Consider the following 69,873-nt stretch of genomic DNA (forward strand, 5'->3'; position numbering starts at 1 on the left):
GCACGCTCCACATGGTAATGGCATGAGAAAATAATATCTAGCTAGGTATGAGTCTAATGAAAGAGGCTCACTTGTAAGTTCTCTTTCTTTGTTATATAAAGGGGAAGGAACATGTCTAGATGGGGAGGAAAATCGTCTGTAACCAGTTCACAAACACTCATAACAAAATACACATGATGTATGGTTGTTATCCTTCGAGAGGTTTAAACCTGGATAGCTCCTAATATTCTTGAGCTCATCACACCATAAATATCGTTCATGTGCTTATCGACCGATGCATCCCAAAATTATTGCCTGGGATTAACCCATGGCACATGCAAATCAACATTTCCAAAATTCAATGCATAAGAAAAGAGTAAAGGAACGGAGACCCTGAGGTGATTCTTTTCATAGCGTTGCTATAGACGATCAACTCTAAATAATACGGTTTCCTCCATCCTCCTATCTAGGTACTTGTCATTTTCCTTCCTCCTAAAATTACATGATCATTTTGTGAAATTCATGTATGCAAATGTCTCTTTTATTATGCTATTTTTTACTTCTTCGGATTGCTATATACTAAATTGATTCCACATGTATGAAACACAAATGAAGTTAGTAGTCTATATCTATATACTACTATAAAATGTATGAGTTATGGCAGATCTTATCGATCTTCACTGTCCATTCGAGTTAATCAAACGGTCACCGTACGAAGTTGGACCCAATTCCTCATTTAAAAATACATTCAATCTACCATTATTTATCTTCCATACCTAAACGTCCAATATTTACCTTTCATACCTAGACATCCAATATTTATCTTCCATATATTCACCGTCGGGTTCTCTAAAGGATATGTTGCATCCTGAACTTTACCTACAACGTCGGGTTTCTCCAGAGGATTCGCCTCCTCCCACACTTCGCCTACAATGCAGGTTTTCTAGAGAGGTGAAGCGAAAATAACCCTATGAGGCTATGACTGTGATTTTGGTGATTAATGATAATATAGTCATTGGGACTAACATGTTTATCAAGAATATATGTTAGTAGGTTTCATAGATGCAATACATCAAGAAGTCACCACAGTTGGGAAAAAGTTTGATTAAATTAGAGAAGTCCTAGGAAGATTTGTATCACCGGATAGTCTGGTGCTCAGAGTGTTGCACTCATCAGAGTATTTCCTGCAGAGAAGGCTGTAGCTATTGAAGACTGAAGAGCAACTCACCGAATGGTCTGGTGATTAGCTTGTACGCACCATAGGATCACACCAGAGCATTTCTACCAGAGAGGTTACAACTGTTGAAGCAGATGGATAAACTGAACGGATAGTTCGGTCATCACAGAGAAAGTCACACCAAAGCATTTTCAGTGAAAAGAAGAGAATATCTAACCGACCGGATAATCCGGTGATGAGAAAGAACAACACACCGGAGTATATCCTGTAGAGGCGTTTTCGAGTGCTGAAGGATGAAGAACAACTGATCAGACAGTACGATATGAGGATGAAGTGCATCAGATGCTTTCACCAGAGAAATTTACTCAGAGAGGCTGCAGAGACTCGGATGACTCAAATGCACTCACCGGATAGTCTGGTGATTGAGATGATGTATACACCGGAGTGTCCGGTATTCACAGAGGCTTTGAGTGGAAGTCTAACGACTAGTTTCTGAAGATGTACTCACCGGATGATCCGGTGTTAGTACTACTATTCTTACCGGATCATCTGGTGTTAACAACTTCTCTTAGATATTGGGTTAACAGCTATTGCGTGAGTTTAAGGCTATAAATACCCTTCCACTCAGTCTTTCAAAGGTGTGCATGCAGCTGAAGTCTAGAGAAACTCATATATACTTGAGAAGACATTTAAGCCACCAAAGTACTTAAAGTGATCATCTGAGTCAATTAAGCACTAGATTAGTGAGTGATTAGTGCTTATAGGCCTAGAAAGAGTGTTGCTAGGTGATTGCTGCCTAAAGATGGATCAAGGAGTGCTCTAGCTTGTACCGAGTTGTACATCGACGCCTTAGAGTCTTGGTGACTCGTCAGTAACTTGAGCTAGAGTTGCTCAAGCTTATTGACCCTCTGATTTAGTGTGGAGCAGCGGCAAGACACGTGTACAGTGACACGGAGACCCTTGCCTTTGTGGCTCAAGCTCCGGAGTGATCACAGCGGTAAGTGACCGGAAGAGATGTTGGTGGTGAGATCTTACCTTGGTGGCTTAGTGGCTCATCCGGTTTGAGACATTTACTTGGTGGCTTAGTGGCTCAAGAGTCATGACCAAGTGCCGATCGGGAACATATTCTTAGTGGAGCTCCAACGTAGACTAGGGGTGACATTTATGTCATCAATATCACATGATAAAAATTGTTTGTGTCGAGTTTGTTTCTATACCTTATTTACGTTTCCGTATTTACATTCTTACAATTTACCTTGCTAGAGTAGGTAACAATCATCTTGAGCGGTAGAATAGACACACCAGATAAATTTAGAATATATTTAGATAGAAATTGAGATAGATTTATCTTGTGAAGTTTTTGAAGCCAATTTGGTTTAAATTTTTAAGTATTTTAATTTACCGTACTCTTAGGACGTCAATGATCCTCACAAGAGAGCACGACTCCGTCTGCACGTCGCTTCCATTACCATCTACTATGAAGGTCGTCTCTATCACACTATATTTATACCAATATACTATACAAGAATTGTTTTCTTCCTCTTACAAATCGATCACCATCTTAATACTACTCACAACTTACTACAGATGACCAAATCTAAACAATATGATCACCTTCACCCTCCTATTCAGATAGTCATCATTCTTCTTTCTATTAAAATTAGATGATGATGTTATGAATTGCGATATTTAGATTAATATAAAATACATACTCAGTTGCGAGGACGGATGTTGCGATTTCTGCATATAATACACGCACTTGCAAGACTTTCATGGAGCGTGAGTGGAGGGACGAGAATCTAGGGACCTTCCAACGTGTAGCAACGAAACGCTACTATTAAACTACACGAACGCCGTATTCCGTTGACCACCAACCCAGCCGCCGCTTGCAAGGTCTTGCGGAGTTGCAACCAACTCACCAAAGCAAGCGAGCTATGGACGCCAGCCGCAACGGGGGCCTCGAGACCGGCGCCGAGCTCGTGCAGGCGCAGGCCGAGCTTTGGAACCACGTCTTCGCGTACACCAGGTCCATGTCCCTCCGGTGCGCCGTCGAGCTCGGCATCCCCGACGCCGTGCACCGCCACGGCGGCGCCGCGACGGTCCCGGAGCTTGTCGCGGCTCTATCCCTGCCGCCCTCCAGGGCGCCGTACCTGCGCCGCCTCATGCGGCTGCTCGCCCACGCAGGGTTCTTCTCCTTCGACGACGCGGCCGCCGGCTACGGGCTCACCCCTCTCTCGCGCCTCCTCGTGTGCTCGCCCGGCGCGGGTGGGCAGGACCTCTCGCCGTTCGCGCTCGCCATGCTGCACCCGGTCATCGTGTCGCCGTCCATGTCCCTGGCGTCCTGGTTCCGGGCCACCGACGCCCGCAACGCCGCGGCGCGCGTCCCGTTCGACGCCGCGCACGGCCGCGACTTCTGGGCGGTGGCGAAGGACGACCGGGAGTTCGGCGCGGCGTTCAACGACGCCATGGCGTGCGACGGCCGGTTCGTGACGGACGTGCTCGTGCGCGACCACAGCTACGTGTTCCGGGGCCTCGCCTCGCTGGTCGACGTCGGCGGCGGGTCCGGCGGCGCTGCCAGGGCCATCGCCGCCGCGTTCCCGCACGTCAGGTGCAGCGTCCTGGAGCTGCCGCACGTCGTCGCGAGCGTCCCGCCGGGTGAACGCGGCGGCGTGGAGTTCGTCGCAGGGGACATGTTCGAGCACGTCCCCAAGGCCGACGCTGTCCTCCTCAAGGTCAGAAACACTTGGCTTCGCCATCAGCTCACCGCTACTTTGCCATGTGAAATGCTGAACAATGACGTTGCGGTTGTTGCGAGCTTGTTGTGCAGTGGATCTTGCATGGATGGGACGACGAGGAGTGCGTGCGGATACTACGGCGGTGCAGGGAGGCGATCCCGACGAAGGACAGCGGCAGGGTGATCGTGATGGACCTGGTGGTGGGATCGAGCCCGGCGGACGAGAGGGCCACCGAGACGCAGCTGTTGTGGGACGTGATGATGATGGGTGTGGTCGGGAGCCCCGAGCGGGACGAGCGCGAGTGGCGCAAGATATTCGAGGACGCGGGCTTCAGCGGTTACAAGATCGTGGCCGTCCTCGGGATTCGGTCAGTGATCGAGGTGTACCCTTGATTTCTTATATGGCACAAGCAGACTATCCACCACGTACTCTTCAGTGTAACAGATACTTGTAAAACGCAAAAATAATCCCTACGGACACCAGAAAGAACATGGTTTTTCATGCGATGAATAACCAAAGAATCCACCTGCAATGCAGCAGAATAGAGGTCCATAAGCAACATAGCATTAGTGTTACACAGGGTAACTGCGACCAGGGTTCGTGATATAGCTACAGAAGTGACAGGAGCTTTTACTTGATACATAAACGGTACATCAAAGCTGACAGACCATCCCATAAAGATTTGCATACGGGGTACATGGAGAGACCATGGCACTTTGTGGGCTTCATATGAGACCTCAAAAAACTGCATGGAGTGCATCAGGACACCTGAGACCAGAACCATAATACCTGGGGTGTTTAGCTGAGGCATGTACAGGAGTGGTTCACCAAAGATCATTCGTTGACTTCTTGTGCAAATGACTAATTAGCTTGTGCAGAGCAACAGAGGCGATGAGGTCAAAAGGCAGCTTACGGCATACTCTGTGGAGTACTGGGAAAGTAAAACTTACTGAGTAACTTGGAAGTACTCTGAACATCATTGAAGGAGCATCACATTCCCAAGGGAGCGGCACAGAGAGCTGGAAGAGCGGCACTCGGGGTGGAGCGGTTGTACCCAAACAAGTCTAGCATCCGTGGATTTTGGCACTCAGTCTCATAGTTCCCTTCCTTGACACCATCATCATCTGCTGGCAAGATTTTCTCGGTCAAGGAAAAACCAAAAAGCCTGCAGCTAGTTTTGCGAACCTCCCTTCCACCAGATCCAAACTTGGCAGTATCTCCAGGTGCTGAAGCTCTTCTAGTCTCAAATTGCTCCAAACTAATTTGACCAGGCGCTTCATGCTGTGTTCTGGTCTGAGTTTCCCACGGTATATCAAATGGGCTAGGCTGACTGCCATTTGCACCTTCGCCATTAGTCTTGCTTGCCAATCCAAGCTGTGAAACCACTGTCCGGTTAAACATATGATCAGGGTAGGGAGAGGGCACTTGTGCTGCTGGCGGAGTAGATAGTGTGAGTGAACATTCTTGAGCTGCAGCTGATAATCCATTCACAGCTGAGGTACGCATATAACTATTTGACCCATATCCGCCTTTCACTGAACATGCCTCAGACATCATTCCTTGGAACATAGGAACTGCCCCAGAAATTTCTTGACCTTGCAAGACCTCTGAGAATCCGATAGATTCATTGAAGCCTACAGATTGGTAGGTAAAACCGGAGTTCTGCACCGCTAGTCTGCTTGTTGGACCACTCAACATGCAGCTTCGTGCATTAGTAAGGAACCTCCTAGCATCAGAAGATTGAAATTGTGCAACCTCGGCTGTTTGAGGAGCACATGTAATGCGATGAGTTCTAAAACCCATCAATTCTTGACCTTGCAAGACCCTGGGTAACTTTCCAGTTTCCGCGGAGTCAATACAACCATTCCCTGTGTTATCTAATGCAACAGTCAATTAGTACACAGTTAAACGATAGTGTATATGTGTACAGACATTAGCCTCGTGCTATGGGAACTTACACATAGTTGGAACGTCCAAATTTCCCTGAGGACACAACTTGGTTCTTTTAGAACTGGATGCGGACAGTGAATGGGCAACAGAGACTGAACTACCAACTATCTCGATCTCCCGTGGAGATGCTCTATCTTGACCATTGCAGTCAGTACCATCCTCCCATCTTACCTGTATGTAAAGGCAACACTTAGTTTGCAGATATTACCTAATCTGCATAACTCAAAGTTATAAATTGAATTAATCATCGGTGGATTGCATATATTATTTTCTTAACACAAAGGAAAACAGATCAAACATCATCAGTTCTTGCTACCTGGCAAACATTTTCACCAGTATGTTTGTTTGTGGTCTGGGGACAAATACCTGTAGCTGAAGGTCAAAACTCAAAACCTAAAAAATTTCTAAGTTACTAGGCACATCGCATGGTAATATTTTTTTTCGACATCTGTGTAAGGTGGAGTTGGTCAATTAATCCTTTATAATATTTAGGCAGGTGGTTTGATTCAAATCTCCCCATAAACTTGCCGGTTAGGGAGAGTTATAGTGTATCTGTGACTCTACCTTGTGAACTAAGAGTTTTAGTATAGCATGCACGTTACATATAACCATCAGTTAGCCAACAATAACAAGTTAACACAGGCATGAGGCTACTATAGTCTGTGCTGTCGTATTTCTCTTGTGGTAGGAGTTATATGCCAAGTCCCTGCTTTAGTGGTCGAAGCCCAAAGGTATAACATGCATGGGCAACAGGCTAAGGACCTTCCTCATTTATGTGTTACCATTCTCTTCCCTTAACTCCCTTAATTAACACAAGACTACACTAAAAACCATCTTTACCAGAATCCAAACAACCTCCAGGAATAGATTTATAAAAGCTTGCCAGACAGATGGCAATAATGAGAATCAGAGTATGGAGCTTAATAAAATCAGTTGAAATGCCATACCAGCAGGCTTCTCCACTTTGAGCCAGGCCATTTCATGCGGTCTACTTCACTACTGCCAACAATCGTTCCAGACCGCCTAAAAAATAAAAAGTAAGAAACAAGAAAGTATTGCATACAGCCAAAATTTAGTTGAATTGAAAGGAGTAGGACAGACCTTTCATTAACATCTTCGTTCTCACACTGGAAGTTGATCCTTGTTCCAATACAAAGTGGTTGGTTGAGGCTCTTCATGAACTTCCGATATGGAATAATGTATTCTGAAGCGGTAGCTCTGCAGAGCAAGAATTCAAATTGAAAACTGTCATAATATTTTATTCTTAACCCACTCAAAAGTATCTATTTACTTGGCATGGTATTGAACATAGAAACCTATTTTGACAGGGAGTTTGACTGGTATTTTTGTTATATACTAGCAGAAATACAAAATTGTAATATTGTGGAAGTAACTATGACAGAAAATTGTCATTTTCCCATTGCCCGTCTTGATATGTACAATATATATCCAGAGACGTCGGTAAAGGGAGAAAACCAAGCCTTCTTGCAAGCAAGGCATACAAATATAACAAAGGTCTAGGCCTGAAAAGTTCAACCAGCAAAAATACACAAAGTAACAAAGATCCTCAATATGTCAAAGTTTAAGTTTTAACCACGATCACTTCTTAACTTTACTGTTGAAAAGAATTCGACTTCAGTATATCATCTGATCAACATCATATTGTACCCAGTCAGTATTATATGTCTCATTTAAAGAAACATTGGCTATACTGAAATGAATAATGTATGTTTAATCAACAAACCTTGGATTGTAGGAAATGTGAAAGACACTTCGATGTTTCAAGGAATCAGCTATAGCAGACAATGTATGCCGCTTTGAACTGTCGCTACTGAAATCTTGAAAAAGGGCCTCATTTTTAAGCTGAATGGCTCTCCTTACACCCAGTCTTAGTTCACCATCATCACCACTACAGAGGTAAAAAATACTTTGTTGAATAGAACAAATAAGAACACTAAGTAGTTAAGGCTACCAAATTGTTCATGCACTTGCCGGAGAAATAAGACTGCATCCCCTGAAACCAGCTTCTTTTTATTGACAAATGAGCTCCATCCAGTTGTTAAGAGATGCCTACGAGGTTGACCTGGGATGCGAAGAAATTTCATCACTTGCTTGAATTAGAAAATAACCAACAGCAATTCCATCATAATAACAATTCACAATGGATGATAAAAGTAACTCAAGCAACACTAAGATCAGAGATCAATTCAGCCATTATTTCAAAGACACTAATTCTTGTAAGAAACAAGGTACTGCTTGAGTACAGCAAATAATCTTTTCTGTACACATAATATTCCAAGATATATGGTAATATAGCATAATATAATCATGAACAAAAGTTACAAAACACTAAAAAGTAGAAATGTGCAATAGAATTCATACCAGTAAGATTTTGCCAATCCAAAACCAAGAAAAAATATTGTCATGAAAATAGGAATTCAAAATGTCAAAGAAACATCTGACATACATTTCAGAATAGTGATTAAAATATTCTTCCATGATTTAGCTTAGGTATTCTTGTTTTAAAGAGATAAACACAATAACAGAGCTTTTAGCACTGGTCTTTATTTGCCTCTGAAATAAACAAGCATATGGAAACATCATTTGTAAGTTCCATATAAAAGTGTCATATGAAACATTCACTCGCAACTTATTAACACATATTGTAAAAAGGGTGTTGCCCACTCCTTGTACAGTAACACTGATCTCACCCCTATAAATATGACGGAACTTCCACTTTGCTCCATGCAAATCCTTGGCAATAAGCTCTTGAGAAGGCCTAAGCTGATTGTAATCCTATCAAGGAACAAAGGAACCAAAAGTGGTTAGCACTGCAGGCCAAGGAGCTTGTAAGAGCCCAATGGCCCAATGAAAGATCCAGCCATATCACCAGTGGTGGGAAGCAGTCCTCAGCAGCACGGCGAGGAACAGAGAACCCTCCATGCGTGCTTGTGTCAGACGCCGTGAGTGTTTTGCAGAACATGTGCAGCATCCGGGACTTCCTTTCAGCATCAAAATCCTCCATGTCATCTTCCCCTTCAACTCCACCACAACGCAGATTTCTCTCAAATGCCTGAACCAACAAAAATGTGCAGTTCATGCATGAAGCATGCCTATAGAAACGGTATTATTCCACACACAAAATATTCGTTTCATATCTTTCAGGAAATAAACCCCACAGCTCGTCATTGTTCACCATAGATGACACACTGGAATGATTTATCAGGTACGTAACACGCCAACAGTTGCATGCTAGGCATGCTAAATGAAACCACATTACACGAAGACATGCCTATTTCATCCAAGAAATAGCAACAAAGTAGCTCAATAAAATTAGAAAGAACTATACAAATAACTAAAAATGTCTACTTCGTCAAAAGCGTCTCTCCATTCCCGAATCCTCTTGAGCAACCGAAGCCAAACGAAATCCAAAAGCGCACACGCACACATTACGCATTCCTACACCACACCCAGAACTGAAAACGAAACTGGACCGACACATTTGACACCCCAAAAATCTCATCCAATCACGGGGAACATGAATCCCCCCAGCACCCGTGAGCATGCGAATCCAATCGAGTGACTGAGCAGGTAAAACTTTTACCTCGCCCTCCGCCACAAGCGCCAGCCGCGCGTACACCTCGTCCGTCGCCGTCTCCGCCTGCAGACAGACATGCGAGCCCCCTCATCAAAACAATCGAACCCCAGACCCCAATACAGCCACACCCCTAAAACCCCTCACAATATGGCACAGTAGACTCACGCATAGCTCGACGTCCGCGACGCGGCACACCACGTGCGGCGGCAGGTCCACCGAGGCGTCCCCGCCGCGTCCGCCTGCCGCCGCGAGGTGGCCCTGCGGCAGGTACACGACCAAGCTGCCCCGTCGCGGCAGCGCCACCACGGGCCCCGCGCACGCGTGCCACAGCTCCCGGCACACCGCCGGCGGCGGCTGCCGCTCCTCACCCTCGACGTCCACCATATTGAGATCGATGCCCATGGCGCCCAGCCGCCCACCACCACTAGGGTTTCGGTTCCGGTTCCGGTTCCGCCCCCCGCGGTAGTGAGCCCGTGCCGTTTGCGGCGTGCCCGCCTTCAGGACAAGCCGGTTAAAAGACGAAACGGGCCGCGACCCCGCGGAGAGGAAGAGAAGAGGACGAGGAGCAGGAGCGCCCCATTAATGCCTCCGAGGCCGTTGCTCTCCAGCCATCTCCTTCCCAGTCAGTCACTCACTCAGTCAGTCAGGCCCCCATGCTGCTCTGCCCCTGCGGCGACCGCTTCCTCCCCCTTCACCCTCCCATCTCGGCTGTCGCGATCGATGCCGGTCGCTGTTGCTTCCTGGCTCCTGGGTTGCTGCCGCTGCGTCACTGTGGCTAGCATGCGACGCCCATGCTTTTATGACGCTCCTGTTTCGTGGGCTGTGATGTGAAGCGAAGCCAAGGCGAGGTGAGGTGGGGTGCGGGTGTGATGGGAGGAGAGCAGAGCAGAGCCACTGGGGTTGGGTTGGGGGAACTTGGTGTGGGGCGAGGAGAGGGATGGATGGGACGGGCTGTTTCCTTTTGCCCTTGGGCGCCGGGTTTTCTTAGGCTGCTGTGCTGTTGCGCGCCGCTCCGCTGCTGTTGCGCGCTTACTGGCCATCATGCGCGGCCGCAGCAGCCTGCTGCTGCTTTAGGTGCCACTGCTCCCCCACCGGGAGGCCACCCGCCAGCGCCTCGGGCAAAGAGAGCACAGTGCCTTCCTCTCACATTACTCCCCTCTCCCCCCCTTCTCTCTCTACCTCATCAGGTCTTGGAACGGTGTGATTTCGAGTTTTCGAACGTGGTTTTGGACTGGAATTCGTCTTGATCCGTTTGATCGGATTAGAGCATCTTTCTAAAACTCAATTATTATATTCTTATACAGAAGTCATATCTAAAAGATTTCTTTTTTATATTATCTCTATTCTCAAATAGACATCTTATTTTATTTTTAAATAGATGTCGTTTTAAATTTTTAATATAGTATTTTATTAGAGTTTCTATATTAAAGTCTATTAGAAAATAGAATTCCAATTTAATGAGTGTGCTGGATTGATGATTTATATGTTATTTATTGAATGTTGGAGAAATCGAGAGAGATAAATATGTCATGTATAAAAGAATTTATTACAACTTTGTTATGTGTATCGAAGGCTAAAAACGACATTAAAAGAGAACAGAGGTAGTATTACTATACTCTCCAACAGACTCATTGTACTATAATCCCTATATTCCAACGGTTCACTCTCATATCTCACCGATAGCTGAACTCCAACCGTCAGCTCATCTCCTTCCTGTTCAACCCGATGAGCTCCTCCAAGCCCCGCACTGTCGCGTACCTACCTTCTGAATCCTCGGCTAGGCGAGCGCCGAGCCAGCAATACTCAAGCTCGTCAAGGATGTCGTGGAGGCGGTGTGTCGTGTCCCTGATCCGGAGCAGCCAGGGCACGAGATCCATGGCCATGGTCATCATCTTCTCGATTGCCGCCAGGTCCTCCTAGAGCACTGCAAGGCCGATCACCAGACCTAGCATTTTGCATACGGCCAAGTCTCCGACTGTCGTCGCCCATTTCTTCAGTGGTTGAATATAGGAGAAACCGGCAGCAACCTCATCGCCTCCCCTTCCGGTCTAGCAGCCATGGAAGGCGGATTCGATTTGGGCTGGGGATCAAGATGGCTTGTGTACTCTCCGTCGACGATGATGTTCTCGAGGATGACATTATGACACGGGAGATGAGAACAAAACCACCTTTGATTAGCTTTCAAAGCTGACATTGACGCGAACTAGAGGTCACCGATGGATTCAGTCGCGCTTTTTTTCCGTGGCTTGCGAGCGTTGGGGCCGGACAGACAGGGAATAAGAGCTACTCCACTAAAAATAGCTAGAATAGATGGGGAGTTCTAAAGATTACTAAAAATTAAAAACAAGATAGGAGAGCTGTTAGAGAGGTATTTTTTTACCTAAGATCTTTAAAAATAGCTATAAGAAGCCATATTAGACATCTCTTAAGATGCCTCGAGCCAAGCTTACTGGCTTCAGGGAGGAGGAGCTGCAGCATTTTGCAGCGGGTGAATAGCGTCTGTAGGTCAGGAGATGGCCTGTAGCTGTAGGTCATACGCAACGCTATGTAATCGAAGGGCGTCGGGTAGGAGCAGCGCTTCTCTCATGCCGTGGCTGGGCATGTGTAATTCCATGCATCGCCCCCCGGTGCCCTTCAATGCCAAGCTAGCAGTCGACGGACGGATCTGATCGCCCCCTGCCGCAATAAATAACCGATAAGTACATGTACACAGAGATTAATCACTGAGCCCTCTCCCCACGTCAGGCCGTCACTGCCCCGCCTGCCCGTTTCGTCTCCGTGTAAGACAGGTAACGCGGTAGTGGTGGTAGCTACTGGTGTCCGGTCCACCTCAACGCAACAAAGCGGTGTGGCGTGGTCATACGGGAACGTGGTAGGATCGCCGTCTCATGCCGCCACTGCCCCCGTCCACGGAACACATGGACATCGACATACATGCACATGCGTCATCTTTGTAGCATCAGCAACGGTCTAGTGTAGCCAACCAAACGAAAAGCCTTCGTACCGCCGTGTGATGGACGCGCTTGGCCGTTTCGCCGGGTATGATAATATGCTGATGCATCGTTCAGCTTGCATCGCTGCCGGGCCCGTGGCGCGGGATCTGGCTCCCGTCTATGGCTTTACCCGTAGCTTTCACTATTTACCGGTCGTGTGGGCCAAGGCCGCTCTGCCGCGGCAGCAGCTATCCCGGGGGGCGCTCCTCCACTCCCCTGCACAGCGCTGACGTTTTTCTAAGGGTGGTCTCCCTGTCTGACCCTCTCCCCCCACCTCGTCTTTGCTCGTCTTTTGAAACGTGAGGGAGGCAGGCAGGCAGGCAGCAGCAGAAGCAGACGCGCGGGGGACGACGCGACGCCTTTTTGCAGGCGAGTGGTGAGTTCGCTCGCTTCGCTGCCTGGTGCCTTTGCCGGTGGGGCACGGTGGCACACGTCGGGTGACAAGACATAGAGCCGGTCTGCTTGCGCCGGTCGTGTCCACTTCCCCGGTAGGGGGCTAGCCACTAGCTAGGGCGTGGCGTGACTCGTCGTCGCCTTCGGCTGAGCTGCCCTCGTTTTCTTTGGATCCGCCTGGTTGCTCACTTACTCTCATGTTACGGACGGACGCCCTGGTGGACCTATCTTGGTCGTCCCGGTTAACAATGCTTCACGGGCGATGAAAAGGGTTTTTTTTACGGCTCTAGCGCTAAAATTTTGTAGAGCTGATTATCTTTATTTTTATAATATTTTGAAGCTAGAGTTGTGAATATATTGATGATATTTGATTGAGTCATATTATTCTTATTGTGAACTAAAAATAGATATTTAAACTAAATTATTTTATCCTATAAACTCTACAAAATACAATCTCTCATCTTTTCTGTTAATTCCGCTGTTCATCTTTCCTTTTTTCTTCCTATGCAGGATTCTATTTTTCCAAACAACCTTTTGCTGATGCATAATCTAGGATGGAAGGCGCACTAGTTGCACCCATTGTGTTTGGGTTGTCTTGATCGCGCATGGTTGGTAATGTTTGTCATGCATAAGAGAGTTAGAGATGCATTTGAAATCTTATTTGAAACAAAGAATTTGCTTTATTGGTTCATAAATCATGCTTAGTTTGAAGAGATAAAAAAATTCAACCCAAGAGGAGAGACATTTCGAAAGTATTGTATTAAGGTAAAAAAAAAGCCCTTGAAAGTTAGTTACAATTCTCATGCTATTATTGAGCGATCGTGTCACGATTACGGAGAACACACAGAACACACAGCGAGGGGCCTTTTGAACTAGAACTAGAATTCGAACCCTGTTGTTAGTCTCACACTTAAAATTACCGCCGTACTATTCGCACGTTCCCTACTTTGAAGAGGTGAGCAGAATCCTTACGATTTTCATCGAATAGCTCTCCTACTTAAACATTTAAGTACCCAAGGACCATATATATCTTAGTCTTGCTAGTTGAAACCTGCTGAGGAAAAAGGTTCGGTTCAGTCAGCTGGTCAAAGACAACATGCATATGGAATTTGAAGTAACACTAAAACATCCTGAACATAAACACCAATTTAGTCCAATCATTTTGACAGCTGAGTCTGATCATGGATATTAAAATCTAAATCAGAAAGAACTAATAGAAACGAAAAATACTGTTGGCACCATGCAATTGCCTGATGCTGCTTCCCTCTCGTAATGTTGCAAGAAAGGATGCATGAAATTGAACAGAAGCAGGAAGCATGAACACAACAACAACAAAACTGTAAGAAGTGTTAAAGCATGTGAAAATACACAATATAAAAGTAGGAGCCTCGAGGTTGCCATAAGAAAAAGGCACAAAGCATTTGTCTAGCCAAAATGGAAACTACGAAGAATATGCTAGATTGAGACTCAAAAGAACAGAAAGAAAACATCTTCCTGTGGCCTACAAAGCAAACAAAAAAAAAATCTTCGGGAGAATTAATTAGTAATGTTCTGCTGGAATATATGAAAGCAAAGATCAAAGCTTTTATTTTTGTTATCTGCATAAAAGATTTTTTTGCCTTGTTATCTATTTTGAGGTGCTATCAAAAAACTGACACCTCTGTATGGTCTTTTGTGCTCTAGATTTACCCCCAAATGATATATAGTATTATCAATGGCATGAAGCTAAAAGAAGATATATGTAACCATTAATGCTGGGTGTCAAAACAAAAAGGTGGAACCTGAACAAAGTTCAAAATCTTTGTTTGAAGCTTGAACAATTAAATTTGACAATTTCTGGAATGCTTGGCGCTATAGCAAACCTTAAATTAATTGAGAAAGGTAAATACAATGCCTGAGAAAATTTTAGCACAGGACAATATAACCCGCAAGACTGCAAGATGCCTGGACTGAATCCACTGTCCCTGGCAAACAGAAACGGGGGAAATAAAATCACAGAAACAACTTACCTTGTTTCTTGGCAAACCAAGTAGTAGTTCATAAAGCACAGAAACACACTACAAATGTCATGATTTGTCTCACCGACGCGTCTTCGATACCACAAACGAATGCTCAATCGTACAGCTGAATCATTTAGCCAAAGCACCGGTAGGCTGTATCTGAAAGACTAATGCATTGCTCTCCTGCATTTCCAAATACAAACTAATTTCTGTCACCAACATACTACTGCAATTTTTTCACCAAACCACAAAAAGGAGGTCAACAGCTATTTCGTGTCAAAATTTTAAGACGGGAATAATGTCATACGTGAAGATTATGGACGTTCAAGCTGACAAAGAGATGGGAAATCAAATTAGTGAACAATAAGGTGAAGTAACCATTATAAATACCATTAAAAGAGATGAGGAACAATGTCAGTTAGCAATTAGTGAAATAAAGCATTAGGAATCCTAATAAATCAATAGATGAAGCATAAATAGAAAGGAACAAAAAGCAAGCGATGAAATGAATTTTCCATTAATCACAACGACACCCATAATACATAGTTGATTTAGCTAGGGAAAGGGCCTTGCTCTTTGGCAAAAATTGTTGAAGTCAACCTTTTGAAGGTATTAGTCATAGGTGCATGCAGACATTATATATAGCACTTATTGTTGATATATACTCCATGCAGCTCTTTTATAACAATTAGAAAGTAAGGTCACATAGAAGCGACATGTTGTGAATTAGACCAAAATGGAGTTGGTTAGCATGTCATAATGACAAAAAGGAACAAATTTGCACATAGAATTCAAAAACTACATGGGATTGTGTAAACATAGAACACCTGTCGTTAGCATTACAAGACTATACAGCCCATCTATCTGCTTCATGGTCATACGGAAAAGGAGCATGTGCAAAATCTTGGAGGGAATGTAGCAGATACACCAACAAAATTATATAGCCCATCCACCAGCTATTCAGCTTCATGATCACATAGCAGGAAGCATGCAAAAGACCTTGAAGGGAACAAAAGCAGACGTGCCATCGGACCAGGCCGAAAGGCCACATGGGCTAGAGGAAGTTGGACCGTACGGCCCAACATTTAGGAATCGGACCGGCCTTTTTAGAAAATATGCCAGAAAATCAAAATAAAGGTTGTAGTCCCCATCTAGGTGCACGATCACAACATACTGCGGCTATTGGACAAAGAATTGCGGCTTAGGATTGAGTTGTAGGTGTCTAATTACCTTTTTCTTTTTTTGCGATGGGCATGTTGATTCTGACCAATAGTAACCATAGCTATTTGATAATTTATCAAGTTTTATCAGTTTTACTGCATATCAATTATGAGCAATTTTCCTTTATCATTAGACATCTATTCTGGTAGCTTAGCATAACATGTCAAACTTGAGCTAAATTTTCAGTCAATTATATTATCTCATGATTTTTTTCCTATTACAATGCACGTGCATGTAACTACTACTATTTACTATTTCTTAAAAAGTAACAAAAGAGTCCCGTGCGGAACTCATAAGTCACGTGCCCTCCCAAGTGAGTCACACGTGCTTTGAGTCTCATTTTTGTTTAGTTTTTTTGCTTTTTGTTTGTTTCCCTTGTGTTTTTTTAATATTTTCTGTGAAGTTTTTATACTTTATATTACAATGCACGGATACATAACTAGTATTAAAATAATTTTATATGTTAAAATCGGTCCTTGTTCTGGGTGTAACCAGTAGAACGGTAGTGGGGGGGGGGGGCATAGCCATATGGCCCATATAAAGCTCAAGTCCAAAATATTTGAGGCTCAAGTGAAACGAACCACTATCTCTTGACAGCACAGAGCTTAGGGCTAAACGGACTAGTTTCGGGCTTTTAGCGCTTCTCCTGCACCGACCTGGGCTGAAATGTACATTGGTTGGCCCGTGGCAGTCCGGCGATGCGATGCGCGCGCGCGCGCTCGTCTATCGGACAGTGGCACCGCGAGTCACGCCGGATATGACCGTGTGGCCGGTGTGTGAGCAAGAGTGTCTGCGGTAAGTCGGCACCAGGAAGGAGTGGCCCGAGTCGACTGCAGGGTTAAAAAACCGAAGGTAACCGACCATCTTAATTCGGTTTGATTTCAGAAACTAAACAGTAACTAAATTTAAATTAAAAAATTTGACAAAATTAAAAAAATTAAAACAATTCCAAAAAAAGCTAAAAAAAACTAGACACAATTCTAAGAACTTCTATGAAAAAAAAATTCAAACATAATGTCATTTGTATCATATTCTATAGTGAGGAAGTTTGAAAAAAAGAAAAAAAATTGAAACGTACGTCTCAGTTATTAACTCATGTTAAGTAAAAGTTTAATATGCAAACACATATTTTTCTTGTGTAAAACGTATCTTAAGAGGATCTTTAAAATTGATTTCACTTTATTTAGAGTTTTATTAATTTCTCTATAATTTTTACAAAGTTCACAAGTATAAAGTGAATATGTTAAGAAACAACACTGTAATTAACTTTTTCATGTCTAATATTATTTTTCCTACGTAAATCATAGTATAAATAAACTAATAAAAGTGGTTTCACTAATTTTTGAGGTGTGATGAGTCAGTTATGAATTAATCTAGTCGCAACATATTTACATAATTCTGCATGTTACAATAACAAATTCATGAGTTTATGTATTTTTCAAAGATATAGGATCATGTAAGAAGACTAACAAAATTAGTTTTATGATTTTTGGATTAACAAAGAGTAAACTATGCATTTAACTTAGTTTAACAAATACATTTTTCTCACAGAAAATTTTGAACTTTTTTATGAGTATAAATATTTTTATCATGTAGATCATGTTACAAGAAAACCAACAAAATTTGTTTTACTTATTTAAAACTTAGATGAATTAGTTATTGATTTTATAAGATTGAGATAATTTTTAGGTTTTTTTGGTTGAATTTCACTGAAAATCGAGAAAACCGCTCGATAAATCGAGAAAACCGAGCGGTTACCAATAATACGAAAAATTTAAAAAAACCGTTCGATAAATCGTAAAAATCGCTCAGTAACCGGTTCAAACCGACCGGTTACCGAGCGGCTAAAATCACGATTTTTTTTCCAACTTTCAAAATTTATCAAATAAAATTTATCTAATTTTTTTAAAATTTTTAATTGATTACCACGGTAACTGTGACTTTTCGGTAAGCCGAACCTGGTCGACTGCAGCGCTGCGCGGGTCGTCCGAGAACGGGTTTAATTCGATGGCGCAGCTGAGGGAGTGGCGCTTCTCAGCCGTGAGCCTGCGAGAGCGCGCAGGTCGGGGCCTCGGTGCTGTGGCGCGAGGTTAGCGGCGAGCACGACACGTCGTTCCCCTATGATTATTCGTGTTCAGACGGCCAAAGACGAGTTGACGGCTTAGGGAGCGCTGGAGCAGGGCCGTACCGTAGATTTTGGAGGCCCCGTACCAAAGCTATGATCAAGTCCAAAATACTGCCTCTAACAGCAAACACAAGTCGACATTGAATTGTCTAAATGTACCACTTAGCCCACTAAGTTCTATAGTAATACATTGTTACAAATCATAGAGTTTCTATATTATAAATATGCTTCGCATGATAGAATCTTTGAGATATCAACTCTATATGATCAGTATATATCGATGGTCGAAATAAAAGTATTTGACTGATATAGATCCAGCAAAAACATATATGTGCATTCAGATAGAATACATAACAACTATAGTCCATCGATGACGTGATCAAAAAGTTGATTAGATGTCTTATTCTGCACATTCACAACCCAATAAGGCTTGACAATCTAGTCAAGTTTCACTGAATACCGCAACAGGCAAGGATGATATGCATGCACAATTAACTCACTAATTAATTATACACTCTAATTGAAAGCAAAAAATGCTTGATTTGCGCCAATACCATCGCATGCAACTCTTGTTTAATGTTCTTGGAAAAATATTATCTCTATTTAGATTATGCATTTAATTTGTATTGAGTGATAATTGATTGACTGTAAATCTAGAAAATAATCCCTTAACACCTAGTTGTTCTAATTTCAAATGCGCTTATTAACTAAAATGGTTAAAGAGGGGCCCCTAAATTAGTGGAGGCCCTGTGCAGCCGCTCATCTTGTACATGGTAAGATACGGCCCTGCGCTGGAGAACAGTGCTGGCATAACTTGATATGATTTCTTCTCTGGTTCATTGAAACTGTCAGGTATAGTTTGACAACCTGTGTCTCCTCTGATGAACATTTACAATTAAGCAAGTAGTGCATACAATGATTCAATCGGTAGCGGTCGACTATTAATCAGATGGTCAACATTGGATTTTGCTTACAACCAAAGCATGCGCCTTATGGCGTGACAGTTCCTCGCTAACACACGCTCATGATAATTGATCATGTGGAGCGAGCGACACACATTTAAAAACTCACGCTGCCAAGATGCACACGGCCGAATTTAACTTAATCCCCTGCCCCCTGTTCGTACCTCACGGGTCATGATTCCATCAATGCGAGACCTCTGTGTGGGCGTGCCTCCTAGATCTCACATGCAGTGTGCGCCAAATTCCATCACGCACGCTCTACCCCCTCAGCCCCCGCGAGCCCGCGATCATCGCCGCGCCCCAGCCTGATCAGTGATCGCACCCATCTCATCACGTCCTGTCTCTCTGTTCCCATTTGCTTTCTACCGCTGTTCGCTGCAAAACCAACTGCCCCACACCGTCGGTGGTCGCTGGATCGGCACGGCTATAAATAAGTGGGCGCGCACGGAAACACACACAGTGCCGCACTGCAACGCCGCATTGTAGTACGCTAGTAGCTGCCACCCACCGACGCTTTCGATCCATGGCTTCCTCTGCTCACCGCCTCTTCCTCTTCGCCGCCTTCCTCGCCGTTGCGGCGCCACGCGCTGACGCATGGGGTGGCGGCCGCCTGTTCTTCAGCAAGATCACGCGAGCAGAATCCGCGGTCGAGCCCGTGAAGGCGGTGGCGGCGGCCAACGCCGTGCCGGACGCGGCGGACCCCAACAGCGGGCCGACGTTTTCCCGCCCGTCGACCAGCGGCAGCAGCCGCGGCTACGGGCTGTACGGCCGCCCCGAGCAGAACTACCCACCGGCCTACTTCCGCCGCGGCGTGCACCACAACACCGAGAAGCTGACGACGACGACCAACGTGCCGACCACCACCGATACCGAGGAGGAGACCGTTCCGGCGGGAGGCGGAGGCAGCGAGCGCGTCGAGCCGTTCCCCGAAAACGGCAGCGGTAGGGGCCGGCCGCCGTATTACTACACGGGCTTCCGCGGCGGCAGGCAGCAGCAGCAGCAGCAGGACTACGGGATGAGCGACACGAGGCTGTACCAGAACGGCCGGTATTACTACGACGTGGACACCGGCAGGTACGGCTACGGCCGCGAGTCGAACCCCGTGTGGGCGCGCCCCGGGGAGGAGTTCAGCGCCGGGTACGCCCGCGGTGGAGCCGGCGACAGACGCGGGAGGTACGGCAACGCGGCGTACGGGGACGAATACCGCAACGGCGACGAGTTCGGGAATGGGGTGGCGGTGGAGAACCAGAACGGCTTCCAGGAGGAAGGCCGGAACGGACGATACGTTCCATGAGTGAAGCGAAGCGTGGTGCTATGCGTCAGTACCCTGTTACTACTACTCGTAGCGATCATGTTGTGTGCTGCTCCGTTGCAGAGTAGTCTCGCATGGGCTGCTCCTAGCTTACTCGAGAGCTTGGGGGTAGATCCAGCTTCTAATGTGCATGCGTACGTGCACTTCTTTAGTGACGCAACCAGTGAATAAGTCGTGTGCTTACAATGTAATGTGTAACTTGTTCCTTCTGCGTACGTCCACCTTACTATTCATTTGTCGGCTGTCGGTGCATGGATCCAATTCGTGTGGCTGCAAAGAGAAATGATCAATTAAGCTTCCGTCCTCAAAGGCACGGTTGATACGGCTCATATTATTGTGTGCCTCTTTTGCTCGGTTGAATATATCATTCTCTTGCACGAACACCTGAGTACTTTGCTTCTGTATGTAGTTTTTTTTTCCATACAGTAAGCACAAAATTTAAGGCTACTGTTGACATATTCCCTACCACAGTGGCTCGCAATAGACATGTAGGCCATAACTTTGACGTTCCAAGGTGCATGACAAAAACTATTGCCTGTTGGACATTGGATCCCGCTGGTTACACCAACCAGCGTCCCATTACTTTACTTGATGCAACAGATCTTCCGGTCCATTAAACATAGCATTCCCAATTTCAGGTTCGGAAAAAAGTGCCTTCAAGATGAACGAAACCCAGCTGTTGTTCAGCAGCTATGCTACTGTATTTGGACGCTTATCTGCTATGGCTGCGTACGGATTGGATTAAGCCGCCAATTAGGGTTAGAAGCGCAAAAGTGCTCTGCCACGGGCTACGGCCCAGGCTTAACTTTCCTGTCCGGTAGTTGACGGGCATGGAACACGCGACGCAGGCTGGTGCGACGTTCCCAGCTCCTACCAATCGCTCATCTCGCGTTTTTTTTTTATATTTCGAAAATAAAAATTTGCAAAACTAAGTGTCTGTTTGACTTTTTTTAGAAAAATAGGTTATTGTTGATGGCACCTTTAAAAAAAAATAAAGACATCGTCGTTCCAACAGGTGACAAGTTAAAAAAAAAGTTCTATTATTCTCAAAATAGTCATAAAAAATCTGAAAAAATATATGATATATATGATACTATGATCTAGTTTTTTTTTTAAATCAGATAAAAATATGATCTGTACAAGAAACTGTGTAAAATGAAATTTGCTTTTTGTTTCTCATTGTAAAAGTAATTATTTGAATATAATTTTTTTGAGAGATATATTATAGCATCATCTACAACATACTTTTTTCTACAATTTTCATTACTATTTCGATAGGTTTTGAATTTTAAGAGCAATGAAACATAATATTTTATTTTATTTTTTAACCTACCGTTTATTGGAAGAACGACATCTTTATTTTTTTAAAGGTGCCACCCGTTAGAAGAACATCCATTTCTATCACCCTTCTAACGAGCTACAATAGCCTATTTTTGCAATCTTGACACCTAGTTTTGTAATTTTTGATTTTTCGAAATATAAACATAAAAAAGCTCCTCGTCTCGCAAGGTTTTGCCGTGCAACGCACGTACGAAACCCAACGGAGGCTATGCGCGGACGGGCCTGAGAGGCTGAGGCCTCCGGCCTGCCCGCACACGGGCCATCGCGTGGCCACCCAAGATGACGAGTTGACGACGGCCTCATGCGGCCACGCCGTGCCCGCGCACAAAAACTGGGCCAGTTTAGCGCACGATCCCAACCAACCGCCGGCTCCTGCCCGAGCCCAGCATAGCCGTAGGGTTTATTAGCATCTCTCTTTCCGCCCCTCCTCTCCTGCCGCGCCCGCCACCACAGCGCAGAACACGCACCCGCCTCGCCACCGCAATGGCCGCCGCCGCCGCGAGATCCTTCCTCCGATCCAGCGCCCCCTCGTCCCTCCGCAGCGCGGCGGCCAAAGCAGCCTCGCGTGCCGGGCCGGCTCCGCTGCCGAGGCGCCTGCCTACCTCTGCTCCCCGCGTCCTCCTAAGGTGCGCGCGATCTTAGCTTTTGGGTCGTAGAGTCGTCGTCCTTTTGTCCCCCATTTGCTTGGTCTGGATGAAAAGTTTTGATGCCTGTGATTTCGAATCTGTAGGTCGCCGGTGGAGATGAGCAGCGTGTGCCTGGAGTCGTTGATGCCCATGCACAGCGCCACGGCTTCGGCTCTCATGACCTCGCTCCTCGCCGCCCCGGCTTGCAAGGGATTCGGTTGGCTCTCCGAAGGTGACTGCCATGACCTCAATTTCATTTTCTTTGCAAATTTAGATGACTTTAATTATGAAGCATATCTGTTTATCTCCATATACCAGAGTGCTATGGGCTGATCACAATTCACAAGCATACCAATCATCTTTCTAACTTTTAGTCTGATTTAAAGCAGCGATAAAAATATGATTTTTTGGGATAATTTTGGTCTCACGCATGTTTTTTTTTTTCAGCAACAAGTTAGCAGAACAAGTTAATGTTGTGTAACCAAACAAACGGATTGCCCCTTTTTGCTTGTGGAACATTTAAGCTCACACATTGTGTGGAACATCAACCTAATGCTACCACTACTGCATGAGATTTGGTTCGATTTGAACAAGTAGGAGTTCACATTGCTCTGACTAGACTACCCAGAGTTTTCAGTTGAAATTGTGCGCAAAGCAATCTTCAATCCTCTGTAGGATGTCCCTAGAATGTGTTATCCTATACACTATAGATATGTTGCTTACACCAGATCACCTTCGACATAACCAACATGTTTTGATCAGTTTGTGGTCCTTGGTTTCAGTTCCATTAGATATGTTTCATGTTTTTCTGTATTACACAAAATACCCAGGATCACCAGTTGTGTAGTTAGTTGAACGGTTTGATTTTTACATGAACCAGAATAGGATAATGTGGCATTCTCATGCAGTTTCAAGGTTTGTGACACTGTGGCCTCAAGACTCCATCTAATAACCACCATGGAAACCATAGACATTTCCAACTCGAAATTGAAATATGATAATAAAGTTTTTCATGTTGAAACCAAGCTTATACTTTCTGCATGGCCCTTGTTGTAGGTCAAGATGAAACTAGATGAACTTCAGGCCCCAAAAGGTGATAAACATTAAAGATTCCCTTACTAATAACTGTTGATGGCTTGGTTCCATCTTTAGTTTATGCGTCAGAATGATTTACTGAAAGAGGAGACCATCATCTTTATTTTAAGGAATTGCATCAAAATTCTTGTATCATGCACTTCCACATTAATAAGTAATCATGTAACAGACTATGGAAAAAATAAACCCTCTGCTTTCTTATGATGGCCCATACAATGTATGGAGCTAGGACTTCTTATTGTTTCTTGTATTCTTGCAAAATGTGATAACCCAGCAGCTGCTGTGCCACATTTTATCGCGCCACATCAAAGACTCCCAAATAATGTCATTTTTGAGCAATCTATCGTTGAAGTTGTGGACTGTTTGCCCATACCAGAGACTTCTTTCTTGGAAGGGGGTTTTCCTGCGGTTTTGTTAAAGTTGAACTGTTCATGAATTTAATATTTAAATAGAATCTTTCTAAGTTTGAATGTAACATCATCATGAATTACAAATTTGAGGTAAAAGGGACACTGATTCTTTTGTATTGGCCCAGCTGGCAATGATGATGTGTGACAGTATCTAGGTGGAACGTAGCAGATTATAATCCCGTCACCTCAAATCCACAGGTCTGGTCAGATTTTAAGGAACATCCATGATAGCATGTGTTTATAACCATTCTCTATCAATTTGCCATATTCTGTGCCAGTTGATTTTGATAGAAATAATTGACAATCAGGCTATTAGCCACTACAAAACTGTTTATTTTTTGTACAAAATATTTGTTTTTTTGACCCATTGTAAATCTCTATAGGCCTGTGATTAGTGCGATGGAGGTCATCTTGGATGAAGTCTAGCCCATGCTATTTGTTCTTGCCGTCTTTGTCACCTTATTTTTATCCAATGACAAATGAAATTCATGGGCATAGAGCAAAAATAGCCTTTTATTGCTGTTAGCTTTCTTGATGTCAACTAAGAGCTCGAGCTCAGATTATTGTGTTTCTATTTGTAGATGGATAATTTGTCATTGTTGGAGCCTGCTGTGATTGGTAGCTGGTCTGGACAATGGAATACTTCCTCGTGGAAGTATTTCTTGGTTGGCGTCTCAGTTGACATGTTTTGTGTTCTGGGATTCCGGTTTGTACAAGTGTTTATGGGATTATACATGAGATTCACTGGTGGTTATGTAGTCGATTTTGATCTTCATGAATCATGACCTGCTTGGTTAGGTTGATTTGGAATGAATGAATTCGATCAAAACTTTCTGGTGATATGTTTAAATAACCTGTTCAAACTATGTTCTCAAGTATGGATTGCAAATCATCTGAACCACACAAAATGTGGAGATGTAGAATAGAGATGCAGATTGGCCCCTTACCTTGCAAACAGCCACACGTGCCTCACCGTATCTGCATCTGGGCGGCTTTTGCTACCGGCGGTGGTATTCAGTGTTAGCCAGAGGGTATTCTTCCTGGCGATGGAAAGGGTGTGCTGTCATCAGTCATCACAAACTTCACAGCGTCTAGCTCATACATCCAAGGGTTAAAAGCGCACATATGATTCATATCGCATATTTTTTGACATAAAGAAACCATAATGAAAAACCGAATTTCTCCTCCAATGCAACCATCCATTTAGTAGGGCTCAAAGATGAATCAGAGTACAAATTGCTCACCACATCACGTCTGTTCTTGCAACCACGATGCTGCAGCAACTATTATCTATTGATAGACATAAATGCATGATAAGAAGGAACTTGCACTAGTTCAACCCAACAGCTCCAATCTACTTTGTAAGCTCCTTCATCTTCTGAGTTCTCATTCTTGATGATGCAACAAGTAGAATTTTTTAACAATAGGCGTCTTGGTTAACAAACGAGATCAACAAGATCTTCACGCTTCAGCAACGTGGACAAGCTCATACTCCACAAGTGAGAGATTGTTGTCCTCCTTCACACTGAAGCTTGCTGGTTCAGTTACTTGGATGCGACCCCATTTGTCCACAGCAAGCCTCATTGAACCTTTGAACATGTCAATCTTTGCGTTGCGGATAATAACGGTGCTGTCAGGCTTCAACAAGTCAACTGTCAAAGGCGTCCACTTGTCAGATATCACCCGCATATAACAATGTTCAATAGATCTTTCAATAAGATATTCTTGCATTTATGTTTGGCATGATAGCATTTGAGCTCTAACACAGGTGAGTCAAGGATCCACAAATTTCAGTTAAAAACCTATGTGTATGTAATCATGCAAAGTACATTCACTTGACATATCATCATTTACAAAGTAAGCTTATCATCACAAGCGACACAAAAATAAATATGACATGAAGTTCAATAAACATAGTATGAACAACACATATTGAGATTTGAGAGAGCTCTTATGGACAATGAGATGTCCAATATTAATGTAATAAACAGCTTAAGACAAGTAGACAACCTTTCTTTTGGAGACTACACTGGTATGCTGTATGCATACATAGAAATCTGATTGACAAGGGAGACGGGCTGAACGTGGGGAACTCGTGAGATTGCCCTCAACTAGGGGTGTTGCAAAATACTGTTCTATAACACACAGAGCCTCCAAGCAGTTATAAATCATATTACATACCAGAACTTAGCCAAGATGCAGTACACAATTTAATGTACAGCTATTTTCATCTTTACTGAATGCAGAACAAACAAAGCACCAAGTAGTACATTTTGGCGCATGAAGCAAAGCCCTCATATATCAGAGTAGCATTAGAGAAAACAAAATCTTGCAGCTGACAGGGTTGCTAATAAGAATATACAAAGAAACACCTAAGCAGCTACGTCATTTATAAATATTTTTTTAACAGGACATCAACACCTTCCAGGTTCGATATTATCACTTGAATATACCTTAAGGTCAAAATTAACATCCTGACAATCCAATTTCAAGGGTAATAGCATTGTTAATTTGCACGAAACAAGGACAAAACTCTGAATACATAGCATGGAACTATCATAATTAGAGCATACTAGAGTATCAAACCCCAATTTTTGCTGTGCTAAGAAACGATGAGATATATTTGCATAGTCTTCCCTGGTATCATTTCAAAAACAATATATGTATCGGGTGCTAATGTACCAATCTAATCATACGCACGCCGCTCCAACCAATCTCCCAAGGCGAAGGATCGCTCGCAAGTCACAAGTAAATGTGCATGTCACCAACAAAGAACGGATTACTGTACAGATGGAGCGGATGGTTACCCTGCTCGTCGCGGGCGGTGAAGAGGACGCAACCGGTCTCGTCGCCGACAAGGCACTCGGCGATCCTCGTGGACCGCGTAGCTGGGCCGGCGGCGGCGGCGCCGGGGCGGCCCTTCTGGAGGACGGTCTTGGAGCTGAGCACCTTGGCGACGAGCGTGTGGCCGGCCGTGCCGGGCTTGAGCTGGTCCACCTTGACGAACACCGGCTTGCGCTTCCCCGCCGTCGCCATGGAGACGAAGCGCAAACAAACGCGAAGGATAGAGATAGGAACAGGATCACAGGAAGCGGAGGTGGGGGGTGGCCAAATCCTAGATGGGGGAGGATTTAAAGGGGCTTGATCGAGGAGGCCACTAACGATGCGGCGGAGTTGTTAAATCGGGCGTTATCATTATCCGAGCCAATCGGACGGGGCTACTTTATCCATTTCTCCTCCTTTCCGAAAGGTGAAAAAGGTTTCATCATTGGGGAATACGTTCTTATCTTCAGCTTGCTCCCAACGCTGATACTACAGACCGGTTTTATGCACATGGCATCATTTGATACAAAGCAATAAACCAAGGTAAACGTGTCCGCTTGCTTCCTGCGCAGCATAGTGTGGAGGAGTATATTTTTCTCACATGTTACATCAGTATACACGACTCACTGAAATGAGGGGTCATCAGCTGTAATATGTCATCAACAATTTTCTTGGTTGGAAGCTAAAGAGTGCAGAGAGATCACGACTCAAATGCGGCAAATTTGGGATTTTAGACAACAGACACCGCCGTATTTGATAAAATAGACAACATGTTGACGTATTTACAAATTTAGCATCTATATTCGGAACCTCAAATGCCGAAAATTGACTTTCGGTAACTCAGAATCCGAAAACAGCCCGATCCCACAATTTTCGGCAACTCAGTTACCGAATACGGCACTGTTCACCGTATTCGGCAACTCAGTTACCGAAAACACTGTAAACAGTGCCGTATTCGGCAACTGAGTTACCGAATACGGCCCTGCGTGCATGCGCCGGCGCCGGAAGCTACAGTAAAAAAAGCTACAGTAAAAAACTAGCAAGCAAAAGTGTATAAAAGTGCATGTTTTTTATTTAATTCACGATTTTTTTTGAAAATACAAAAATAGTCCAAAAATTCTAAATATTTTCATGATCAAACTAGAGATCACCAGCAACCCATTTTAATTAGTTTGGTCCAAAAAACCTGAGCCAATATTTAATTAGAATTCTCCAAATAAGTCAACTTTTATAAATTCTAGCAATATTTAATGCCTCAAATAATTTCTAAAAATCTAGAAAAATTCACTAATATTGTTATAATGTGATATACTAATTTATAAAAATATTTCCATCCCTATGTTATTTGGTGAAAAAGTGAGTTCCTTTGTAATGCTTCGTTTATATGCATTTTTATCATTTCATGTGATATTCTCTTTTTAATTCAATTTGAATAAAAATAATGCAACAAAAAAATGCATATAAATAGAGCATTACAAAGGCTTTAATATTAATCTGAGAACCAAAGTTTTGTACATGTTTGAATTTTTTATTCAAATTGAATTAAAAAGATAATTTGGCATGAAATGATAAAAAATATATATAAATGGAGCATTACAAAGGCTTAATATTAATATGAGAACCAAAATTTTGTGCATGTTGCATTATTTTTATTCAAATTGAATTAAAAAGAGAATATCACATGAAATGATAAAAATGCATATAAACGAAGTATTACAAAGGAACTCATTTTTTCACCAAATAACATAGGGATGGAAATATTTTTATAAATTAGTATATCACATTATAACAATATTAGTGAATTTTTCTAGATTTTTAGAAATTATTTGAGGCATTAAATATTGCTAGAATTTATAAAAGTTGATTTATTTGGAGAATTCTAATTAAATATTGGCTCAGGCTTTTTAGACCAAACTAATTAAAATGGGTTGCTGGTGATCTCTAGTTTGATTATGAAAACATTTAGAATTTTTGGACTATTTTTGTATTTTCAAAAAAAAATCGTGAATTAAATAAAAAACATGCACTTTTATACACTTTTGCTTGCTAGCTTTTTTACTGTAGCTTCCGGCGCCGGCGCATGCATGCAGAGGCCGTATTCGGTAACTCAGTTGCCGAATACGGCACTGTTTACAGTGTTTTCGGCAACTGAGTTGCCGAATACGGTGAACAGTGCCGTATTCGGTAATTGCGTTACCGAAAATTGTGGGACCGGGCTGTTTTCGGATTCTGAGTTACCGAAAGTCAATTTTCGGCGTTTGAGGTTTCGAATACGGATGCTAAATTTGTAAATACGTCAACATGTTGTCTATTTTATCAAATACGGCGGTGTCTGTTGTCTAAAATCCCAAATTTGCCCTCAAATGCACGCACAACTCACTGAAAGTACGTACACATTGAGGAGGATTCGTATCCTTCGGCAAAGTCAGAGATGATACAGTAAATCGTGAGTGTGTGAACAGTGAAAGGCAGTTTATACTGTAGAAAAAGAACTGTAGCAGCTACTGTTGCGAAAATACTGCCGAAATGGTGCTGTAGAGGTACTGTAGCACTAAAATCCGGACTGTGCATTTGCGATCGGACGGCGTAGAAATACCAACTGCATGTTACTGTAGCATCTCTGACTTTGCAAGTCAGGGGATTCGAATCCCACTGAGGAAGTCACGAGGTGGGAATGGGAGCAATTCCTAGAGAGGCCATTTCATTTCATCGCCCTCTCTTCTCTCTCCAGCAGGTTTTAACCAGGCTTCTCTTTCTCTCCCTCCTCTCTCGATCCCCTTTCCCAAATTGTTTTGGATTAAGTTTTAATTAAGCACTGTTTGGGGCTCTATGTTTTAATTAACTTAAAATATGGTTTGGGGCTAGACACTGTTAGACACTTAATGTATATAAGACGATTATTTTGGATGAAAATTGGACATAATTCGTAATAGATATAATCTAGTTTTAGTTTATGAACGGGGAAATATCATTTTTTTTCCCATAGATATGAGTTTTATTTCCCAGCGGTTATAATGCTTTGATATGTCGTCAAGGGGTGGTACTGATGTGATTTTACTGTGTTGGCAACTTTGTGGTACTATATAGGCGTCATAGATAGTAATGTAGCAGGCATAGGCTGCTAATGGTGGAGTGCTATTGTGTGATAGACTGCTAATATAGCAATTAATTTAGTTGGTAACAGGTTACCTGCTACATATCTTCAATCTACATTCAAAATTTTGATATGTAGATGGAGAAGCATTTTCATGTATCAGTATAAGCAATTTTATTTTGAAGAAGAAATAACATTTCATTAACTATAAAGCAATTTATTGCTTACCTAATTATAATAGTTCTAATAGACAAGTATTGGATCATTGTCAGGCAATTCCATTAATTCAAACAAGTAACTTAATTCTGCTAAGAAGCAACAATTTAAAAAACTGCTTAATAAAATAGAAAATTATTATCCTATTAAAATGCATTTAGAGTCATTTTTACTATCCAGCACTCCCACGCGCCACACTTTGATATTATCTTTTCTGAAAAGTGCATCTTATATTGTCATGTGAATAGTTGCATCTCTTTGTTTAAAGCTCTGTTTGCTATTCTTTTTTTACAAGTTGTAGCAATGCGATACAAGTTGCACTTGTTCTTCCTCTTTGGTTGTGTATTTTGAATTGAACCCGCTGAGCAAATTTTGCAAGTATAGAAGCAAGGTTGTTGAATCTCAGTATCTTCCAGTTTTGTAACGGTGTACTATTAATACTAAGACAACCTGATAAACTTTTATGAGCAATGTAGCAGTGTAGTATGCTGGTATTGGAAATGAAATGTGATCTATTTGAATCTTAATTAGAATTTGTCAAGCACCTTTATATTCATAAAAGAACAACAATTTCGAATATATCAAGTAGCAGCAACAACAACAAAGCCTTTTAATTCCAGGCAAGTTGGGGTAGTGAAGGTTTATCTAGCTCTTAAGTGTAATTTTGGTAATTAATAACAATACCTATAAACTAACAATTGTGTTAAAAATTGTTAGTAGGTTGTTCCATAGGTGATACATAGAGGATTAATCATATATTCATTAAGTAATGTCATGTGATCAAGAAAGATGCATTAAGATAAATGAGCTTTAGGTGATGCTCAAGAGATGAATGAGAAGTTTAAGAAGATTGACGATAAGTATAAAGGCTAAGTCACTTGTAGAGATTAAGTGACTAAATGTATGTGATTGTCAATTAAGATCTATAGACTAACCCATGTGATATGTTCTTGATAGTGAGTAGGGTTATATTCCATATGAAGATTGACAATAAGAGTGAATATCAAGTTACTTGTGAAAATCAAGTGACTTAAGGTATAAAATTGTCAATTAGGTTTTATGAATTAACCAATATGCTTTGTGCTTGAGAGTAAATTGAGGTTAGGTTCCATAAAAAGGTATGAGTTGAATTGAGATATTCAATATGCTAAGTTGGAAGAGTAAGATCAAGACAAACTTAGTGGATAATGTATATACTTGATGCTTGCGGTTTATGTCTTGGTGGTGAATCAAATGAAGATGATGTAAAAAGAGAAATCTTCCATGCTTGGTGTATGGGAAGCAATCAAGTGAACTTCATTAAGCTTTTGGAGATCAATTGAAGATCAAGATGGAAGCGAGGATGATCATCGTCATCAAGAGAAGAGGAATTAATGACGAGCCTTAAAAGTTATGAGAATCTTCGGGGCAGATGATGTATTCGTCAAGTCTAATGAGATTGCTCAAGGTAAAGGTATAACTAGAATATATTTTCTAATTTTGCCGATCTTAAGAAGTTTGGTGAGAGTCTGAGTTATAGGATCGATAGCAGTACTATCAAGAGGGGCTATCGAAAGTGTTATTCGATTGTTGTGTTAAGTGCCCAAACCATGTGCTTAGTGCGAGATGAGTTTGTGTTGAAAGTTCATTTTACGAGTCCAGGGTTTCTAAAAGGTGTTTTAGATTAGACACTTTGTTGTTGTCGACCTTAATGGCGAAAAGTGGTTGTTGCCATGTCTTAGTGGTATTCAGAATGTTCCATGTGGTACCTAGTTTAATCTTGGAGATTAAACTTTGTACAATGTGTGAAAATGTATGAATCAACATTTGGAGTATTCCTAGATTTAATTCAATGAGGTTGAGATCATGAATTCAGTTGGGATATGTAGCCCCCTGATTAAGCTTTCTATAGAGTCTGAGATCACCAAAATTGAACATCGGGATTAAAAGCTAACGTTGTTTTTCTGAGTGTGGGTTTTGTTGTTTTGGAAGCTCTGGTGTGAAATCGGAAGTTCCAACGTGTCAGAAGTTCTGATTGGTAGATCGGATGTTCCGGTTGGTCGGAACCTTCATTTTTCAAAAACTTGGGGTTCTCGGGTTCCTGATTTTGATTGAATCGAAAGTTCCAATCCTAGTATCGAAAGTTCCGATATGTGGTTTTTAGCAGATTTGGGAGTGAGTTTCGTCCATATTCGACCGTTAGGATTCATGGGATCGGAAGTTTCGATTTGTGCAATTTGTGCCCAATGGCTAGTTTTCAAAGTGTGTGCCTCCTTACATGGGGTTAGTTGCTTGGCTGCCTTTGTGGTGCTTGTGAGAGGTTTTAGAACTTGGTGTTCCACCTTTAAATGCTCCCCTCCCCTTTATATCAAGAATTTATGAGACTCAAGCCTTTGTAGCTTAGTGAGGATAGAGTAAGGTGTGTGGAAGTTAGGGTGCTCGCCCATATCGCATTAATTACGTGTGTTTGAGCATATGGCGTTGATCATGCGTTAATTCAGGAGTTTGCTGCTCTTGGAGACCACTGTCTCCTAGATGGCTCGGTGGTGGATTGCCAGCGATCTCCTCAAGTGAAGATTATGAAGAAGCACAGAAGTGATTGTGGAACTCACTATCTCTGGAGTGGAGGAAGAGTTGGCCATAGTGGAGACGATGAGTGAATTATGCAACCTCGTGAGGAAAAAAGTTGAAAAAGACTCAGCTCAAGTGTGACTGAGCTTTCTCAACGGAGACATAGGATATCAGTTGATATCCGAACTTCGGTAACAAATCATTTGTCTTCGTATTTTCTTACTATTATGTATTACATTGATTTAATTGCTTGTATGATTATTTATATATGCATTGAGTTAACCTTTTGATATTCAAATATATCATTTTGCATTGATTGGATTTTCTAATAAATAGTATCGAAACTTTTGACGAACAGTAAAATTGAAACTTCTGATGAATAGTATCTGAACATCCGATTAGAGTTTCTTGCATATCTTATTAGATTTTAATAATCTTTGTCACCTTAGGATTGTAACATTCACATTTTTTTTTTGTGATTGTGCACTAGTTGAGCCTAGCATATTTAGTTTTTTCACTTGTGAAAAATCTATTAGTTTATTTCTGCTACAAGTTTAGGTCAAATATCAAAAAGGGATGAAATTTTGCAAAAACATCTATTCACCCCCTCTAGCGATATCATTGTCTTTTTTATAGAGGTTAGAGATAATACCCATAAAATCGAATTAAAAAGATGATGAGAAAACAAGAATAATAATAAATGTACTAGTAATAGTAAAATAATAACGATACAAGGAGAACGATTCGTAAGTTACGATTCTGATACATGGGTTGCTAACTTGCATACGCTTCTATCCATGGGTAGTTATTTGAGTTATTCCATTCCTTCGAGTCCCAAGCACATGCTGTTGCATAATAAGTTTGTTTGTAGTTTTTTTCTTCAAATTTACTTATATGTTTTATCTCTTATTTAGGTAAAATTGTTTTTGTTCAATGCCTTGCAAATTGGGGAAGTAATGTTGACCATGTGGACAAAGAAACTCGGAAGAATTCACCATACATTAGTGATAACATCTAGTCGTGTTTTCTGATTTGTAAATTAGTGATAACAAAGAAACTCGGCCACGCTGCTCCTCGATGGAGACAACGAAGGAGGGCAGCAGGTCGACGGGCTGCCACGCGTTCTCCACGGGGTGAGCTGCGGTAGCAGGTGCTCCTCCATCCAACCGTTCTCAGCCAGACGCCACACCGCCTCCACTTTCCGCTGCCGGAGGGGGCGACGAGGCCGGAGGAGGCCGGATCTGCCGTCTGTGGCGGTGTGTGGGCATGTGGAGGTTTTGAACTGAGGAACGGCTGAGCCGAAATGCCGTCCGGGGTCGGGGGGCTCTGGGAATCTTCACTGGGCGACTGGGCCGTCGGAAGTGGAGGCTATCTACTTTCGGTGACCCGATAAGCACTCACAGATGAAAACTGAACCTTGAGTCTAACTTAACCCATGGACGAAAAATAGAATCCGGATCCATCAGACAGCAAGAAAACCAACGGATACCCAAATCTATAGATCCAATTGTCATCCTAATAAAGTTAGGAGTCGTATCGTGAGCAATCGGGGTAAAAATAAAATCACGCAGCATAGGCAGGTTCATATGGTAATTAGCGGGCACGGTAATGTTGGGCGGTGGCGGCGTAAGGGAGGGCTGGTGGTAGCGAGCGACTTCAGCAAGTCCGTACCAGTCGTCAGTCAAGAGGGAGCTCTAACCTTTGTGCTTAACCATAATCTAAGATAGTATTTGTTTTACGAGATGGGACGGAACGGAACGGATTCATCATGCTTTTGAACTGTTTGGATGAAGAGTAACAGGATAAAATAGTTCGAAATCATATAATATTATTCAAATATTCAAAACGGTGTCGTTTAAAAAAAATAGTAGAACGTAGCTATCCTATTTCGAACGTGAAATTGACGGTAGATCTAAAATTATAAAATAAATTTATTTTATCTCACTGATCAAACAAACATCTGTACATAAATAAAATATCTTATTTTTAAATATATGAATAAAATCATTATAACCAAACGCTACGTGAAGGAGAGCCGGCTAGCTCGCGGGCGGGAGGACAGGAGCAGCAGGGAGGGCCGTGAATTGAGACGCTAACGCCGTAACGCGGCAGCTGCGGCGCAGGAAGCTATCTGAGTACGGGACGGCATAAACGGCGGGCCGGGGTGGATGTACGCGGGAGCGGTCAGTGCTACGGCGTGCGCACGCGGCGAAGGGGCAACGAGCCAGGGCGCTGGCTGTTTCGGCCGATAGTGCCGTGCGCGGCTGCGCGCTCGGGGCTCGGCAGGGTGGATCGGGCCACCGGTGCGGCAACCGGGCCTGGAGTTGGAGCTCAGCGCACGCAAGCGTGCATCGTTGCACGGCGGGAGCCGGCGCCATCACGCATGCTCAGAGCGCGGCGCCTTTAGTTTTTCAGCGGAGAACAGAATAACGCGGACCCGGTGGCTGAGAACGAGTAGTCAAGGTCCTCAAGGACTCAAACGAGCAGCAGTAGCAGACGTTACCTCAAAATGAGGAATAGGATGGTGGTCAATTTGGCACCGGTTTCTTCAGACAAATGTGTTGCTCATCTGATCGACCACCTCCAGAAAAATTCAGTCAACCATTTATACCTTCAAAAAAGCAATCGCAATCGCAATCGCAATCGCAATCACACAGCCCTTTTGCTAGTACAAAAGATGGAACATCTAGCCAGGTCAACAAATAATTCATCAGAGCTCACCGGTGGTGCTGCAACAGAATCATACACACAACTAGCTCTACCAAGGTACAAAAAATGAAGACCTAAATTTAGAAACCCACAAATCTGGACACTTAAACTAGATAGCTAAAAGCTACCAGCTATATCAGTAAGCAGAAAATCCTTCCACGTTGAATTAGGAAACTGTACAGAGATGATGGAGCACTGCTTAACCGCAAATCCGCAGCAACCTGGTTAGAACCTGTTAAAGAAAACTCAACAGTCAGCACTCAGCGCTACACACCTGAAGCTAAAAGTTTACGCTGTGGTGTTTTCGATTGCAATAGTACAACAAGTTTGGACCTTGTTATCAACAGGGTTATTTTGCATACGCTACATAGTAGTATTCTGCTGCAATTTTCAGGTCATAAACCGGGGATTATTTCGAAATTTTACATGACAATTTAAATTTGTCACATGAAGGCACTATCGAGCTTTAGTTGGCTATTGTGCTATCTGCGACTAGCATTGGCGCGCAGCAGACTGAAATGCAGAAGGAACAACCTATTTGTTCACTAATGCATCAGAAGGTTACCTTAACTAAGGGCAAAGTATATAATTGAAACCGTGAAACACAAAATAATGCATATCTCGCTTGAACAATTACAGTCAAGCTTGCCAATGCATCACAGTGATTTATGCAGAATAGTCTATAAAATAAGCGGTTACTCTGTAAAATGTAAAGATGCCAGGCAAATCAATCAAGTTTATTGTGAAGTACCTCAAGATGTATTTGTTTTTTTGCCAGCAAGAATGCGGGATATCTGGAGGCCCCTGCTGAAGCCTTCATTGAAAAGCACCCTTGTCTGCATTTCTTGAAATCCCGGCAACCAGGACAGCAGTGCTACTGGTGCCATAACGATCACTCCAAGCAGTATCTCATACAAACGTGCCACAGAAAGAACACTGTCCCACACCACAGTAGATTCGATGAATGGCCTAATCACTTGAGCGATCGAAATCAAGCCCCAACCAGTAGGAATGAATGCCAAAAGACTAGTGAAGATGTCAATGATTTGAAATTCTGTGAACTTCAGAAATATTATCAGCACTAGCACCGCAAGAATGATGATGGCAAATTGGACAAATCGGTAGTAAAGGTGCTGCTTTGCAGCATACTTGTCTCGAGCATAGGACATTAGGACGAACACACCAAAAATCACAGCCACACATATCCAGGAAAGCAGATAAACAGCAATACTTCTGCTATTGTTTGCTATCTTCAGCTGGTACACAACCCCATACTGAAAAAAAAAGTATCTGAGATCTAACAGTATTTCCAAAATCTTCCCCCAAAGACCAGTGGTCCGTAGATGATCTTGCTCCTCATGCCACCACACTTCCCAACTCTGCTCAGCCTTATAAAAGAGACCACCGGGATACCAGATCCAGTTCATGAAATCATCAAAATCATATACAGTTTTCAACCAATCAAAGCCAGATGGATTAAAAGCAAATGGAGCCATGATCCATGACACCACCAGAAACCAGCTAGATATATTCATGATTATGTAAACAAGTGTATTCCTGGCAATCACACTGTGAACGGCATACACAGTCAATATTATTCCAAGTTCTATCGCCTTTATGAAGTGGCTCCTAGCATAGAGCCGGTAATTTTCAGCAAAACTCTTGTGCTGCACAACAAAACCACGACCAGTAGCACGGTATTTTGCACCACCATGAAGGATTGTCCGACCATAGTAATGGCTCTTAGTTCCCATGGAAAATGTGTAGAACAGAGATGAAAAATTCATTTGCATTGTGAAAAAATCCCAGATAGCAGGTAGGAAACCTTGTTCAAGAGAGTTTTCTAAAATCATTGGCAAGGCAGTGAAGAAGCCAAGCTGTATAATAAACTGTTGATTAAGTACGGTACCCAAGGCTTTATTGTTGGTTGAATTAGCACTGCCCTGAATACCAGCCTCGAGACCACTGAGAGCAAGATACAGGCGTCCCCAAACAAATGTGTAAACTGTCAAGACCACCAGCATTGTGTTGAAGTAGAATCCCACTGTTGTATAAAACACAGAAAGCATCCGGAAGAAATCCAGTCTATGGCCAAGTCTGTAGATATCCCTACTAAGGGTCTGCTCACCATTGCCACTAGAAACCTTTGCTTCAAACATTGATATCTGATTGAGGCCAACATCACGTCCCTTACCAACCTGAATGTACTCATGGTGACTAACATTGCCACCACGCAGGGTACAATTGAAGCCTGCAAATATGTCCTCACTGATATTGATTACTCTTGATGCCTTACTTATACCACCCCGCGTCAAAAACCAAAGGCGGTCAAATACATCAGGATGCCCATAATGCATCCGAACCTTCAACAGATTAGCTAGGACCCGCTGGCCAAGAGTAACAAAGCTTGTCTCCTGTGCAGACATGAACCAAGCTAGAGAAGAGACAGATCCAGTGAACACATGTTCTCGAACTCCCAGAAGTGTTGGTTTTCGGCTCCCATGATAATAGCTGTACTGCTCTAACAGGTTACGCATTTTGAGGGCCTCCTCAAAATAATTATCCTGGTTCATGTCAATTGTTTGAACTGCATCACCTCTTGTGAATATGATGGCATGGTTCTGGTTTTCAGGTTTACCTTCCCCAAGTTTCAGTAGACCTGGTAACCTAATCCGGTATATCTCAACCTCTCTTTGTAAGCCCTGGTCAAATTTTACCAGGACAGAATAGTATTGTGTATAGCCCTGGTGATGAACCTCATCGACATAAGCAACACGGAGGGCCTCATTTTTCTTCATGAGGGCCAGAATATCATTAGCACGTTGATCTTTAGCATTTTTCTGGTTTCCATATATCTGACAAGTGACCACATAGGTGTACTTCAAGAGAGCAGCACCATCTTCCTGTCCTTTAAACAATCGGCTTACACTACTGGTTCCTCTGTCTAACCTCCTTTGCGGTTGTCGCTGGAAACCACCATTCATGGGATACACATCATTCTCATGCCTAATGGAACCGAAGGATGCAAGATGTTTTGTCCCCTCGGTAATGTCTACCTCGGAGGCAGTATCAAGAAAAGCAAGCATCTTGAGAGCCCTGTGGTAGTACATCATTCCCCTAACAGTCCGTGCTAAGGTCTGGCCTCTATATGAGGCCCAAAGTCGGAGTTCCTGAAATTTTCCAGCCCAAATTTCATTGTCATCAGCCATTCCCTCCCGTCGCATACGTTCTAAAAAGTTTGCCCAATCATCTTCATAAATTTTTTGGAGATAAAACAAAACTGAGACACCATCTTCATTTTCACGACGAAGCTGGTCCTTGTTGTACATCACATCCTCATTGTAGTATGGGGTTAAAACACTGAATGCCATCATCTTCACAACTGTTGGAGCACGAGGCATGTTCATGAACAGGGAGTTGCTGAAGAAAGTTATACGCCGTCGAGCCTCAGGATTCTTTGGGACATTGCTCGTAGAATCCCTGGATGTCAGAATTGTATGGAGGCGTCTCACCTGTTTGTAGAAGCTAATATCATCATTGCCTGGGCATTTTATGGCATCCTCAAAGAGGTGCACAGATTCCTTCGGTCTTGATGGTGCTAGCCCCTCTCGCTTCAGCTGTTCCATGTCCTTCTTGTTCTTCGGAAAATCATGAACTGCAAGGATATAAAGAGTCTGCAAGGTATTAACTATCTTGGTCTGATCCTTGTTCTCCTTCAGTAGCAGTTCCACTAAGGTGATCACAGATGAATGGATTTCAGGTAATTGGGTAAGCTTATATTCTTCGGTGAATTTCCCATACTGCATTGCAGCATCAAATGCAAGGAAAAGCTGATTGACAATAATATGCTCAACAGTTCTCTCCTCAATGATCTCCAGCAGTAAGTGGCATATGCTGTCATAAGCTTCAACCACAGCACAACGCCTGTACTCATTGTTACATATCTTAAACCAGTGTGTCCTGTCATCAGCAACCAGCTCTTTCGCTTGACTGAGAGCAAGAAGCAACTCATTATTTAGAAGGAAGCATGGCCACCGTACCACACGAATTTTCCACACAACTGGTGGAAGCTCAAGAAGCGCAACTTCCTTGTCACTAATGATGTCCTCTTCTCTAAATGTCCGAATAATCTCATTCCAAATCAGTGCAAACCTCTTAGCTTCCACCTCATTTGCTTCGATCTTCCTATATGGCCGACCAAAGCCGTGCCTCAGCTTCAGTCGATTGATAGCATCATACAGCTTGCTCCGGAGGCCACCGCGCACAGCATCCAGGTGCTCTTCTGGCATCAAATTGAACTGCATCGCACTAGCGAAGAACTGGAACCTCAAGCGTAGCTGCTCAACACTTCGGATCTCCCCGAGATGTGAGAACAGCCCGATGAGTGCCCCCGTAAGTGATGAGAAGACTGCATACCATATCTGGATATCCATGAGATAAATAAGGACAACTGGAACCCACAGCAAGATTATAGCAATCCGCTCTGTGTGAGGCATAAACTCAAACCAGTTACGCCGGATGTCATGGAGGTTGACAATTGTCTTTGTTGGCTCCACCATCGGCTTAATCTGGAGAAAGTAACTGAAGCCAAACTTAGCAGCAAGAAGGCACACCCAGAATGTGGCGTACTTGATATTATCAACGAGGCCCTCCCTCACACCACGTCCAACAAACGTTCGGGTCTGGAACCACCAGGTGAACACATATAGAACTCTCCAATTAGTTTTCTCCAAAAAATTTCGAATCCAAGGGACGATGAAGAGCACAAGTGCAAGCACCTGTGGGATGACAAACACAGCTGCTGCCTCAAGGAAATTCAACACCCTGGTATTGGCAGAAAATGACCACCTGTGATCTCGCCATCGCTGATCCCACATTCGCACATAGAGCACAGTGAATGTGACAGTCCACCCAATAGCAACAAATACCTTGAGCACCATTCGAACAGCGAGCATTGTAGTCTCCCTCACAAGACTGTACTGAGTACCCGCATCAAGCAATGCCTGCACAATGCGCAGCCCAGCCCAGGTGATGAACACAGAGAGCACCCTGACCTGGATGTCACGGTGACTAAGGCTGTCCCACGGTGTGCGACCATCCCATGCAACAATCATCGCGGCCTGAAAGAATAGAATGAGCATCACCCATAACCGATCAAAGCTGCGGTACACATTCCAGAATGACCTCTGCTCAACAAAACCAGTCTTGCCAATGCGCCCAGGCTTTCCTGGCTCTATAAAAAAGCTCCTTGACAGAGACAGTGGCCACTGGAGCCGCCTGAAAACTTGCCGACTCCAAAAGTACTCATTCACATCATCATAATTTCTCCATGCCGAGTGCGGCTTGGTCCCATCTCGGCTGAAATCCATCTCGCCCTTGAGCACGTTATAAATCGGCATCACGACCTGCTCAAGAAAAGCATCCTCGCCGTGCACTGCAGGAATAGCCGGCCGCCCTGTCACGACATCAATTGACTGGTCGATGACATGGTTGAGGTCGAGTGCCATGTAGTGGAAGATGTAGCAGAGGCACTCGGGCATGAACCTCAAATTGGCCGCCTCCCCCCAGATGAGCAGGTACAGAGCGGTGTACAGTAGGTCACGGCGTGTGTCAGGGCCGACCCCCTGAACGGCGCGGCGGCCGGCGCTGTGCACATGGATATGCGGCTTCTGGCCGAGGTAGGAGCACCAGGTGGTATAGTTATTGAGGAGCTTCTTCCGGATGCCGCGCGCGACGGTGTGGTGTAGCACGTCGGCGGGGTGGTCGGTAGCGAGCGTCCCCGCGGCGCGGAGCTGCGCGTTGGCGAGGAGGAGCACGAGGTGCTCCCGCTGGTTGCGGACGTTGTGGAGCTGGAAGCCGAAGGTGGCGCCGAGCCAGTCGAAGAGGTCGGCGCGGAACGCGTCCCAGGTGCGGGAGAGCGGCGGGGCCGGCAGGTCGGCCGCGTGCGCCAGCGCCTCCACCGCGGCGCGCACCTCCGGGAACCGCAGCGACTGGTGCTCCCCGTGCATCACCACGTCGTGGATCGGGATGATGTTGTACGCCGCCCGCTCCGGGTACCCAGCTGCCCCTGCCGCCGCCACGGCGCGGCGGTTGCGGAGGACGCTCATCTGTCACGCAGCTGCAAAAACCGAGGCGCGTCAGTGCCCAGGCTCATCTGTCTACTGTTTAGGAACAGCCGAGGAGTACATGGGAATTGGGAGGAAGGACTATGAGATCGCGATGACGAGATGCGGTGAGGTGGGAATCATGTCATGTGATGACCCGTTTGCATCTGTTCGCTTCTGTAGGAGGAATATAATCGGTGGAATTGTAGATTTTGTATTGAGTTTTTGGGGACTATAGGGATTTGAGAGGCAAGATACCGTTCCGATATATATAGTTTTATAAGATTATAAATTTTAATTACCAAATATATTTTAATATTCTATAGTTATAGTGAGAGCATCGCAGACGGTCAAACTGAAAAAGAAAAGCCGAAAATAATAAACTAATGGACTCACATCCTTCACAGTCATAATACCGTCACATTGCAGCTTTTGCGACTGGAGTGAACATCAATAAGTAGCTTATGCAGATGGTAGCCCTTTTTATTGCCGAGATAGCCGAGAGCGGTGTGATGTGGTTGTTGCCGTGGAGAGGAGTGCAAGCCCAAAATACCAACATAGACACATAGGTACACAAAATCAATATGATCTATCCGACGACTCGACTGGCGGTGGCGGTGGTGGTCTTGACGGGGAGGCGACAGCGGCGACAGGGGCTTGGAGTTACGACAGATCGATGCTAACTTGGACTGGCGCTGGCGGTGATGATGAGGGCGAGCGGGCAGTGACCCCGGTGGCCACACCCAAAGGGTGGTGCCAGGGGAGGCGACGACGACATGGCTACGGGCGTAGGCGCTTGAGGGTGTGATGGCTCGATGGCACAGATTACACGGCGACGACGATGATCCAACATGGCGACGGCGGGCTAACGGGTGCTCAAATGGTGTCGACGAGCACACTCGGTCACGTCGCAGCATCGTCAGAGGGAGGAGGCACCGGAGAGGTCGAAGCCGAGCAGTGTATTCCAAAGCGGAGGAGCGATCGACGAATTGGCAGGGTGACATAACCCGATCTCTGATTGGGAAAAAAATTTCAGTAGTGTTAGGTAGCTAGTAGTGCGTGCAACCGATGGCGCGGCCCACTTGACGACACGCACATAGATCATGACCACATGCAAGTAGATCACGTGCAAGTGCATGCAGATCATAGCCATGACCACACAAAGCAGATCATGACCACGTGCACATACGCAAATTGGCACGCGCACGCGAGCAAATCGACCTGGATGCCAGAGCGAATCGATCAAGCAGATTGACGCGGCCGCCCAAGCAGACGTGCCCGAGCGGAGCGACGATGACACACCCGAGCAGAGCGACACGGCCGCTCGAGCAAATGATGCAGCCACTCGAGCGACACGGCTGAGCCAGGAACGCATGTCCGACGAGCAGAGCCTTCTGACGAGAAACAAGCACACGGAGGAGCCTTCTGGTGCTGGACGATATGAAGACGGAGACGGATCAATAGGATCGGCCATGAAAACCTAGCTACAAGTTGCACAGCTCCCGACGGAGATCAATCTCTCCAAGGGTGACGCGGCGGAAGCTGTGGGTTTAGGGTTAGAATCAAAACATAAACTGATATCATATAGGAGGAATAGAATATATGTAGATTTTATATTGAGTCTCTCAAACGGTATAAATAGAGCACAGAGATTTAAAGAGTAGAATATCATCCGATATATATAGCAGTAAGGAATTATAAATCCTAACTATTACTCTAAAGTCTAAAGCTCTTCGGGGTGTCGACACTCGAGTGAAGTCTGAAGTGTGATCCGGGGAGGCTGGGTTGGCGTGGGGTTTGCTTCGCTTCGCTTCTGGGGTTCCGAGATAGTGTTTCTGTGCGCTGTATCTCCGGTGGGACGACGACGAGGAGGAGGTGATCTAGATGGAGATGACGAAAGGGGTGAGCTAGTGAACAATTTGGTGTGTGGAAGTGGAGTTTCACCATTTCTTCGATTAGGTTCTGATGCTGGTTCTTGTTAGCTTTCTCTATGAATTGGTGATGACGGCTTGAAGAGAGACGAGAAAGGTGTGGCGCAAACGCATAAAGTAGAATTTTAGGATGAGATGAAGTGCGTGGCAGCTGGCGAATTTTAACAAATTGCAGTGAATTTGTGTAATACTAATACAGTCTTGCCTTCGAAAAAAAAAAAGGGACTTAAGGGATGACGACTTTAGAATAAAGGTGAGAAAGAACACAAACTTTTAATATAGGAGGGCATATGGCATAAGAATCTCTATTTTTTGTGACTATCTTTTCTACGTTTGGAAACATTGGCTACATGCTGTACAAGTGCCGTGTCCCCCCTTAAAAAATGAAAGAGCTGGCAGTCAGAACAGTGAGCATAATATGGCAACTTTCAAAATACAACAGCAATTTGAAAGAGGAGAACGGCATATCACATCTCAAAGACCTAACCTCAAACGGAATTCGTTGGCAAGTAAATCTGGATAGATTCTAAAATGATGTTACAAAACCCTGTGAAAATTAAGAGAGAAGGCAGCGCAAAAGACCTCAAGCTTTATCTTTATGCATGTTACTGATAACAACGGCTTTTGGGAGCTATCATTGTGACTGAGCGACACTTGTTAGGTAGGTTAGTTGGATATGGTTATTGAGGTGAAATCTGTTCATTTGGACTCGAGTCTTAGACTAAGTATGGTTACTCCTATTTTCTTAGGATTTAATCTTGAAGGAATATGTGTATGTTCTATAATCAAAGCATGTAACCACACTATGTTATACCTTTAAATTTTTTTGGATGCGTACTTAAGACACATCCACTTGGGTGTGGGTGTGGTGGGCATTATAGAGGTTTTTTTAGATAAGGGGATATATTGACATTCCTGCCTCTGCATTAGATATGTACTTAGCCATTCGTTATTACAAGTTAATGCAAGAAAGGAAAAAAGACTAAAATTCTATGTGCACAAAGCAGCACAAAGTCTTGAATCCAACCTACAACTAAAAACCACCATACAAAACCACACTTCAACAACAAAGAACTAATGTGCAGCAACGACACCTGTTATCTTTCACCACAAAGTGATTGGATCAAGCTCCAATAACTCCATTGTCCTCCCGCAAAAGGAAGATGATGAACATAACATCTAAAGCATCTCACATGTCTTTAAAGTCCACCGATCGTCCATCGATCGGTCAGCTGTTGGCGCAATCACGAACGGTGACGAACGACGCGACCAACTAGAACTGCCTGTCCTTCCCATGAGCAGTTGAGCATCTTCTTTCCAAAGAAGCTCCAACGAATTGGAGCACCACCACCGAAACCGAGGCGCCAACGCATGGCCATGCAACAGATCACCGCTGATAGCCACTCGAGCAAATTAGGAGGCGTCGTCGATGCTGTGTAGAGACAAGCAAAACCAGCCACAGCCAAAACCGGCACATTTGAGCCGCACCGTTCCAACCGACATGCCAAGATCCTGAACGTCTTTGAGGACGCCGCACCGACCCGCCACCCGCTCGCCAGCGCCCCACACCAATGGCCGGATCAAGCAAGGAGGCAGCGGTTGTGTGATGGCGCTGAAACGACCCACCGTATCAGTTTGGTGGGCCTTGTGATGGCGTCGGGGCGACCCGCCACATCTCTTCGGTGGGCCTAAACACCGTTGTCGACATGGGATCTGATTGGGATCAGCTAGCACCTTGCGGATCGAAGTAGTAGCTCATAGATCCGGCCATCTTGCAATCGGATCCGTGGTGAGAGAAGAAAGAGACGACATCACAGATGCTGCCGCGAGCCGATCTGGCAGAGACGGATCAACGACTGCGACACCATAGACGATAGCTTAATCAGGGGAAGAAAGAAATGCCAGGTAGAAGATAGCCTTACCGCCGCCATCCTCGTAACCGGTCAGGCTTCCGATGGCGTGCTCTTGCGGCGGTGTGGCCGCGAGTTGGAAAGGGACGGCTCTCTCTATGTTAACTTGTAGTATCACCTCATTGCTTCTATCATAGCATTATGGAGGCTAATCCCTTCTGTTTCAAGCTCCTAACATGCTTTTTGTTTGCTTTTGCAGAACTTGCGCTGTCAGCGTTTGTGCGGCACCATGAAGCTAATCAGAAAGCGCAAGCATCAATATCTTTCCGTCAATAGAAAAGAACAGGCAAACAAAGACCGATTCTGTTTTCGTAAATTTCGACCTAAGCATCTACTCTCTCTCCCTCTCTTTTTGCGAAATAAGCATATACTCTTTGTCTCTGCCTCTTTCAATATTCTGCTGAAGTAAAAAAACAGGAAGCCCAAAATTGTAAGACATAATTCCAGTAGAATCCCTCAGAATTCCCGTGTTCTGAATGTACGACATAAGAAATAAGAATGCCGTTTCTTAGCCCGTTAAACCATTCCCAACTATTTTCTCTTTATTTCGTTTCATTTTTTATTTTCTTTTTCGTACTCATCCTTTTTATTTTCTTTCATCTCTAACAACTTACACTCAAAGTGATTCGTAAAGAAAAGTAAGAGATAATCCCGTTCCACATAGAATGACTTCGAAAATCCTTTCGTGAAGAAAAATCGTTAGAATACTGAAGTAAATAAAATCCCTTCACGAAAAGATTAAATCGTGAAAAAAATCTGTTAAACATGATCTTACAATACGACACAGTATGCTTAAATTTCATGATCGCTATTCCCTAAACTATACGTTAACCAGTGGCAATTGTGTAGGCAATGGCTGGTTGTTTGCTTGCGTCCTGCACAAACATGACGCGTAGCCGGAGATCCGCAGGGTGCTGCTCGGAACAGAGGCGCAGGCGCACGGCTAGAGGAATACGCCAATGGCACGTGGGCCCAGAATCCCGCTCGTGGGTGGAGCTGCCACAACCAGGTTAAAAAACCGTCGGTAACCGCTCAAAAATCGCGGTTATCGACCTTCCCGGTCCGGTCCGGTTTCAAAAACCGTTCGGTAACTAAAATTTGAATTTAAAAAATTCGAAAAAATAAAAAAATTTAAAAAAATTCAAAAACAAATCTTAAAAAAACCTAGACATAATTCTAAGAACTTCTGTGAATTTTTTTTTTCAAAAATAATGTCGTTTGCATCATATTCTATAGGGAGAAAGTTTGAAAAAATGAAAAAAAATTGAAGCGTGCGGCTCAATTATTAACTCACGTTAAGGAAAAATGTAACATGCCAACACATATTTTTCTTGTATAAAACGTATTTTAAGAGAATCTTTAAAATTGATTTCACTTTATTTAGAGTTTTATTAAATTCTCTATGATTTTTACAAAGTTCACAAGCATAAAGTGAATATGTTAAGAAACATCACTGTAATTAATTTTTTCATATCTACTATTATTTTTTCTACGTAAATCATAATATAAATAAGCTAATGAAAGTGGTTTCACTAATTTTTAAGGTGTGATGGGTCAGTTATGAATTAATCTAGTCGCAACATATTTACACAATCATGCATGTTACAATAACTAATTCATAAGTTCATATATTTTTAAAAGATATAGGATCATGTAAGAAGACTAACAAAATTATTTTCATGATTTTTGGATTAGCAAAGAGTAAACTATGCATTTACCTTTGTTTAACAAATAAAATTTCTCACAGAAAATTTTGAACTTTTTTATGAGTATAAATACTTTTATCATGTAGATCATGTTACAAGGAAGCCAACAAAATTTGTTTCACTTGATTTGAAGCTCGGATGAATTAGTTATTGATTTTACAAGATTGAACCTTTTTTAGGTTTTTTTGTTGAACTGCGCTGAAATTCGATAAAACCGCTCGATAAATCGAGAAAATCGAGCGGTTACCGACCCAAATCGCTCGGTAACCGACTGAATAAAAAATGCGAGAAAATTGCTCGGTAACCGACCCAAACCGCTCGGTAACCGACCAAAACCGCTCGGTTACCGAGAGGGCAAAAACATGATTTTTTCGCAAAAATTTAAAATTTACCAAATGAATTTTCTCTAAATTTTTTTGAATTTTTAACCGATAACCACGGTTATCGCGCATTTTCGGTTACCGCCAGAGCTCGATAACCTAGCTCCGGTTGGTAAATGGAACCCTGGCCACAACCGGACAAACCGCTTGGCCCCGCCTGACCACGCCTCCATCCCACCACTCAACTCTGTCGCTTTTCCGTATCCCGTTACCGCGACACGCGCCACTGACGCCCGGGCCCACCACGTCGTACCACACCTGTCGTAGCTAGACCAGGTCACTGAAATGTGGGCCCGAGAGGCACAGGAAGGGCGGCTCGTTGCGTGGGCCCCGATGTCAGTGAGAGTCCGTCTCGGAAGGGTGGTAGGCGCGGCGACACCGGGAACGTCACTGCGACAGCAAAAGCTGGCGACATCCCTGGGGATAAACACGTTGGCCGCCGCTGGGTTAGCGAATAGGCTGTGTCAACAGAGTAGCGCACTCACGGAATTGCCACTTGACTCGCTCGGATTCTACTCTCCCCCATTGGGCTAACGATCTACAGCAGCGGTAAAAGAGAGGAGAATTTTGTGATCGTAACAGAATAGAAGGGGAGAGAATATTCTCACCGGATGGAAAAACCGCCGCCGCCGCCGCCCCGGCTAGTGATGGCGTTCGTCTCCCTCTCAGAGCCCCGGCCTGCGGTGCTGCGCGATCCCTTTCCCTTTCTACATCCGATTGGGAGGAAAAATGGGAATCTGAGAACTGAGATACGGCTGCACAGGAGGAGCTCTGGCAGTGGAGTCGGAATGGACTCACTTACTGGAGCAGGCGTTTGGTTTTCTGCAGCCTCCCTCCGTCGGCCCCGTCGTCTTTCTCACTCTCGATGTCCGCTTGGCCTCCTTGCCCCGAAACTCATTCGAGTGAGACGTTTTACGTTTCCGCCGCGGAGGGGTGCAAAGATGCTTTATGCTCTTTCTCCGTTGGGCCGTGATTCCCAAGTCCCAAGTCCCAAGTTTAACGAAGGAAAGTGCTGTCTCAAGTCACAAGTCCCAGCTCCTAACTCATTCTCCAATCTATGCATACAGTATTTCCACATGCTTGCTGATGTGCAAAAAAGATGAAAGCATATGATACGAGTATACGATCCACGCCGGTTGTTCTCGCGATCTTCTTTTAAAAAAGAATCAAATTGATCGACCTATTTTTTTCGAAAATAAAACCTACATCGAATAGTTGATAAGAGTCAGCCCGGTGAATGGGTTAATATCTGGTCTCCCCTTCTCTACCCACCGGGTCTCAGTAAGATCGGCTGATGTGTCCATCTCTTTCTCCCCTGGTGGTGTCGGAACTCTTGCTGGATTTGGTGACAACCTGAGATGAACAAAATTTAGCAGCAGGCCAGCTCAAGTCGAGGGGCAACAGTGGATAATCATCGTCTGACCATTCCACACACCACAAAATTTGACACATTGCCTGGCAATAAATTGCTTTACAACAGATCTGAATACTCCAGTTGACATCATATACGTTCGTAGTACACGTGCCGCAGCAATTACATGAAACTCAACTCCAGTTATATATGTCGTACAGCCAAGCAACACACGGCATCAGCTCAAATCTTATTTATTTACCTGCGTGATAACGGTCATAAATCATAACAGACGACCGAGGACGGTGCCCAAACCTGGATCAAATCACCACGCACGAGGGGGCGCTCCGGGCCCTGCTTCGTTCAGCCTATCAAGCAGTGAGTTGAAATCCATTTGCTGGCCGCTCTCCGCCATCCTCTGAGTCATGTTCAGCACCTGGTCCCTTGGATAGCCCATGGTGATTGCCCTCTCGATCATCTCTCCGTAAGGATGGCTGTGCATTGTATGCGACCCTGGATGTCTCATGCCACCACCACCTGGGGGCATCTGTGGTGCCTGCACTCGTGAAAGACCGCTCGGTGGGTAGCCGTAACCTGTGTTGTAGCCTTGCGTGTTGCCCTGTGGTGCATATTGCCGAGGGCCAGCATAGGACTCTTTGCTTGGAGGTGGCCCAAAGGAGCCCTGACTTGAAGGTGCTAGCTGATGCCTTTGCATGCTGTGCTGCGGCGGTGGCTGAGTCGGCGGGATGCCAGGTCCCCCGTATGAATATGGCACTTCAGAATGGCTCCCACCTGATGGAGCAACAGTGTTGTATTGTCCTTGCATAGCCACATTGCCAGGCAGAGTTTCAGGGGTGGGGTTCAAGGGCTGGTGGGGTGGATAACGAGGGTAGTTTGGTGGAGTTTGAGGTCTCATATGAGTCTGCACAGGAGGATGTGGTTGCATTGCCTGAGGAGGAAGCTGGGGATTAGATTGCTGTGGATGCACTGGTGGTGGAGGATACTGTTGAGCATTAGATTGGGCTTGATGCATTGGCTGTGGAGGAAACTGCTGAACATTGGATAATTGGGGCTGCTGCGCAGGTGGAGGAAATGGTTGTGAGAAAGTCTGCTGTGGCTGCGCCACTGGTGCAGGAGTCGGCTGGGAGGATTGCTGGTGCCATTGCTGCTGGTATGGAGGGTAAGACTGCGGCTGGGTTTGATTTGCTGCCTGAGGCTGTTGAGCCGAAGCATGTGCCGGAACATCTTGAGCTGGGGTCCTTGCTGGTAAGTACTGCACCTCCGGTTGCAATTGCTGCCCCTGTGTGTCCTGGATACCTGGAGCTTGGCGCTGTGGGTAGTAGACAATGGCTTGGCTAAGAAGATAGCGGTCCTGCTGCGGCACAAGAGGGGTAGGGGCTGGCTGTTGCACAGGTTGATCCTTGTACTGTTGGACAGGTTCAGAAGCCCTAGGTGCGAGTGATGGTGAGTTCACCTGATGAGGCAAAACAAGGGCCAATTGCTGGTCTGATGTATCTGGCTTTTCCTCAAACTTCCGTGGCTCAGGTAAAGATGGTGTTGGCACATCTTCCTTCTTTTTAGATGAATCTTGTGTAAGCTGAAATTTGGCCAATTCCTTCTGAGTTTCAGCTAACTCTTGTTTGTCCCTAAGAATTTGGATAGACCTGTGCACCTGCATCATTTAAATTTTAAATAGAGCACATGTAAATCAGATGCTCAAAGATCTATCAGATACATAAACATGATGCAACATAGATGTAGAAATTGAACAATGAAGACTGAATGATCAGCCAAAAGAAAAAGATGGTCAGAATCTTCTGAATGTAGATATGATCAGGTTTTCTCAGAGAATTTCTTAATAGAACAGGATATATGTTAGGACAGAACCAGCAGCTACTTTTTGTAGGCTTCAGCCTATACAGAGGACCATTGTCAACCATGGTTTTGGCCCGGGTACAACATCAAACATAAGTATATGCGAGTAGAGTGAAGTGCACAAGCACAACAGGCAATAAGACTGGTTTGTCATAATTGTTATGAATAGCACTTGTATTCATTATAGGGGCTCTAGGCCAATATATACATCTAATGATCTAACAAGAGGAAAGTAGACAATAGGATTTTCATATAAATTCTGCCTGCGCATCGCTGTCCATGCATTGTCCTTAAGATGTTCCCTAGAGAGAAAAATCCTCAGGTATAGCAGCTTGGATATTCTGAGATTTGAAGATACAGTCATGCCTACTAGGGGCATACCTGTCGATAGTTGTCCCCTTGAATAAGACTAAAGGCAAGGCACAGCCCAGCCCATGTACAAGCCACAATAAGATAAAGGGCAAAGCCGGTCTAGAAGATCTTATGGATTATCCTCCCGTTATAATGACTAATCCTTGCAGTGACATTGCTTTGCAGATCACATTGCAATAAGACCATCACTATTTTACACCATCTGTAGAAGTGCCCTCCGAATTAAAGCATGGCATAGCACCATGACATTGTTTTAAGAGAGGGCATGATGTGTAACTATCATGTTTGTAACTAAAATGAACAAAAGCGATAGCAGCTCAAAAGCCTCCACAGACATACTCACATACCACATAAAAACCTCAACGTGACAACAGGAGATACAGTTAGTTCATATATCTGAATGACTCATCTAATATTTCTCTATATCAATACCTTTCACTACTTAGACTGGACTAACGACTTACTAGATGACAATATCCAACAACATGCATAAAAACATCCGAACAGCAAATTGGAGTAAACATTTACAGCCGAGAAAGCAACATTGCATGTAAGTGACAAGAAAAATATGTTCTGAATCCTGATGTGACAAGTATCCTAGTAAGATCGTCTCATCTATAGAAATTATCACAATAAATAATGACACATATCAAGCAACTCAAAAGGCTGGCATTCTACAGGTTATCATATGACATGATCGTACTGATACAGAGAATGCAGAAACAGACAGGATGGGAATAACGTGGAAGCATCATCTAGTCTAAAAAACAATCTTGCTCTAAATAATTTACTTACTTCATTCAGATGCTTCTCAAGAGACTTCAATCTTTGATCAGTCTCATCACAAAGCACATCGCTTCGAAGTTTACATATGGACCTCTCAAGCTTATAACAATAGATCTCCAGTTGTGAAAGCCGACTAGTGATCCCCTCGAGAGATCGAAGCAAATTATCAGCATATTTTTTCATGCACTTCTCAACCGCAGAAAGTACATCCTCCTTGCCATAACTTTCTTGTTCATAAACTTTGACAAATGGTCTCCCCAATCTGCTATCATGAAAATCCTGTTGCAGAAGTATTGGAATGAGAGCAGAAAATGATGAATGTAAGGCATGCATTTTTACCATAACCGTCCTAAAATTAACTCGCCGGTGAACGCTTGCATATATTTGATTAAAATCACCATCTTAAACACATAGTCTCATTGAAATATTCAGATTGGCCTTTCCTAGTTTATCAATAATAGCAACATTTTGATGATTCTATTACACCAGTTAAAAATCCTCCCTCCAACAATTCAAAGACCATTCACACAAAGTTTCCAGCAGGATCCAATTGGTTTTCACTTTTCACCCGTGAAATAGACCCCTCCCGCCCCCTTCAAACAGTATTGATCTGCCGACCCAAAGCACTAGACGCATATATCCAGATTCATCTAAAACCTTATGATCACTAATATTTGTAAGAGGGCAGTTACTGAATCATGCAAATTATAAGTGAGACTATTAGAGGATTACATGTTATAAACAAACTGGTTTTACTTTTTACAGGTAAAACAAATAACCATGACCACCATCAAACATTATTAAACCAAAAAAACCTATTTGATACAAAAGTAGCTAAAGGCCATAGTAAGCTAACAACTCCTATTTAAAACAGCAGATTTTTCATGTCATGACAGCACTAATACAGAAAGTAGTTCAGTACTTCAGTTTATAACCTAAAACGAAACAGCTCATTATTTGTTGCCTAAATTACATATTTAATAACCCAATAAATAGGACACGATAATCTAAGAGTATTGCAGATATATCAAGTAAAGCTTGATGTTCAAAACAAAAGGATCTTATGATTTTATCTGAATCGCAATATGTAAAACTATTAGAACCGTATAGACCTGAAGACTAACCGAGTCAGAAACTCACAACTCAGGTCATGCATAATAAGCTTTGAACCCACAAAACGTTCCATCTGAATCATTTCAAGAAGAAACTGAACAATTTTTTTTTTGGGTCGGTTTCATTTGTCCTGGTTCGAAAACTTCCCAATCAGACGAACGGATTCACAGAATACAACACTACACCATCGAACCAAAATCGATCCCCACGCTTCCATCAAGGCTTCGCGCAGCGACACTAGTGGCTAGCAATCGCGAAAGGGATCAAAGCAGAGGAGCGGCATGGAGGCAGACATGTACCTTGTCGACCGGATCGGGGCGCTTGGGGTCGGAGGGGTCGGCGAAGTTATCGTAGGAGCAGAGCACGTCGTCGGTGCCGAAGTCGAAGCCGCGGGAGCCGCGGCCCGAGGGGGCGCCGGAGCCGGACATCGCGGGGCTAGGGTTCTGGGCGGCTTTGCTTGGGGCAGAAGCGAAGGGGGAGGGTGTGGGTCGGTTGATTGGTAGTTACTACTGGCTCGAAGGTGGGAAGGGTCGAGGAGGTGGGGAAGAGATTAGTGTGACGGTCTGACGGAGGAGGATGACATCTTGCACTGTTTGGCCTGTGCCGCTGGGTGTTAAGGGTTACGAAGTGCTTAAAGGAGGCTAACTTCCTGTTTATTTTTTATTTTAATTATAGATTTTAGTTTTTAAAATTAAAATAGAAAATAAATAGATCGATTTTATAATACAAAATTCACAGTATGGGATTAGATTGTGCCACAATCTATAATCTAGAAAAAAATAAAAAAAATTATTTTTTGCATTGTGGATTATGGATTATGATACATATTTATCCATCACGCTATTACAAATAATATTTTGTTTCTTTTTTTCTCCCTTCACTCTCTCCCTGCTCTCTCTCCCTCTTGTTGCTGCTCGGCCGAGCTGCCATAGCAGAGCAGACCTCACTGTCAACCTCCCTCTTCCTCACCATTATTACCGTGGTGCGAACCAGACCAAGTAGGCACTGGACCAAGATGGCGACGGCGTAGAGGGAGAGGCGATAGAAGAGCGTAGCGGAGCATTATGTCGAGGGCGACGTGATGGCGGCACGTGGTGGTGCCTGCAAAGCCTCGGAACTAGGAGGTGGTTGAAGACGGATCCTCCACGTGTGACGCACGAGGGTGTGGCTCTCGGACCTTGTCGTGCGCAGGTTCACGTGGTTGCGATGACACAAAGGACTTCTTGGCGGCTGACCTCGTGGGCGCCAGGGGCTTGGGCTTCCTGCTCTAGAGCTCCTAGTGGATGCTTCACATGCTGGAGGAGGAGGAGAGCGTCAGCATCACCATGAATGGGATGGGAGACACGCGACAGAGCAGAGCATAGTTGAGGGTGGATCTTGGATCAGAACAAGCAGAGGAGGAGCGGAGGAAGGCTAGATATGAAGGTTGGTGTGTGCTTTGCAGGTGAGGGGGTAGTGAGGGGATGAAGAGAGCAAGTCTGTAGGGGAGGAGAGGGAAGGAGAGAGCGAATAAGTAGGAGAGAGGAAATATTCTAATAAACTAGTGTTGTTTGTTTTAGATTATACAATCTATGTTTCAATAATTCAAATTTTAGATTGTGAGAATAAAAATCTAAATTGTTAGAATCATAATAAAAAATAAATGAGCCGTAAGTATCTACTAATTTTCAATGTAAACAAGTGCTTAAATATAATTAACTATCTGATTAATATTAATATAAGTAGTGGTGCTTAAGTAAATATCTTATCTTCTATCTAAACACCTGTGTCAGCGCAGTTGAGAAAAATCATGATTTTTTTTTCCATAATATATACTTTAAGCACTCTATTGTACATGTTCTTTAACCATAGGTCGCGTATGGTCTCGGTTTGGTTGAGACGATAAGAGTAGGTTTATTTTTCTAAACCGACGGGTGTGTCTCGAATCGATCGCCTATTTTTCTTTGCTAATATTTGAGCACATTTTTTTTTGTTTAGATTAGAAAAATGTTTTGGAGAGAAGATTGAAAGAAAAAGTTTTTCCAGGGGAGATTGACGAAATAGATCAGACCATCGTGAGTCCAAGCTTTTTTTTAAAGAAGCCAGAATGATTTTCATATACATGTGTAAAAGATTATGGTGTAGTTCATACATTGACATCCTAGGAAAGATAAAAGGAACATAGAGATTCATATAGGGTTGTCCCGATCTTCTTCTTCACCGATGATCGGAGCAGTCACTTAGCGAATCACCACCCCATTAGCTGGGGAAGTCACGTTGAGCATGTAACTTGAAGCCAACAACCTTCTCGACGAAGGAGCTTTGAAGTTTTTTATTGCCATCAGTAGCACATCGAAGGACATGCTCTTGAACCGCTGAACACATTGGCACTTCATGGTGGCCACCGGCCGTAACATCACTGAGGGCCACAGGGTCAGATGCCTCAAGCATCGCAGATGGTCCTGAAACGTCGAACAACGAAGCGACTTAAAAACGCTCCCACACAGATACATCCAGGTAGAGCAACAATGACCTCTCTCGAGCAACACCAGCATCAACACCGTCATCGAAGCCTCCACACAGTCCACTCAGAAAACGCAAAACCCTCCTTGCATCCACAACAGAGCCCACGCCTTGACTGACGCAGTCAACAGGAAGGAGCGTGAGGTAGCAGACACACACCACCGATAGACTTGGCATGGGGAAAATCAAACCCAAGCTTCTCTAATCAACTAAAAACAAATACACATCTGTAGAAGCCGCTACTGAAGAGAACGCCGGAGCCACACAAAATCAACAAGACACCACCACATACTAATAACATCAAACAAACCTAACCTACACCATAAAAACAACTACAAACCTACCATAATAGCTAGATCTATCTACCTAAATTAAGCACCCGGGCGTACAACCGCCCGTCCCCACCCCCCCCACCCCCCACTCCCCACTCTGTTGACAGAAAGCCTGGTAGAGGAGGGGAACCGGACGGATCGGCGCCCGGAACGAAGAATAGTGCAGAAGCCGCTTTTCGCCTGGGTTGGAAATTTCTTGTAGATTTCAAAGGCCGCAGGGCGCAGCCCGTAAGTAAGGGCTTAAGCAAGCATCAGTCATCACCATCACATCTTTAAAAAAAAATCAGTCATCACCATCACTGCATACGCGCGGCACCGTGGGTTGTGGCAACGCCATGCCCCGCGCGCGCACAGAAGCGAGCTGCCAGCACAGCTCACAGCAGAGTCACAGCAGAAAGCACGGCCGGCATCGTCATCGCACGAGCAGTAGGCGGACGCGCGGCGCGGGCACGCACGGCATGTCGGCGCGTGACGGGCAACAATCTACTACCTAGCTACTGCAGCCGCACGCAACGGCACTCGATCGATCGGCACACGAGCAGTGCGGCGGTGCCGAAGAAGCGCGCACGCGCTCCCGCCGCCCGCGCGATTAGCGAGCAGCACATGGCAAGCGACGACCCGGCAAAGGCTAAGACGCCGGAGCAGGTACTGCCTGCATGGTTCGCCGGAACCATTGTACGTGCGGATATACTACGCCGAGGCCGAGCTATTTTTGTCAACTTTAATCCCGCTGATCTGGACAAGACCTTTGCTCGCTGACCTTTTTTGAGTCGGATGACGTGCTGGTCCCGTATTTGTTACCCGTAATCTGTGTTCGGCTTGGTCATAATCCATGGGAAGGTGCACATCAATCATTAGCTTTTATTAAAGTTGTTTGAAAAGGGTGACTTTCTGTGATCCATGCATCTTTTGGTCGATATGGTGCAGTACGTCAGTATGTTCTGCATAGTGCATATCAATATATCATGTACATATGCCGACACCTTGCGAATCGATGTATGAGGAAAATATTTCACGTTCGTGTTGACCTCAAATGAACTCATTCGAACAATGCAAGAATACAATTAGAAGGACAGAATTCGTGACATGAAATGTACCTTAGTTTCTTGGACTATGCTAATGCCTCCAACGCGCAGTCCCACAAGCTGGCCACGTTAGCTTCTTCGCCACCGAAGCAGATGGTTTTCCCCTTGCACTCCCAGAACGGAAAATGCAACAAAAATGAGAGCACCAAAGAGATAAATGGTTTGCATATCACTGTGAAAAGGAAGCAACATTATAAATTGCCCGCTATCTTTGGATTGCTTTCAAACTAATTTGCTTCCCCATAGAAACCATGTTGTCATGACACCATTTTTTGAACTAGCAAATTTTCATGATCAACAAAAAACAAACAGATCTTGTACACATATCACATCCATTGTGTACAAAAATCACATGCTTCATTTTAGAAAAAGACAAATCAAAGAAAGATGAACAGATATGTTTCCAGTAGTTTCTATCTATACTAGATATCTGCAGAATTGCTTTTGACACCTCAAGCAACATCTTGTGCAGAAGTAGATGACTATTTTCCTAGCTAATTGCAAACACGGATCACATACCTCACTCCACTAGAAGTAAAAGATTATCAAGTATCAACTAGATGCTTGCACTAGCTTTACTCTAGGTTAGTCTCCGGAATTGCTTTTGCCCCTTCCAAAACACTTTACAATACACAATAGATGGATTTCATGTAACTTCACCTTTATTTTGCATTACTTTGTTTGTATTCTCCAGATTATATGGATATATAGAATTCCGCTCATCCAATTCATGAACCTAAAAAAACATTAAACATTTCAGAATCGAGGTATGCATATTTGACTAAACAAAAAGTGTAAAAAGATGTACTGATGTTTGTAACATATCATGAAAGTGCATTTTGACAAACAAAGATGGTTAAAAGTTTTTGAATTATTGTTCTGTAATGAACATAAAGTTGCTCCCTTTTGTTTTTCCAGATGGATCTCAATTTACCACATCTTGGTAATGATGGCGTCTCAGCCGCATATGGTCTAGTATCTAAAACTTTGAGCCCAGTGTTCCTTACTCAGCTAGGTAGAGGAAATACTAGTAACAAGCATACCTAGTTTGAGGTAGAGAAACTGAACAAAGAAAGATCTAATATTTGCCTACCGTGTCATAACTACATATTTTCCTAGAGTGTACTCACCTAGAGCAAAATCAATACTTCTGAGGGAGTCCGGTTAAATAATGGTGTTACTGTATGAGACATTTTTAATTTGAATGGTACTAAAAAAATGCTTAGTAATACTCTAGAGCAAAAACAATACTGCAGAAGCAGAGTAATTAACCTTTTATATATGACTAATCAAAGGTGCTCACCGTCTTCCACATGTCCAAACTTGGAGCTAAAAAATCATTTAGATATAACAGCAAAAGAAAAACTAGACCACTTCAGGCGCATAACTAAACTGCATAGTGAGTTAAATAAAAATGCTTTCAACTTTGATAAAACTACTTGGCATGCATACACTAAATTGCCTATAATTCTAAACTAGATCGGCAGAGTATAAATGCCTAGATTTTAAGCAGATCGGTTGAGTATAGCAAGTGATCAAGAGACATTATGGTTGAGGCCCTTCCAAACTATTGGGACCCTGTAGCGTCCTCCCCATCCAACGATGCGCATGGGGATGGCCAGATCCGTAACCTTGCCTAAATTCTAAACTAGACCACCCTGTTGCACAACTAACTTCATAATGAGTTGAATAAAATTTCTTCCAACTTTGATATAAAATGCTTGGTATTGAATTCCCTGAACTGTAAACTAGACCATACCAGTTAATTAACTAAACTGCTTAGCGACTTAAGTAGAATTGCTTCCAATTTTGATATAAAATGCTTGGCAAATGTGCACATAATTGCATAAAATGCTAGACCACCCGGTGTAGTAGGTGAGGCGGCGTAGCCGGTGCGGGGGTGGTGCCCGCGTGGCCGATGCAGGGCAGCGCCGACGAGGCTAGTGTGGAGCAGCGTTGGCAGCCCATGGTGGACAGCAGCGATGCAATGCGTGGCGGCGCCGCTTTGGGTAGTGCGTGACAACACCACTTTTGTGGTCTCAAGCGCGGGGGACGTTGCGGCTTCAAGCAATGACGCGGGAAGGCGAACGGCTTCCATGCCGGTGGTGTACCCATACCCCTTTTTTTTCTTTCTCTTTTCTTCTTCGATCTACTGTGCAGGGTAGGAGGCCTGTTTGCGGCCGTTGGCGTGGTGGCGGTGCGGCAAGCACCGATGGGGAGGCCGCCAGATTCCATGCTGGCGAGGTTTTGTGATCCCCTTTTCTTTTTTTTTTAATCTATGCAGAGAGGCGGCCGCTGGTTCCCGACTGACAGCATGGTGGCAGCTGCGGGCCCCACCCGATCATCTACTGCCCATGGCAACATACCCGTATTGCTACTCGTGCTACTGTCTATGCGATTTATGCTATTGTTCATACCATACACGCTACTGTTAAGATCTATTTTGACGTAAAAACTATAGCAGCAAGAAAAATGTACCAGACTGATCGCGTACCTTTCAATTCTTACAAATAGATTCATACCGTGTAGGACATATAGGCTAGGCTATGACCTACTCGCTTGACGATGATGTCGACGCAATGCAGATCGGTCGCAGATAGATTTGTTCCATTAGCTTTGTGCTAATAACGTGTTAAGAAACCACTACTTCCGGTATAATCTAGAGATACCTCAAAAAAATAATCACACAAAGAAGATGTAATGTAAGAGAAACGTTTTCTCTTCTTTATTCATTATGTTCTATAATGAGGAGTTCTGCTTTATATATAATATTAAAATCTCTAAAAGATAGAATCAAATCTTTTAAGAGATCAAAACAAGCTCACATTTAATTATAAAACTTCAGGTTTCTTAACAGTTACAAGCATATAAACTCAAACAGCCATTATATATGGTGGCGTCGTAGCATCCTTAGCCCTTGATCGGTCGGTCGGTCCGTCTCTCCCTAGTAATGGTGGTGAGGGTCCGGGCCACCCGGCACCTCCCGCTTGTGGGCAGCATCGCCGTCTTGCAGGCTCCGCACATTCCACCTCCCCCGACGAATACCGTCCCGTCTGCCGCCGCCGGACCTGGCCACGATGATGGTTGCGGCAGCAGCATAGCCGCCGTCCGCCACGGCACGAGCTTCGGCCGGCGCGGCCGCGAGCGCCGTGCCAACAATCAGCAGGACCATCCAGAGCACAATGCCGACGCGAGCAGCCATGGATGGTACGTTGTGACTTGTGAGATCGATGCACCGTGTACGTACAGAACTGTCTGTTCAGGACGTGTGTCGAGGCTCGAGAGTTTGAATCGTATCTTGTCACGGCCAGGTGCCGCCCGCTATTTATAGAGCCAACGAGACGGACGACAGTTACAAAAGAAACGTTTCGCCTGGGCCCGGCCGTTTTGGGGGATAATTGGTGGGTGGTTGATTTCGGTGGTGATCATCAACCACCGCATTGTGCACGAAGGACAAAACAGACCACGGATGCGGCCCCGTCCGAGTGGCCACCAACGCTAGCGGCAGCAGCAGTGGATCATGCGCTGATGCGCGGCTATATCCGATCTTGCAACGGGCATCGCCTTTTGTGTTCTATACATTGTGTGGGACAGGCATGAGATGGACGGCGACCCAATGCGGCGCTCCCATGTTCGCTTTGCGCATTCCGGTGTCGGCCAGCCGCTGCCATGCCGATACCTTGTGCTGACTGGGCATGTTGAGCCACGCACTAGGAATATTCCGTTCATCTAAACTATAAAGTCACAAATAAGTTTGGTATTGAGCCCCTCATCCAACGCCTCCTTATATGTTCTATTCGATCTGCGTCCTGTCTTTCTGCTTATTCCCCTATGAAAAAAATTATTGTATAACATTACTGCTTGATTACTTTCCTTCTATATCTTTATGATTGATCTCTCTCCTTGTAAATAAATCATCTAAACAAATCACTCAGCAAAATATGATGGTAAAATCATGCATGATTGACGTAAGGCGCACCAATATTCGCAAACGAATATAATCTAACAATATCACATATCAAAAAAATATTGCACTATATTACTGTCTTGTCACTTTCCTTCCAAAATAAATAAATGAATAACTCAAATTCATTTGACGTCGTTCTGCTGTGTCTAACTGCTCCGATGAACAATGGCACCTTCCTCTAGCTCCTTCACCCTAATCAATTTGGAAACCTCCAATCAATTTGTATATACAATCAATTAACATATGCTATCCACATCAAATATTCTTAATACACCATTATTTTTCATTCTATCTAAACAAATAATCAATTAATCTCCTTTCAAAATACCGCCCAAATCAATTAATATCCTTCCAAAATACCGCCCAAATCAATTATTGTCCTTCCAAAATACTGCCCAGATCGATTAATCTACTTCCAAAATGCTGCCTAAATCAATTAATCTCATTCCAAAATACAGCCTCACTCAATTAGTCATGTTAAATTTGGAATGGTGACACATGTTGGTTTTTCTTCATGCATCTCTAGTCACTCAAAAAATATCCGGCACAACTCAGGACGCGGTTGACATATAGTATAGGTGAGCCAAATTGCTCAATTTTTTTTTAAACTTTTTGCTCGAAGTCTTGGCGAGAAAATTCATTTAATTCATCAATATATATTTACGTGTTCCCTGTTGCAAACATTCACATCGATCATCTTTTTTCCACTCTTCTTGCTTCTTCTAGCGGTAATTGTTAAGATGATCTCATGTCGTTCACAAATCGAGCATGAGGGTTTATATGTTGATTGAGCCAAATGCTGGAATGTATGTCATCAATAGGCAAATTAATTCCTTCCATCTCATCATGTGATCTCATGACCTATAACTGCATGCCTTGTACATTTTGGCAAGTTTTTATGAACCAATAGATTTTCAATTTACATATATAGGTCACTGTAGATCCATCAGTGGAAAGGAAACATACTTACGAAAGATGTTGGATAGTGCGTGCACGGGTTAAGTTGAAATCGCTCATACAGTATGGTTCGAATGGACGTCCATTTCTAAGGTCATCCTAATGAATAAACTTGTACGTGTAAATCTTCTGTTATAGTTTTATGCATTTCATTTTTTGACGTCCTTAACTCAACATTGTTATATATCACAGGGAACTGAGATGGAGGCACTTGCATATGGTCCTGAAGCTGAAAGATTTAACTAGGCACTTAGGGCAGGACACATCTACGACTTTGCTAATGTTGGTTTTGAACCGACGGATGCACTTGTCTGCATATTTTGGTACTTAAAATCACAATACTACATGGAGCTTATTGTCCAAACCATCTTTACAACTTCAATGCCATGAACCAGTCTATGTTGTAGGGGTATACATCCATGTTGTCATTGTCAGGAGGAACACACTCCAATCATCATCAAGGATAGTCACAAATAAGGAGGCTCCACATCAGACTCTAATATTTATTTTAATTTTGGTCAATTTCTATACTTCGCATGTCTACTTTGTTTCATGGACAAATTGCGTCAGTGTAACATACCATATGCATCTTTATAGAATATTTTTGTTCTCAATGTTTTTTTATTACACAAACTGTTCAATCAATACCTTTCAATACCAATGTTGAGATATTTGAAGGAAGCTAAAAAATGGTAATATTGAGCGATTTTATCCTCTTTTCATATATTTTTCTCTTTCCAAACACACTAGGACACTAAAGGTGCAACCTTTGATTCAATCTCCACAGACCCTATATCACGTACAAATATATTTTCTTTCTTTTCTTATTTCCATTTCCTTCCAATGTTGAGATATTTGAGGGAACCTAAAAAAATGGTAATATTGAGCGATTTTATCCTATTTCCGTATATTTTTCTCTTCCCAAACTCACTAGGCTATTGAAGGTGCAACATTTCATTCAATCTCCACGGACCCCATATCACGTATAAATATATTTTCTTTTTTTTTTCTATTTCCTTCCAATGTTGAGATATTTGAGCTAGGAAAGCTAAAAAATGGTAATATTGAGTGATTTTATACTCTTTTTGTATATTTTTCTCTTTCCAAACACACTAAGCCGTTGAAGGTGCAACCTTTCATTCAATTTCCATGGACCCCATATTTGCGTACAAATATATTTTCTTTATTTTTTTGTTTCCATTTCCTTGCAATGTTGAGATAATATATTTGGTAATAGAAATTACTTACTTAAACTTATTTGTTTCCTTACAGACTACATCTCGGGTACAAATATTATTTTGATTTGATGACCTACACGTGCAACTATAACACTATCTTAAAATAGGTTATTACATATGAATTTTAAACTCTATCATATATGGTTATAGGTTCTATCTCTGCAAAAAAGTATGTGATATCGATCTTGATACAGACTGTTACAATTCCGTTTGTAATAGAGATACATACAGATAAATTTTCTATAAAACCGTCTGTGAATAGTAAGAGTCACAAATGGTTTTTAAGTGTCATAGATGGAATTTTTTTTAAAAGAACGTATATGCGACCCTTTCCCACTATAAGAAATTTTGTTTCCAGGCTGACCTCATGATATGCCATACACACTTCATGATTTACAAATTAAATAACATCAGAAGCATTATTTACATATCACACATTCATACATTGTTCAAAACATCGATCACACATTATTCAGAACTTCAACACATGCATTTACATATCACAAAGTTTAAAAACATCACACAGATACACATCACACATTGTTCAGAACACATAAACCTAGCTAGCTATACAGAATCCCTAGCTATACATCATTGGTGAAGTTGCCTTCAAAATGGATGAGATGATCACATCATTGGCGACACCGTCTTCCAAAAGGATGATATGCTTGACATAATTGGCGATACCATCTTCGAGAAGGATGAGATGATTGACATAATTGGTTGATGCTATCTTCTAGAAAGATGAAATGATTGACATCACCTCAGCATCCTGAGTTTTAGCACAATGTCAACCTAAGCATCATCTTCAATGAGCATCTCGTTGTCATCCTAAATAAGGCTCCATCCTTACTAACTCAGTCATGTGCCAGAATCAGACTACATTGTTGTCATACTCTCAGCCATGGTTAAGCAAAAAATGCGCATTGAAACTAGTGTTGCAATTCATGAAAATATCTCCATTGTGATGAACATCAATAGAGAAATTTCCATCTATAAGAACAAAATGGCGAACGTGATTCACAACAAAAATAGGGTCCATGGAGGGGCCCTTCACACCAGTGAAGAAGAGGAAGTCCACATGATCGAAATCAATGCCAAACACCTGCACTGTGGAAGCAGCCATATGGACAGCTCCATCCTACCACCGCCTGATAGCAGTGAACTGAGACATTGCAAATTTGCAACAAAAATACCATATTACCCTCAGTTACACAGATCGGAGCAAATCCTAAAAAACCCTAACAAAACCATGATGGGAATCCTATGATACTCACCTCAGTGCAATGAAGGGGATTCAGTGCCTAGATCCGGCTCCTCAAACAAGAAAAAACCTGTAGCTGTGTGTGTGTGTGTGTGGAAGATGAACACTCGGATGGCAATAAGTAGAGTGAGGAAGATGAACACTCCTAGTTGCTTTATAATGAGAGGAGACGGGTGAGTTACGTGTAGGAAGCTAAAGAGCCAGGGGAGACGAGCGGGTTGTGTATGTGGGAAGCCCAAAGAGCCAGGGAGATGAGCGGTCAAATTTAAAACAATTTCTAGGTCTTTAACTATAGATAGGTTTTCAGAAAATCCATATGTGTCTGCCAGACAGAAACATACGCATCTTACAAGAAATCATCTGTGACAATATCACATGTGGGTTTTACTTAACACCATCTAAGTCTATACGATAGAAGCAAACGGATTTATAAAAACCGTCTGTGAGTTCAGGCACACCCAGACGACGATCTTGATACAAACACGTCTGTCTTAGCAAAAGTTTGAAGGTATTTTGTCAGTGATAGATTCTAAGAAACTGTTTATGATACTCCATTTGCTTTCACTGATTATGTGGTAGTGTAACTTGGACGAGTGGTGTGGAAGGAAGCTCTTGTTCTGATTGTTCACAGGCAACAAGGGCATTCTAAGGTCCTGAACAATGCAACCTTCACAGTTAGGCAGGGGTAATCTCTCTATGCCCGTTCCTCTATCTGTTGAACTTGACTCCCTGCCTCTTAGCCCATACCCAATATTCTCCCTTTTTTACGTTATTTTGTTAGCTGTTTTGCCAAAAAAATCCATTTGCTTCAATTAAGTTTGTTCACTTAATATCTTCATCACAGCTCTGACATCTTAGATTTGTGATCAATCTGTATTGGGAACTTTATTACTACCTTATAGTTTGGCAAGATATTTGAACCATGCACTGTCATATATGCATGGTTAGATAGCTGCAGATCAACTTTTCTCTATACATCAGGGCTACATGTTAACTCATTTAACATTCACATTTGAATACATAGCTACTAAGCTTTTGAGTTACATGTTGCATATATTATCATTTTTATACTTCAACCATTGTTTCTCTTTTGTAGATTTAGTATGTCACAGATGTTGTCATGGCACAACAAACAAAAGAAAGCACACACAACAGTAGTTGTCTCACAAGGTACTTATTCCTAATGCATTTTATAATTCCTTTCTTTTCATACATTAGTCCTTTATGCATATTTTATTGCAGATTATGTTTGTACCGGTTATGACATTGCAATTTTTGAGAATCCATCAAATCCGCACCACTGAAGAAAATACTTATGCAAATCAACGATTCTTACATAGACAAGAACCATTTCAAGTGCCTTTTAGATCAAAATGAATTCTTGAATGGCGATGTAAGTACATCTATGTGAAGCAGCTACATATAAACATAACCCTATAATCTAAATTTGCGTAATTTTTTAAATGTAACAGGTCATAAGTTCATACATCCACTTGATTAGGGAGGAAGATCATCTCCAGTATAGGGCTTATGCAAAGGTTTCCTAGAGAATACTTATATTTCAAGCATTCTAAAATGGGATGATGAGATTGAAGTGGATGAGATCAATCCTAATAGTGACATCATCAAAAAAGGGTGGATAATTATCTAAATGGTAATAATTAGCTCCTTATTTATAAATTATGTGTTAATATTATATATGTGTCTAATACTTATACTTACAAAAAACTTTGCAGGTCTTCATTCCATTTAACATCGAAGAATGCCACTGGTACCTTCTTGTTCTCCACGCACAAAAATGTGAGATATGTGTGCTCAATTCATTAGACTTGTCAATGGGTCACAAAGACCTCATGGAGTACTGTAAGTATATATTACTTCAGCATATCTTTTTGACTTTATGAAGAAGAAGATTTTTTTTATTGCACATATCATGCTAATAGTTTGCATGTAATAACTCATAGGATTTGAGAGACAAATAAATGATGCATCACAGTTGAAAGAAATTCAAGGCCACAAGTGGCTGGACCTATAGGTTACGACATAGACTGTTAAAGAACAACAATTCAGTGAGACAATGCAGATAGACGGGTACAAAACATAATTGCTTACAAAATAATTACCTTTCTATTGAGGGTTAATCCCTGACAATGATTCTAGGGTGTATCGGTCGAGGGGCATGTGAACAACACTTGCGGGACGCGTATGCTATGAACTCAAGAACACAGGGGTTATCCAGGTTCAGGCCTCCAGAAGGATAATAGCTCTACGTCTTGTGTATTTGGTTATCAGTGTTTCAGAACTAGTTCTTCTTTTTCTTACAAACTGGGTCTTCCTCTCTTTATATACTAGAGAGAGGGAGAAACAAGTGGGACCCTTTTGCCCTGAAGATATTGTTGAGCCCGTCCCATCCATTGGACACCTCCATGCTCACGTCACCCCGGTCAACTGGCCTACCCTGTCCTATTACTGGTCTCGCACGCACACTTGTGAAGCATCCTGCCACGCCTGCGAGCCCGTCTTGTATCATTTAACGCTACAGGACGGGACATAGCACCTTTGTACTGGCCACAACCTGTTCGCCATGGAGGAGTGCCTAGGGAAGGAAAGACACTTGAGCGAAAAGTACTTATTGAGAATAGACTGGTTTGGTGAGTACTGCGTCGTGACCAGTGAAGGCTAGTGGCGAGATTTTCTTCTATGGTAAGGATCCTGGTCGTGAAGGTGCAGACTGGTTGCGTGAGCGAAGACTGGTCACGCGATGGGACTCTGGTCCGGGAAAAAATCTTCTGCCAACTGGAATCACCAACTATGTACCATAGAACAGGGGACCCTCTAGTCTATACACCGACAGTAGCCCCCAAGCTTCCTCGTGGATGTGGTGGTCTGAGCGGTTTGCCGCGTGGTCATGAGTGGACTTGGTCATGCCACCTGGGCCCCAGGTCAACACGAGTTCACCCCGGGAGTGGTCATCAACACAATCCACTTTCATGGTTGGCCTGCAAAACCACATCCTGAGGGGAGGTTTTAAACTTCCAAAGAGAGAGAACATGGGGAGAGAGAGAGAACGTGGGGAGAGAGAGAAAACGTAGGAGAGAGAGATGTCGTGGGAGAGGGAGAGAGACATTAACTTCCGCCGGACTCGAGGGAATTTTTCAACCCCCTCACGCGGCCTTTTGAATTTCGAGACAACTGGGCTCTGTGCATCAGTTGGGGATATCACACCGATCTTACAAATTGGAAAGCTTAAGCTTTCCCACGAATCATTTTGCCATCTTCCATAGCTCCCAAGCCCTAGCGCTTAGAGTCCTTCGTCCCCATCTCCACCCGTGTTCCAGCAGCCACCCCACAGCCCAGATGGCGCCGTGCACTGGCAAAGAGCCAGATTTTCCTAAGTCCAGGTGTACTACGGTGAAGGTGAAGCAGATGTACAATAACCATCTACTCCCTCGCCGCCTCTCTTCTGGATACCGCCTGGGGGAGGAAGTGTTTGCTCCTCGCAAGGGGAAGATCGTGATGTTCGTCTCTTTCTTTTTGGCTGACCTCGTGCCGTCCTTTTCCAAATTCTTCACCACCATCATCATCTTCTATGACATCTGCCACCTCCACCTCAATCCCAATTCCATCATCATGCTGAGTGTTTCGCTTACATGTGCATGAACTTCATTAGGGTTGAGCCATGCCTCGATCTCTTCAGGTATTTTTTCACAGCCAAGTTACAGATTGGGTCGACCATCGGGGGCTACAGGTTTCTCCTTTGCGGTGTTACTGTGGGCTCTTTAGGTAATACTGCAACTACTTCTATGGAGTTCTTTGTTTATTCGTGCGGTGTCCTAAGTATCCCTCTTATACAGACCTACCAAATGATGTCGTTAAGTCACGGGTCAAATTCCTCATGGCGGCAGGTAGCCCCGAGGAAGGATAGCCCGCCGAAAGACACTCCTGCATTGTGTGACCTCCCCCATCGTAGAGGGCTCAGATTAGATTGGTACGTTAGGCCTTTTCTCGAAAATTCCATCTTCAAGCCTTCTCCTGGGTTTGGGTTTCATGGTTTGCGTCACCGTAGGGTCTCCTCGAGGTTGATGTATTGCGTTCGATAATCGATGAGATCTTGGAGGCTGCCTGGGAAATTGATCTTGCTACCCATATGGCCTCTCCGCTGCCCAGCACCACCCCGGTTAGCCACCCACATAGCCACGACATCTGCCTAACTGGTCGAGGAGGTGGCCAGACCACCAAGGTTCTGGTAGCGACCGCGAGCGGTGGTCCTATGAGCAAGGGCTAACCAGCATTGCTCTGACCAAACTCACCTCGCCTAGACCCGCTCCGACCGGGCGCACCTCGACCAGCCTGGCTCCGACAAGGCACACACCAACCAGTTTCTCCCTAAGTAGTCCGGGAGTGGTTAGGGTACCACTGGCCAAGTGCCCACGCTCGGGGGGAAGAGACTGCCAGAGGATCCATCTACCATGGAGACGTCCAAATGTGCTCGCAGGACACTGAGTACCGGCGGCTCGACCGCCAGATTGTCCTCCCCGACCAGTCGACCCAACGTCTTTATGAGGTCTAGGCTTGTCCTCAGCACTCCACCGTCGCGATGAGTTCTCTAGTTAGGTGTAGATACTTTGAGATTTCTTTATTTTCCTAATTTTGTAAACCTGTTGTCCCGCAGGTCCTCAACGCCACTCGTGGCCTTGGTTGTAACTCCTCCACCAGTATCTCGGTCACAAGTTTCAGTCCCCCAGCCTATAGCAGCTTTGGCCCCAAAGGGAAATGATCATGGCTCCTGCGCCTGCTGAGCCGATCGAGGAGCCCGTCCCAGCTTCCGATCTATTGTCGCTGGCCACGTGCCTCCCGATCTCTATCCGCAAGCTGATTGATGAAAAGGAAGTGGATTCTAGCAGGTGTGCCGTGCTAGAGAGGCAGCTGGCCGAAGAAATGGAGGTGCGGCTCATGCTACAGCAGGAGTGTGGTGAGCTCCAACAAGAAAAAACTGCGCTGAAGGACGAGAGCACAACACGTAGTATTCTCTGAGAAGCTTTTAAGGCGCCGAAGGAGCCCTTGGGGAGCCTCAGGCTGGTGATTATCAAGCTGAAGGACCAGTGCACAGCCCAGGCCTGGGCCTACGCTACCAGGGTTCTCTCGGAGAAGTTTTTCAACCTCCCGGGCATTCTAGCGGTGAGGGGTGCCGAGGATGTGGCACAGGCGGTAAGGGATGTGGCACGATACGTCCTCCAGTGCTACCGTAGCCGCTATCCCAACTTCAATCTCGACCTCATTCGGGAAAGGATTGCGGTTGCTAGACCTGTGGCCAAGGAGAGAATGCAGGAGGAGTGCCAAGAGGTGGTGGATTTCATGGGATCCATCTTCCGGGTGGAGGCCACCAAGGAGTAAATATCAAACTATAACTTAGGTTCTGTATTATATTTGGATGAAACTTTTGGATTTCTCTGATGAGTTTTGTTGTTTCCTCCATGGCCGTAGAAGTCCCGAAGTGACCGAACCTCCCCTAGCTCTGAGCCCCAGATCGAACCTACCAATAATTCCCATGACCAGTTCAGGCTAGAAGTGGCGCGATCAGAACTAGCCGCCCATGCTCACATTGAACCCTTAATAACACTTATTGAAGATTCCATTGACCGACGTATTCGGGAAGCAGTGGCTGAGCATGAGCTGGGATTTGAGATCGAG

The 69,873-nt window shown here is 43.7% G+C and overlaps 7 protein-coding genes, 1 long non-coding RNA gene and 1 other non-coding gene across 18 annotated transcripts; 3 read left to right on the plus strand and 6 right to left on the minus strand.

Moving 5' to 3' along the window:
* Positions 1-2,960: 2,960 nt before the first annotated feature.
* On the plus strand, positions 2,961-5,289 carry LOC133908763 (trans-resveratrol di-O-methyltransferase-like). Its single transcript, XM_062350913.1, has 2 exons — positions 2,961-3,888; positions 3,984-5,289. The coding sequence occupies exons 1-2, from the start codon at positions 3,091-3,093 to the stop codon at positions 4,281-4,283; spliced, it is 1,098 nt and encodes a 365-aa protein (XP_062206897.1). The 5' UTR covers positions 2,961-3,090; the 3' UTR covers positions 4,284-5,289.
* Positions 4,367-10,394, minus strand: LOC133908762 (auxin response factor 3-like). 2 transcript variants are annotated; one of them, XM_062350912.1, is made up of 10 exons: positions 9,605-10,394; positions 9,446-9,502; positions 8,732-8,914; positions 8,553-8,637; positions 7,834-7,924; positions 7,586-7,750; positions 6,943-7,059; positions 6,789-6,864; positions 5,850-6,012; positions 4,367-5,759 (listed from the first exon to the last, which is right to left on the minus strand). In XM_062350912.1, exons 1-10 carry the CDS (start codon positions 9,839-9,841, stop codon positions 4,882-4,884), a joined length of 2,052 nt encoding a protein of 683 aa, XP_062206896.1. In that variant the 5' UTR covers positions 9,842-10,394; the 3' UTR covers positions 4,367-4,881. The 2 variants fall into 2 exon arrangements, with proteins under 2 accessions (XP_062206896.1, XP_062206895.1); XM_062350911.1 differs by having other exon boundaries at positions 4,367-5,768.
* Positions 10,395-19,568: 9,174 nt separating this feature from the next.
* LOC133908764 (uncharacterized) lies at positions 19,569-20,754 on the plus strand. The gene has a single exon (XM_062350914.1). The coding sequence runs from the start codon at positions 19,657-19,659 to the stop codon at positions 20,425-20,427; it is 771 nt and encodes a 256-aa protein (XP_062206898.1). The 5' UTR covers positions 19,569-19,656; the 3' UTR covers positions 20,428-20,754.
* A 1,425-nt stretch (positions 20,755-22,179) lies between these two features.
* On the plus strand, positions 22,180-24,746 carry LOC133908766 (protein NUCLEAR FUSION DEFECTIVE 6, mitochondrial-like). 8 transcript variants are annotated; one of them, XR_009908262.1, is made up of 5 exons: positions 22,181-22,412; positions 22,517-22,644; positions 23,469-23,505; positions 24,043-24,115; positions 24,301-24,746. XR_009908262.1 is itself a non-coding variant. In XM_062350918.1 (4 exons), exons 1-3 carry the CDS (start codon positions 22,270-22,272, stop codon positions 23,486-23,488), a joined length of 291 nt encoding a protein of 96 aa, XP_062206902.1. In that variant the 5' UTR covers positions 22,181-22,269; the 3' UTR covers positions 23,489-23,505; positions 24,499-24,746. The 8 variants fall into 8 exon arrangements, 4 of the variants coding, with proteins under 4 accessions (XP_062206902.1, XP_062206904.1, XP_062206901.1 ...); XR_009908263.1 differs by having other exon boundaries at positions 24,499-24,746; XR_009908261.1 differs by lacking the exon at positions 23,469-23,505 and having other exon boundaries at positions 22,180-22,412.
* Positions 24,747-25,095: 349 nt separating this feature from the next.
* On the minus strand, positions 25,096-27,215 carry LOC133908765 (uncharacterized protein At4g28440-like). The gene is made up of 2 exons (XM_062350915.1): positions 26,725-27,215; positions 25,096-25,569 (listed from the first exon to the last, which is right to left on the minus strand). Exons 1-2 carry the CDS (start codon positions 26,951-26,953, stop codon positions 25,379-25,381), a joined length of 420 nt encoding a protein of 139 aa, XP_062206899.1. The 5' UTR covers positions 26,954-27,215; the 3' UTR covers positions 25,096-25,378.
* Positions 27,216-35,156: 7,941 nt separating this feature from the next.
* LOC133908767 (callose synthase 11-like) lies at positions 35,157-41,640 on the minus strand. Its single transcript, XM_062350921.1, has 2 exons — positions 36,061-41,640; positions 35,157-35,541 (listed from the first exon to the last, which is right to left on the minus strand). Exon 1 carries the CDS (start codon positions 41,414-41,416, stop codon positions 36,062-36,064), a length of 5,355 nt encoding a protein of 1,784 aa, XP_062206905.1. The 5' UTR covers positions 41,417-41,640; the 3' UTR covers positions 35,157-35,541; position 36,061.
* Positions 38,353-38,433, minus strand: LOC133910337 (small nucleolar RNA J33). The gene has a single exon (XR_009908509.1). It is a non-coding gene; the product is annotated as a small nucleolar RNA J33 (small nucleolar RNA).
* Positions 41,641-44,308: 2,668 nt separating the features above from the next.
* Positions 44,309-48,237, minus strand: LOC133910089 (uncharacterized). Of its 2 annotated transcripts, none has more exons than XR_009908482.1 (3): positions 48,143-48,237; positions 47,949-48,047; positions 44,309-45,489 (listed from the first exon to the last, which is right to left on the minus strand). It is a non-coding gene; the product is annotated as an uncharacterized LOC133910089 (long non-coding RNA). The 2 variants fall into 2 exon arrangements; XR_009908483.1 differs by lacking the exon at positions 44,309-45,489 and adding an exon at positions 47,521-47,757.
* Positions 48,238-48,796: 559 nt separating this feature from the next.
* LOC133908768 (pollen-specific leucine-rich repeat extensin-like protein 1) lies at positions 48,797-53,430 on the minus strand. The gene is made up of 3 exons (XM_062350922.1): positions 53,137-53,430; positions 51,734-52,003; positions 48,797-50,363 (listed from the first exon to the last, which is right to left on the minus strand). The coding sequence occupies exons 1-3, from the start codon at positions 53,263-53,265 to the stop codon at positions 49,017-49,019; spliced, it is 1,746 nt and encodes a 581-aa protein (XP_062206906.1). The 5' UTR covers positions 53,266-53,430; the 3' UTR covers positions 48,797-49,016.
* Positions 53,431-69,873: the final 16,443 nt, after the last annotated feature.

This window comes from Phragmites australis, chromosome 2 (genome assembly GCF_958298935.1).
Source record: "Phragmites australis chromosome 2, lpPhrAust1.1, whole genome shotgun sequence".
Taxonomy (NCBI): Eukaryota; Viridiplantae; Streptophyta; class Magnoliopsida; order Poales; family Poaceae; genus Phragmites; species Phragmites australis.

Coding starts and splice junctions, on each gene's coding strand:
- LOC133908766 (XM_062350918.1), top strand. CDS start 22,270: ATGGCCGCCGCCGCCGCGAGATCCTTCCTCCGATCCAGCGCCCCCTCG. Junction 22,413..22,516: donor GCTCCCCGCGTCCTCCTAAG/GTGCGCGCGATC, acceptor TCGAATCTGTAG/GTCGCCGGTGGAGATGAGCA. Junction 22,645..23,468: donor ATTCGGTTGGCTCTCCGAAG/GTGACTGCCATG, acceptor CCCTTGTTGTAG/GTCAAGATGAAACTAGATGA.
- LOC133908767 (XM_062350921.1), bottom strand. CDS start 41,416: ATGAGCGTCCTCCGCAACCGCCGCGCCGTGGCGGCGGCAGGGGCAGCT.
- LOC133908762 (XM_062350911.1), bottom strand. CDS start 9,841: ATGGGCATCGATCTCAATATGGTGGACGTCGAGGGTGAGGAGCGGCAG. Junction 9,503..9,604: donor TCGCGGACGTCGAGCTATGC/GTGAGTCTACTG, acceptor GTCTGTCTGCAG/GCGGAGACGGCGACGGACGA. Junction 7,060..7,585: donor CACATTTCCTACAATCCAAG/GTTTGTTGATTA, acceptor CTTGCTCTGCAG/AGCTACCGCTTCAGAATACA.
- LOC133908768 (XM_062350922.1), bottom strand. CDS start 53,265: ATGTCCGGCTCCGGCGCCCCCTCGGGCCGCGGCTCCCGCGGCTTCGAC. Junction 52,004..53,136: donor GCCCCGATCCGGTCGACAAG/GTACATGTCTGC, acceptor CTTCTGCAACAG/GATTTTCATGATAGCAGATT. Junction 50,364..51,733: donor TTGAGAAGCATCTGAATGAA/GTAAGTAAATTA, acceptor TAAATGATGCAG/GTGCACAGGTCTATCCAAAT.
- LOC133908765 (XM_062350915.1), bottom strand. CDS start 26,953: ATGGCGACGGCGGGGAAGCGCAAGCCGGTGTTCGTCAAGGTGGACCAG. Junction 25,570..26,724: donor CACCGCCCGCGACGAGCAGG/GTAACCATCCGC, acceptor CGCCTTTGACAG/TTGACTTGTTGAAGCCTGAC.
- LOC133908763 (XM_062350913.1), top strand. CDS start 3,091: ATGGACGCCAGCCGCAACGGGGGCCTCGAGACCGGCGCCGAGCTCGTG. Junction 3,889..3,983: donor CCGACGCTGTCCTCCTCAAG/GTCAGAAACACT, acceptor CTTGTTGTGCAG/TGGATCTTGCATGGATGGGA.
- LOC133908764 (XM_062350914.1), top strand. CDS start 19,657: ATGGCTTCCTCTGCTCACCGCCTCTTCCTCTTCGCCGCCTTCCTCGCC.